Source organism: Ictalurus furcatus, chromosome 27 (assembly GCF_023375685.1).
Source record: "Ictalurus furcatus strain D&B chromosome 27, Billie_1.0, whole genome shotgun sequence".
In the NCBI taxonomy this organism is placed as follows: Eukaryota; Metazoa; Chordata; class Actinopteri; order Siluriformes; family Ictaluridae; genus Ictalurus; species Ictalurus furcatus.
This window is the reverse complement of record NC_071281.1, coordinates 12,346,224-12,418,312: the sequence shown is the minus strand read 5'-3', so window position 1 is coordinate 12,418,312 and position 72,089 is coordinate 12,346,224. Positions and strand designations below refer to the sequence as shown.

Here is a 72,089-nt window from a genome sequence, read left to right as displayed (position 1 = left end):
ATCTATCTATCCATCTGTCTGTCTATCTATCCATCTGTCTATCTATCCACCTATCTATCTATCCAACACTGATTTTACACATTAATTCAAAATTGCGTTTTTAATTTAGATTAATCTAATACATGCTTATGTGATATTATTTGAATAAATATTCAATACTCACATTATTATAACGTAACACTAATGTGCCTCTGATTTGCAGCTATTCAGAGCGGATGCTTACCTGCAGTCACACCTGTTTTCTACTTTGTCATCTTCTCCTGTGGAGTAAAAATCAGTTGAATATTGGTGGTCATGTGACCATAACTCACTAGCTTGAAAGAGGTCGCTGAAGTCCTTGAAGTAAAAGCTTTATCCTGAACAGCGTCACCCTGGATCTGGAGTCTTATCGCAGAAATGCTGGGCGAGAGGTGGGATACCTCCATTAACAACAAGGAATATTAAACATTTTTCCAGAAAAGAAATGGCTACTTGCTTATTTCTTACTGGTTCACACTTTCATGCTTAACAAATTCATGGAAATAAGCCCTTGCTGTAAAAATTGTTCAGGAATGGTTTGAGGAACATGTCATGGTGCTGACTCGGCCTCCAAATTCCCCAGATCTCAATCCGATCAGGCATCTGTGGGATGTTACTGGACAAACAAGACCGATCCATGGAGGCACCACCTCACAACAAATAGGACTTAAAAGATCTGCTGCTAATGTTTAGGTACCAGATACCACAGCACACATTCAGGGGTCTTGTGGAGTCTATGTCTCAACGGGTCCGAGCTGTTTTGGTGGCACAAGGAGGATCTACACAATATTAGTCAGGTGGTTTGAATGTTATGGCTGATAGTTGTATATAGTAGTAGTTACTGAACAGTAAGAAAGAGATCAGAGCTAAACTAACTGTTTTTTTCCTCTACGCTCTGAATTTTGTGCCATTGAAGTAAACTGTTTTTTTTAATTTACAGTTGAAATTTACTTGTATTTCCTGACCAACTTGCATCATTTATCAGTGACTCACAATAAACCATCTTCTTTCCTCCTCTGTTCCCTCATTCCCACTCCACACCACCACCCCTTCATGACCCCCCCACGCCACCCCACTGCCTCTTCTCATTACTATCCTGCGCCCTTCCCTGCTGCCCAGCTGGAGTGCTTCTGGCACTTGTCCCATAGGCGAAAACAAAGATGTAAATGCGGACCGCCGCAGATGGAACAGTTGTACGAACAAGAGCTTTTCAAAGTGCACTTACGGGGCCTGGTGATTCCCTCAGGCTCTGGGTTCAAACGACTCCCGCACCCTCCTGTTCCCGTCGGAGAGCTCTGGCACTGCCATGAAGATTAGCACGCTAAAGCACTTCCTCCTTCAGGTTGTCTGACCTGCTGCTGGTCAGATGAAACGCTTCTGAACTGGCCAATGTGAATCTGAGCTAAGCCAAGCATAAGTACTCAGTGCCTTCTGTGTGTGTGTGTGTGTGTGTGTGTGTGTGTATGTGATTGCACGTGTACTTCCTGTGTGGTGTTTTAGTAGATTTTCATGGCTGAATATAAGTTTATGGAGGAAATGGGTCACCGATAAATGATGCACTCTGCAGTTATAAAAGCAGGGAGGAAGCGCAGGCCTTCAAAAAAAATAATCACTACTACAAAAAATAAATAAACAAAAACAAATAAAATATAAAACAAATAAAAACTGCTACCGAGAGAGAAATTGGAGTTTTAAAGTCTTTATTTTTAGTACTAACATGAAGAGAATGAAGTTGCTTTGAATGCTTGAGCCGGCAGCTTGAACAGATTACACTCATGATGTCAGGCTAAACACACAAATTAGCAGGCAGTACTTCATAACTGGAGCTCACTAGAATCCTTATGGTACCTCTGAACATGTAACTACATTCATCATACCAAATTCAAGGAGGCTGTTGCATTCCAACCCAACATCTTCCCCTAACAAATGACAAGAGCGGGTATTCGTTTAACAAAATGGCTGACCGAGAGGTAACTTCAGCCTTTTACATGCTGCTAATGCACAATAGCATAACTATGCTAGCCTAGGACTAGCCAGCTAGATTACCACTAGTAAAGTAACTCTCAAGTAGAGGTGAGTGGGATTTTCTCACCTATTTTAAACACAGCAGCCAAATTTACCAAAACATCCCATAATAACCAAACCGGTATTGTTCATTACCTATGAACCTGAGCTGCCTAGCTCAGCATAGCTACATATTCCTGAGGTGAAGTTGGTATAATTCCATTTAATGGATAGTATGAATTCATCATATTTACATTCATAGCATTTGGTGGATGCCCTTAACCGGCGCGACTTACATTTATACAGCTGAGCAGTTGAGGGTTACCGCTGCCCTCAATGTCAAACACTAAGTACTTTTTAGAGTCCTAAATATCAGTTATATGATTAGCTCTAGTCAGATGATTTTTTAGGTTACTCATGCAGATTGCAAACTGCATTAATCTGCAACAGTATTGCATGAATTTTATGTACACACACACACACACGCTCTAGCCACACCACTCAAGCGTCTTCCGGCTGTCTAATCCTCTGACGCAATTACAACTAAACACAAACACACACACACACAAACTTTAACCGACAAAATCAGATTAAAGAGTGCGTAAGCGTGTTCAACTGATTCCTTATTGGGATTACGCAGATTAATGGTGTAGAGACAAAGAGATAAACACACACACACACACACACACCCCACTTAAAAATGAACACACTAGCTGATCTGATGGTATGTCAGAGCAGATAACGTGACATCTTTACCTCGACCAAATGCCACCCCCCTCCCAACCCCTCCCAACCCCTCCACCCCAACCCACTCCCACACACACACACACACACACACGTCAAATCATCCCTAATGGCACTAGAGCACATTTCCAGTATTACTTCCAATCACTGCCTGATCAGACAGGAACAAAAAAAACGGTCAAACCACAAGTGAAAATCAGAGCCTTTCTCTCCTAAGGCCTCTACACACCTTTCTCTTCCCCTGTTCCCCTTGTAGGCGCGTCCCAATTCCCCTTCTCTCTAGTGAGAACATTGGAGGCCAAACGATCACTCTCTCAGTTCTCCAGGCAAGGCCTCCCTGCTGCTTAATCAAGGCCAGGCTAAAGCTGCCTTTTGTTAAGCCCTGAATAGAGACTAAATATTCCCCCTATCCCCCCTCCACACACTCCCTAGGCGTGCATACCGAGCTCAATCTCATTCTCATGCTAATCCACCCTTAATCACAACGACGATGCTGCCGCTCGAACAAGAAAGTGGAAATGGGAGCAATTTTAGTCTTTGTTATTTAATTTTTTCCTCTGGTCCTCTTTTGCGTCACTTCTGCTCTTGTTTGGTTTCGGAGAGAAAGAGGGAGGGGAGAGGACAGAAAGCAGACTGACTGACATGATCTGGTACTCATTCATACATCTTCAGTAACCGCTTTATCCTGGTCAGGGTCAGGAGAACGCGGGCTGTGAGGCGGGGGACACCCTGAATGGGACATGCACACACACATTCACACCTAGGACAATTTAACATATACAATCTGTCTACTAGCATGTTTTGGGACAGCGTGAGGAAACCGGATGACCCGGAGGAAACCCACATGGACACGGGAGGAATGACTCATATCTGCTATAGTATACAGTGCTGTGAAAAAGTATTTGCCCCATCCTAATTTCTTCTGTTTTTGTGTACATCTCATACTAAATGGTTTTAGATCTTCAAATGAATTACAACATAAAACAAAGGCAACCTGAATAAACACACTATACAGTTTTTAGTTACAGCAAAATAAGTTATCCAACAGCTATCACCCATGTGAAAAACGAATTGCCCCTTAAACTTAAAATCTGGTTGTGCCACCTTTAGCAGCAATAACTGCAACCAAACACTTTAGACAACTGGAGATCAGTCTTTCATTTACTTCTCGGACTAAGACCCACTCCTATGTTCTGGATCACGGTCTTGCTGCATAATCCAGCTTCAACTTATGAACTGAAGACCAGACATTAGGATTTGTGGTACAGAGCAGAATTCACGTTTCCCTCAATTATTGTAAGTTGCCCAGGCCCTGAAGCAGCATAGCATCCCCACACCATCACACTACCACCACCATGCTTGTCTGTAGTTATGATGTTCTTTTTGTGGAATTCTGTGTTTGGTTTACGCCAGATGTAACTGGACCTCTGTCTTCCAAACAGTTCCACTTTCTATTCATCAGTCCAAAGGGTTGATGTAAGAGAGGCCTGTAGGTCCTTTGATGTTGTCCTTTGCTCTTTTGTGATTTCCTGGATGAGTCGTTGCTGTGCTCTTGGAGGAATTTTGGAAGGTCGGCCACTTCTGGGAAGGTTCACTACTGTGCCGAGTTTTTCCATTTGGAGATAATCGCTCTAATTATGGTTCTTTGGAGTCCCAAAGACTTTGAAATAACCCTTCCCAGACTCATGTATTTCAATCACCTTCTGCCTCTGGAATTTCTGTCAGCTTTGGCATACTGTGTTACTGGGTAAGACCTTTTAACCAACTTCCTGCTGTTGAAAAAGTTGTATTTAAGTGTTGATTTGATTGAACAGGGTTTGCAGTAATCAGGCCTGGTTGCGTCAAGTCCAGCTGAACTCCATTATGAATGCGGGTTCATAGATTTGGGGAATTAGTAACTATGGGGGCAAATACATTTTCACACAGGTTCAGTTGGTATTGGATAACTTTTTGCTTCAATAAATGACATCATTTAAAAACTGTATTTTGTGTTTACTCCGGTTGGCTTTGTTTTATCTTAGATTTTGTTTAGATTTCTGAAACAATTTAGTACGAGAGATACACAAAAACAGAAGAAATCAGGATGGGGCAAATACTTTTTCACAGCACTGTAAGTGATTATGCGGACAACTTTTGTGGACATTTCACAACACTACAAGTAGCTAAAAACAGATAAATTATGACGTCATTCAACAGGGTGTCCCAGAAGTCTCCATACATAGGGCAAATGAACACTTTTTAGCTTAATATCTTTAAAAAATTTCATATTTCGTTGATATTTTTAGCTTATTTATCCAGATATAATGCATTTGACAGAAGACGACCGTATTGAAATCATTCTCATGGCTGGATCGGGAAAGTGTCGCAAGGATGCAATGGACTTTAACAGGAAACACGGCGAGCACATCACACACGACACTGTTGCCAAACTAACAAATTAAAATGAACAAATTAAAAAGACCTGAAGTGTTGCAGACCAACCGAGAAGTGGACGTCCACGAACTCCACTGATATAAAATATTTTTTGAAATGGGTTCGGTTTATAAATCATATATAGGGATGTTGAAAAAAATATCAATCTAAATCAAAAATATAAATCAATCATATTCTATATAATTGATCCTGAGGCTATAACCACATAAGAATATTACATACATTAAAATGCTTTGTGAAGAGACATGATCAGAGCAAAATAACAGTCTGAGACATATCCATAAAAACGATCGTAAAATTGTGCCTACTGCTATTTTATTTATAACGAAGCAAAGCACCCTAAAAGTGTCAGGACTATTAAATGATGCTAAGAAACAGTTCAGGCTGATCTACATTTAACATGTTCATCTATCATATAGTTCATGGAATCCTAACAGAGCACGCTCCAAAAAATTAGCATGTAACATGATGACAATGGTAACATGACACTGCTATACAACTGGAAATACACAATCCATAAACATTGGCATCTGCCAGGTTCATGATGGCCACAGTAATCTTATGTCCCAGTGAAACACGATGTACTTGCAGCTCCACAGCAATTTAGTGAAGGATTTAATTTGTTGATATGATCTGTTCATTTCCATTCCCACCTTGTTAGGCTCTAATCAGCTATTAACACTTTTGTCCTACATAATGGTGCTTCCTGGGAGAGAGAGAAAAAAAAAAGAAAAAAAAAAACAGAAAGGAATGAGACCCTGGTGAAAATATATTACTGGCATAGCCACCAGTAATGATACCCTACTCATGGATACACACACATACACATTTCTATCACATAAATCAATGTACAGTAGCAGAAAAAGAGCCCTGCAGGATATGAAGTCATCATCACTCACTCATTGATATGTACTGAGATGATGGAACACACCACGCAAACCGCAGCATAAACTAAAAATGGCAGTACGACATGCATTACATTCTTCCTCCTCATTCACGACCCCGTGGTCTGTGTTCTCACTCTTAGGAAATCATTTTCCAAAACTGTTACTCTGTTGCTCAGTGTAGATTGACACAAATGCAGTGTTGGGAAAGATTTTAGTGTGTAAACTGATTTACACAATAGCATTAGATTCGTTGGGGATGTGGCATATCTCTAAACACACTTGAAAGTAATTTAGAGAACTAGCTACAGTGGTGCTTAAAAGTTTGTGAACCCTTTAGAATTTTCTAGATATCTTCTCCAACCAGATGAGAGTCAACAACTCTTTTTCCGAGGTCCTCAGAAATCTCCTTTGTTGCCACGATGCACTTCCACAAGCATGTTGTGAAGATCGATATATCCCTGTTCTTTAAATAAAACGGGGCGCTCACGCACACCTGATTGTCATCCCATTGATTGAAAACACCAGACTCTAATTTCACTTAATAAATAAAATACTCATCCAAGAAGTTCACATACTTTTGCCACTCACAGCTAGGTAATACTGGATCATTCAAGTATAATATTTTTGTCTCATTTAGGACTTGTGCGAAAATCTGATGATGTTTTAGATGTAGAAATGTAGAAAATTCCAAAACTTTCAAGCACCGCTGTAAATGGTGAAGGGTGAAGGTTTAAGTGTACAGTAAGATGCAGAGTCACAAACACACTACAATCCATGTTCGTCACTAACAAGATGCTACTGTAGAGCAAGAGCTGCCCTTGGGGGTGGGATATATACATTCCAGAGAGCATTTAATTGGATGCACAAGATTGCTGCAGTCATCAGTCATCAAATAATTGTAATAGTTATCTCAAAAGTGGCAAATTTTTAAATGAAAATATCTCCAAAATTATTATTTTTTAAAAGTACACTATCGTTCTGGCGTCCAAAACACAAAGAGACAAGCAAAAAAAAAAAAAAACCACCAAACATCTCAAAACAATAAATTTGATTTTAGGGGCACTTGAGTTGCAATTTCCTGTCTAAAATGTAGCTACAGTATGGCTATCCTTCATATAGAGAAATATAGATAACCAACAGAAAAGCTTTCAGCCTATTGACAGGAGACTTGAATATGGACGAGGTTACCAACTATAACGGGAAATTGAAGAAAGCTAAATTGGCCGTACTTTCCGGGTGGGAGGGATGGTGTTGCTCTCTCCACTGTCAATCAGAGCGAGTTTGTGAGCTCATGTATGAGGAAGAGGAGTTAGCACCATCCTCATTTCTGTTCAGCTGCCCTGAAATACATACAAGTAGACTGACTCTTCAGGGTTATGAAATCTAGACAGCAGAAAATACACAAAATGATGCATTATCAGTGGTATAATATCACTTGATAACTACATTTCTAATCGTTTCTTCTTCACAGACTGGAAAACATCCAACTTTTCCTAGAAAGTCAGAACACACGTGTAATAATATTACATTGCAATATTCATTAATGGCCCAATGGCTCAAGTTAGCATAATCCTTAACAACAGAGGTAGCCTTGCTAAGGTGTTTCTTGAGAAAGAGGTGTCATACCTTAAAGAAGGGAGGACAGAATTTCAAAAGCAAATAAACACAATTACTAGCAATTAACAGAGCAAATCAAAGTGGTGTTGCTTGGCTGCTGGAGGAGATTATTAATCCCTCCACCCACAGACACAGAGCCTCGTCATTACCACAAACAGGGAAAGAGGTGCGAGACGTTTATACGGCACATAACACCACGACCATACACTCACATGCAAAACACTATTCACCCTCTTGAAGATATTAACACAAGACAAATCCTAATCTGCAAATCATTTCAAACTGAAACAGTCCAAATCTAAATCAAATCCAGGCCTTTAATCACAGGCCAACAATCTCTCCATCAGACACACACTCATCCTCTCTACACACCAGCAATGAGAGCATTACACTGATGGAAGAAGACAGACGATATGCCCAGTGAATGTGGGCCAATTGAGTTTGAGAGCTGTGCCAGCGCCTGAGGGGTGCCACACAGCGTACTCAGCCCTTCTGCCAACCCAGAGTGGGCACACACACCAGTCCTGGCACACCACGCACAGGCTACAAAGCTTTATCAGTTCAGGCCCATTACCTTTAGGGGTTTTCCATTCTCTCTTTTCCTCGCACTCTAACACACACAGACACAGAGTAGTCCCTGATTTGTAATTGCTTGCCATTTCTCATTGAGTGTAACACTAAGGGACTTGCAGTTCTGTGGGTGTATCTTCTTTAGAATCAGCAGTGTTTGCCTGACACACACACACACACACACACACACACACACACGTTATTTTATACTTGTGAGGACATTCTATTGACCTAATTATTACTGCAAAAAATCTAACGCTATTCTTAACCTCAGTAAGCAAAAGGAACACTTTTGGCTGTTGTTTTTGTAAAAGAAAGCTACACTTTTTGTTTTATAAAGAAGTTTTCCAATTGGGAGCAGCTAAATGTACACACAAGGTCAAGACCGTCATATCCCGTCAGATAAGTTCAAATCATGATGATGCCAGAGACATCTGTGGACAGAAGCCAAGGGAGCAAAACTGGCCATGTCCTCTGGATGGGAGGAACTGCAGATTCTCTCTTTCCTGTCAATCAAACCAACACTAACCAATCGCATGCATCTGTGAGCTCTTATAGGTGAAAAGGGCAGATAGCACTTTCCTCAGAGCGTTCTGCTGCCTTGTGAGTCACCATGAGCAGCAGTTCAAAAAGATGAGGGTAGCTGGTTTCACGTGTCTTGGAGAAAGCAAGTTAGTCTTCATCTTGTCAGCCTACATGTTGGTTGTTGTCGTATGATCGATAGGGAAGAGCTGGCTGGTGGGTGGCAAAAAAAACAAACAAACAACAAAAAAGAAAAACAGTAAGATATTCCTATCCACGTGGGGACGTGGACACACACAGACACACACACACACCATCCATCCAATAGAACACTTACCTTTATAGTAATAAATAAGTATGTATATAATCATCCAGCAGTGCCTCAGGGCTCGATGCTAGGACCAAGAGCATTTAACATCAGCAGGACAAGAAACACACTGGTGACCTCTATCATTGTTTCAGCTCTTTTTAAAAATTATTATTTGATGATTTCCTCATGCGTGCCACATTACCCAAGCAGCAGTGTATCACAGGGGATCATTATTCTCATCATAAATGCTTAGAATTACAAACACAGTACCTTGTTAAAATTGAATATAATAATAGGTATTACTCAAGTTTAATAAAATAAAAGTTGTGGTTCTTGGAAGTGTAGTGTACTGTTGTGTAGTGTTCTTGGAAGTGCAGGGTTTTATGATTTGTTTGTTTTGTTGGATTTCAAGGAAACAGTTTGGGGATATCAGGTTCCAGTCACTTGATGGCATAAGTGTAGCAGCTGTCCATATGCTAGAAAAATAGACAGAATGGAGAATAAACAAGTCCATGTTTATTTTTCTGGAGCCTCCACCATCTACAGCTTTCCTCTCTCAAGTGACTGAAAAGGAAGAACAGCTCACCAGTTATTCATCTTTTGGTGCTCAGCAACCATGTGGAAACAACTCCATGCCATGCAATTGCTAGTTCAACATCTTTGTGTTGAAACATGTCTGTATAAATTGGAGTTATGAAGTTACTGAAGTTTGGGAGAAAGACCACCTAGTTTACTATACATTCAGCTTTACTCAAGTGACTGTAGCTTTTATCCAGAGCAACTTATAATTAAGCCACGATACAGCTGAGCAGTTGAGGGGTTAGGGATCATGCTAGGAACCAACACTGGCAGTTTAAGTTCTTAACCTTTTAGCCACCACTACTCACATACATTCCAGTCTTTCATTTTTTCCACTAGTGACAGTTTCTACACTGAATTGTTGGTCCCAGTATTTGGGAATCTCCATGTAGAGAAAAGTACCCTCAATTCTGGGTACTCAACACTCTGGCAACCAATATGACCTATTCCTTTATCTCTTTCTTTCTCTATCTGTATCTACTGTTCCACTCCACTCCCCTGCTTAGGAACAAAAGTGTAGTAGAAACATGGTGAAAGAGCATTTATCCTAGTGGGACTGCAGATAAACCACTCTCTCTCCTTTTTGTCTGTTTGCTCCACAACCCCCCCAATCTCTTCTCTTCAACAGTAAAGGCTTTGTGTGTGTGTCTATATAGAGCAGACAGGAGAGCTATAACTGAGAAATCATGAGGTGTGTGTGTGTGTGTGAGAGAGAGAGAGAGAGAGAGAGAGAGAGAGAGAGAGAGATGTATAGCAGACATGTACATCAAAACTGGGATCCTGTAGGAACCAACAAAAGTAGCAGGGGAGAGTTTTTACTCTCAAGCAGGTGGGAGTGGATGGTCAGATATTATGAAAAAAGGCCACATTTTTGTACCTGAGAGTGTACATAGCACTTGTGCTGCGCAGCATATTTAGTACATTCAGTCAGTCATTCATCTTCAGTAACCGTTTTATCCAGGACAGAGTCACAGTCATTTAAATTACCAATTTGTTTATATTCTGAGAAATATCACTAAATAAATTATCCAAAAAATTATGCAGACAGGGGTAAACAACGGGGAGAAGGAGGGATTGGTGCGAATTCGGTCAGGAATGGGATTCAAGATCAATCCCGTACACACCTCTAATCTCTAATTTATAGCCATCTCTGTTTGTGGACTGAAGCATGTCCTGGCATGCTGCCATTTACTAGCATGTACATATATGACTGTGTGAACCCTAAAAAATTTTTAATTGTTTTTAATTATCAGCATTTTTTTTTAAAATCACTAGATAATGTTGTATGTGTCATTTGTGTATTTGCAAGTCCTGGTACTTTTATGAACACATAATGGTCTGCAGTGGAGATTATGCATCTCATGAGGAATAATGTTACATACACACACTACATGAGCATTTAAATCTGAGCTAGTGTGAGTGTGCAGTAGGGTTAATAAAGTGTGTTGTAAGAGGAACACTAGTTGTATGTGTTTGTTACCAAATGGACTGCTCTGGTTGCTGCGCTTGTAAAGCTGTATGTGAACGCAAGGTGCAGTAGTTCAATAAAGTAAGAAGAAAAATTTAAAATCTTCAACCATCCATTCTGTCTTCATTCACCAGAGAACAGAATGGAAGAAAGTGCATGAAAAACAGCGAGTAGACTTCTGTATGAGTGTCAGCACGAGCTCAGACAATTCTCAATATAAAATTGGAAGAAATAAGTCAAAATTCCCCAAAACCTTTGAAATAAAGGGGGGGGGGGGATCACGAGTCATCCACTCAGCAGTACAACACATTTGTGGTTGTGCATTCCTGCCTTTAATGACTGTCCTCGGAGTCAGTTTCTGTACATAAATATTGTAGGCAACCTCAGTAGACATTTCCTTTTATTCAGCTGGCATTTGTTTTTATTCAAAGTGAATCCAAGCAAAGCACTGAGCATTTCACCCTCTTGTTTTATTGGAATTGCCATTGCTTCAGTGCTTGGTCCCCTAGTGACCCCAATACTCCATGTTGAAAAAAATATAGACAATAATTTCAAAGTTAAACTGTTTATTTAGCCCTCCCTTAAATCGTAATTCAAAGGATGATTTAAAATCTGTAAATGACCATAAAAACATTATCATATCAAATAATTAAGAGCATTTCCATTGTTATGGATGTGACATTTGAACTCATATGGACTTGCAAATTGTGTCACTGCCTGCACAAGCTAATAATTAATGGGACAGTTTGCCTATTGGGTCATGTGACCTTTCAAGAAGTTCTCTTATTCCAGCAGCTTCAATAAAATGTCTGCTCAGAGCAGAAATTCTAGTCTCTATGACTGTGCCAGGAACGGGACAAAAATACAGAGGAGTTAGAACAGTGACAGCCAACCCATCAGGACAAGAAGGCATGTCTACTTACCGGTCACTTCTTTGGAAGAGTGTTTTGGGGGTGTGGCTTGAGTACAGCCAATCATGAGGCTGCGTACCACCTCTGAGAGAACAGCATGTAGTAGATGAGGGGGAAACATCAGAAGCTGCCCATCTGCATTTCTTTCAAATGCTGTTGTAGCTTAATTCGGGGAAAAACAAATTCCAGCCTTTAAAATGCAAATAAGAGAAAATATTGATGCTGGCTAGCTAAAATGTAACTTAATATGTGTCTGTGCTGTAACTCACTAGTTAACTGTATTAACCAGATAACTAACTAGATTTAGTGTTAGAATTCATTATATCAATAAAAAAAATGAACATGCTCAATTCCAAGATGAAGGGCAGTTATACAATAACATGAGTGAAATAATGTATCCTATTGGTTTCAAATGAATAGAAACCTCTCCTGTTTCCATTTTTTTGCATATGCTAGTGGACACACCCAGGCATTGGTACATATTTGAATGTTTCAGCAGAAGAGTCTTCTTTTTCCAGAGTCAGAGGCATTAAACAAATGAGTTCATAGAGTACACAAAGTTCCTCACCTTACATGACTTCTTTTCTCATTTTCTGTACTGCACTCCACTCCACCCACGGGGTAGTATTCGCAAAATGTGCATTTTCAAAATGCAGACAAAAGAAGAAAAAAAATGCATGATGTCATCAATTTACTGTCAATATGGTGACCTACAAATTACCACCCAAAAGCTAACTCTCCGTCACACAGCGGCTACCAACCGAGGAGGATGAAGGCTAGAACCTGCTTCCTCTGAAGCCAGGCACCTCTGCTGCTCATGCTTTCTCAGAGCACAGCTGAAAATATGAGGGACACTATGCACCCTCTGCCAAATGCAAATATGCCCACAATTGGCTAGCATTTTTTTCTGGACAGGGAGGAGAGTGCATTCTCTAGAGTGTACTCAGAACGGTGCAATAAAAAAAAAAGCATGCAGTGAGCAGCAGTGCATCAGATGGAAACGTCTTGTTGATGAGAGAGGTCAACGAGAAATGGCCAGACTGCTTCGAGCTGACAGAAAGGCCACAGTAACTCAGATAACCACTCTGTACAATTGTAGTGAGCAGAAAAGCATTTTAGAAGGCACAACATGTCAAACCTTGAAATGGATGGGATACAGCAGCAGAAGGGCACATCGGGTTCCACTCCTGTCAGCCAAGAACAGAACTCTGAGGCTGCAGTGGGCACAGGCTCACCAAAACTGGACAGCTGAAGACTGGAAAAATTTAGCCTGGTCCGACGAATCCCGATTTCTGCTGAGGAACACAGATGGTGACGTCAGAATTTGGCACCTGCAGCATGAATAAACGGACCCAACCTGCTTTGTGTCAACAGTCCAGGCTGGTGGAGGTGGTGTAATGGTGTGGGGATTGTTTTCTTGGCACACATTGGGCCATTTACTACCAACCATTGCTTAAATGCCACAGCCTATTTGACTGTTGTTGCTGACCGTGTGCATCCCTTCATGGCCACAATTTACCCATTTTCTAATGGCTACTTCCAGCATGATAATGCACCATGTCACAAAGCAAAAGTTGTCTCAAACTGGTCTCATGAACATGATAATGAGATTAATGGTCTTCGTTGGCTTTCCCAGTCACCGGATCTGAATCCAGTAGGACACCTTTGGGATGTGGTAGAACGGTAGCGTGATGCAATCATGTCAACATGGAGCAGAATCTCAAAGGAATATTTCCAAAATCTTGTGGAACCCATGCCATGAACCTTTGAGGCTGTTTTGAGAACAAAGGAAGGCCCTACAAAAAGGTATTAGTATGGTGCTCCTAATAAATTATTTGCCAAGTGTGTCTTTACTTCACTTTTCATTCATCCACATCCCAGGTCTCATGAGATATTGGCGCACCTTTCTGACATTGACTCCTGGACTGAGACCCAATATCTGATACTGACTTTTGACCAAATAAATGATCTACCTTATACTGAAATTTTCAATTACCAATGGCAATCTTGGAATCCATCATGGCAAACAAAGTTAAGAGTCTTGGAGTTTGGTTCAACTTCTCGAAATCAGACCACATCAACCATTAGATCCTGAAGATTTCGTCTTCATAACTTGTCCTGACTACAGGTCAGATTCTTATACAAGCCCTTGTTATTGCCTAGCTTGACAACTATAACTTCCTACTTGCTGGTCTCCCATCTTCTGCCACACCTTCTGTACAGCACATCAGAATTACTGTTGAACGTCCATTTCCTCATGTGACTCCCCTGATGATTTCTTTTGTTTCCTGTTACAGCATGGATCAAATCCAAAGCTATTGCCCATGCATTCCTATTTCCTAGGAATTTTATGTCCTTCGCCAACGTTAAAGCACATTCGTAATGCAGGATCTTGCTGCTTCCATGTCCAGTCTCCTGAGTGGTCGAGTGAGCTTTTCCTTACATTCCAAAGAGGCCTTGTTCTGATTCCTCCTGCAAAAGTCTTGTAGAACAGTTTATTGTTAGGATGTACTTTGTTCTTTTCTTGCATTTCATATTGTACTGATTGTCTTTGTATTACTTTTAATACGTAATTGCATTGATTTTCTTCATTTTGGTTTTTCTAAATTTCATTGCATTTATTGTTGCTCTTTCAGCTGTTTGCACATTTTGCAAATGGCTCTGGATAAAGGAGTCATTGGAAATATGGAAATGTTAATTAAACTGAGGCATTTGTGCAGACTCTCACAGTCTAATAATGTGTGTCAGCTTAACCAAGACTGTCAAGACCGCCACAAACTTTTAGTCTAACAAAAACTGCTTTTTATCCTTTGTGGGAGAAGGACTTTATTTGAGAGGGAATTTATTAAATGTAGTGTATGTCAATAAGTAAGCATGGCCAGACAAGGAAACCTCAACCTTGCAGATTTCCATGTTTTCATCAGGAAACCAAGGTAAGATATCAATTTGATTAATGTTAGATGCTGCCTAATATTAATTTTAATTCAGAAACTTGTCAGGTAAGTGACGGAGACATGGCAATGTGATAAGTGACTATCCAGCATGCGGAAAAACGTTTTATCCTGGTCTGGGTTACAGAGGATCTGGAGCTTATCCTGGGAACACTGGGCACGAGACAGGAATACACCCTGGCTGGGATGCCAGTCCATCCTAGGACACCAGGCACACAAAAGCACATCTGGGGGCAATTTAGCATCGCTAATCCACTTACATGTTTTGAAACCGGAGAACCTGGAGGAAACCCATGGGGAGAGCATGTACTTTCTTTTATTTTGATTTTTGGTATTTTCAGTTGAAATATTTTATAGTTTGTTTAGATTCAATGCATGTTTATGTTATGTAGTTCCTTCTCTCTGATAAATTAGTCTAAGATTATTTATCGCACTCATGCATAATGAATAATTAACTGTGTGCTCATGTGACCTTAATCTCAATTGAATTACACAGCGGAACCAAACAATATATTGTGATGTATGTGTATTATGATATGAATGGTGTTTGACAAAGTTTGACAGAGGCAATAATAGATGGAGCCTTAATCATGAGCATAAGAAGGGGGTCACAGCTGATGACAAACCCCCATCTAACACACACACACACACACCCACCATCTGCTGCCATGTACAAAACTGGGCCCAGGGCAGGAGCATTTACAACAGCGTGAAAGCATTGTGCTTTGTTTACCATCTCGCTGTGTGTGTGTGTGTGTGTGTGTGTGTGTGTGTGTGTGTGTGTGTGTGTAAGCGAGAGAGATCCTCAAGGTCCTGTCAGCAACAAAACACAGACACGGAGCTCTAAAATCTAGAGAGAGAGAGAGAGAGAGAGAGAGAGAGAGCGCATGTTGTCTATCAAGACACTGATGCTGTCAAGAAGAGTGCACCAGAAGGAGTCCCATCTGCTCTCCCTCTCTCTGCTATCATTACTCTCATCACTCTAATTATCCTCATTACTGCAATTTATCTAGTCCTCACACCATCAAGGTTCACACAGCACCGAACAAAGAACAGGCAACGCATCTTAAAAGAATTCGCATAAGAGAAATCGAGCTCACCTCTGAGACTAAATCAGAACACCATCCTATCCTACCTCATCATTCAGAATACCGTCAACACAGGTGCATGTTATTTGTATTCTTTCAACTAGATGATGCAGGTTAACACAATTCACATCTTTATGACTCGCAATAACACTCCACCACTGCCGAAACCACCAGGAAGTCATTAGCGGTAAGGACTTATTGCAGCGCCGCCTGCGTTGATTGAGGAGGTAAGAGAGAACTTCATAATCATGTTAAATTAGAGGTCCTTTAGATTCAATCTCACCCCTTACCAATCTCTTAATTACTTATTTGTCCCAATTATTTGCTTTACTGAACCCATTACGACCCCCTTTCACCTCCGAATTAGCTGGTGGCAGCTGCAATTATGCCAGTGTGAAGCCCTCTTCATCAGACTGACGCCTGAGAGCTGTCTGGGGAAATCCGGGCTCCTCGTGTCCCGGTGTCGAATATTAGCACCAAGAGCCATGTGCACTAGAGCAAGCGAAATGTTGCATATCATTTACGCATTTAGTAAGCTGAATAGTGATTGAATGCTGATGTGTTCAATCGGTAGGCGAATCCTGGTGCGATGGAAGGGTGATACAATTTAGCAAGTCGGGTTTTATGAACACTGAGTATGGATGGACATTTCAGGCAAAATTAATAGAGATGCTATGACACCATTTTTTTGTTTGATCTAACAATACAGAAACAGGGGTGTAGCCATATTTCAGGTGTGTGTGTTTGGGGGGGTGGGGGGGACAGGGGCATAGCCATCATTTCAGATGTTTGGGGGGGGATCAGAATGTCAAGGGAATTATTCTTTTCTGACCTTTGTCTAATTGATGGATTTTCTCTCTTCTTGCTCTTAAATGTCTCAATATGCAATTTATGATTCTTGCAGGTCATACTGTATATTGCACGGTATTACTTAAATATTGCAAATTGTGTTTACTGTACATTGTAATGCATAAACATAGCACACAGTATATGCATAATACATATTTGTATATTCACACACTACTTTATTCTATTCTATTCAACAGTCCACAGTTCAGAAAAGAAATGTCACTCAAACCACACTGCTCCAAAGAGTAATTGAACTAAACTAACAAACATGTCACTGTAAGGAGACTTTTTCACTACAATTATGTTATATAAACAGTAAAAGAAACCACTATGTAACATGCAATGCTGCCTGATCCAGACACATGTACTCCATGCAAATCCCAATTCAACATTAACAATTCACCATCTTATTCTAATGTGAAGGACTCATAACACATCTGTAGTAAAGAATAAAAAGACGTTACAAAAGAGTTTGAAAATAAGGGACTGCGAGTAGGCTAATATTACCATCAAATCTGGCTACTTATTCATCAATGGAAATAGGCAGCGTTTAAAAAAAAAACATGTAGCATATTATTCATCATTGTGCAACACCAATACCACATGCCAAAAAAAAAAAACTTACACTGCTCAATTTAGTAAAAATTTATGTTTTTTTGCCGCTTTGAGCTCATCACGACCTCCGAGTGCTCAGCACGGGTGTGAGCATGGGCGTGACGCGAGTGACCAACTGTCATGGCAACGTCACATCATGTAAAGACTTAGACACGTACACGTATAGAAATCCAAGATACACAAATTGGCCATGGGCAGTGAAAAACTAAGGGGGGCCAATTGTACATTTTATTAAAAGATACGGGGAACAAACTTCCATTTTATTAAAGGGGCGGGCACAAATTTCCGTTTTATTAAAGGGGCGGGGACAAATTTCCGTTTTATTAAAGGGGTGGGGACAAATTTCCGTTTTATTAAAGGGGAGGGGGACAAGTTTCCGTTTTATTAAAGGTGCTGGGGACAAATTTACGTTTTATTAAAGGTGTTGGGGACACCCCTGCAGAAACCTTCAGAATCAACAGATAGATACATATCCATTTTTTAAAAAAAAAAACTCAAAAACATCAAATCCATCCATATTCAGCTTACCCTACACAGGGTGGCGGGGGACTCTGTGTTGCATTTAAAAGTCCTCACTGTGAAATGTGAAAGGGGGGGGATCTAATTTAACTAGCAAAACATATGCTGGACACACATTACTGCAGAACCACAGCCGCTCTAATAGCCTCATCTTTCTCGTGTAGACTGTTTGGTTATAACAACAAAACTACATTTTATTGTGTGCAGGTGATGATGATGTCAGAGGATGACATGTGTGCACATGCCTTTAAGGCTGTTTCATTATGCAAACACACACACACACACACACACACCTTCTCAAGATAGTACGTCATGGTCTGTTTGATCTCCTAGCACTAAAGTGTCGTTCCATATGTGATATAACTGCATATGTAATGTAATTTATGTGCAAATAAAATATTTTCTCTGCCCTCGAGACATCAGCAGAATGTTATATTTTATACATCACACAGGATTTGACACCTCAAATGTTTAATATGTAAATATTGGTAGAACCACAGTATTCGAGATACTCAAGGCTGCATATCCTCCTTCATTTCCATCCTTCCTCACTCCTTCTTCCTTTTTATAGCTCTTGCATGTGCATCATGATGTTCACAGAAGCTAAAACTCTGAACTGTCCATTCACACGTAGGATTCCTAAGCAACCTCGTCTCTCAGTGCACGAGTAGAAAGAGAGAGGGACAAGAGGCACCCGTTTCATCCCTCTCACTAAGCCGACGCTAATTTGGGGCCTGAGTGGAGAGGGCACTTGTGTCCAGGCTTGATGAAAGCTCTTTTAGTGAAAGAAAAAAAAGAAAAAAAAAGCCACTGGATTTTTATCAAAATGCTGCCTGCCCTCATAAGTGAGGCTCGTCTGTATACGTTTGTGTGTGTGTGTGTTCGGCCACTCAGCACCAAAGTCCTTTAATCTCCACCTTCTAGCACTCTTTTGTTAAGAGTGGAACTAGAGGAAAAAGCCCAGTCATTGCACGCTGTCTGAAAACACTACTTCAGAGAGTGAAAGGAATGAGAGTGAAATGATAGAAGGAGGGAGAGAGGGAGAGAATGGGTGAGAGAGAGATTGAGTAGAGGAGGAGAAATGAAGGTACATCAACATGAGAATGACTAAGATTTAATAAGAGAGAGAGAGAGAGAGAGAGAGATGGGGTGAAGAAGAGAAATGAAGCTACTTCAACAGAAGAATGAGTACAGTGAGAAAGAAACAGACAGATGGATGGATGGATGAATTTTTTTTTAAACCCTTTATATTTAATTCATTTAATTAGTTAACAAAAGAAAAGATCGGGGGGGGGGGGGAACTCATACGAAAGACTCTTCTTTGGGACATCACCCCACTGAATCCAAATAAAGAGCTTCGAATGGAACACATACTTAATCAATTTGTTCGAACGATGAACTTTTACAGCAAAACTACATACGAGTAACAATGACCCACAAAGAAATATAAACAGAAACATAAGCAGAGAAAAATTACAAACTTATAAACGATTAGTAAATTACATTAAAATTTTTTTGGAGTTTTTGTTGTTGTTTTTCAACATCAACAACTATTTGTTACTTACATCCTTATAAAGACGACTACTTACATTAACCGTAGGTTTGCGGTGTGAATGATAAATGATCAACAAAAGAAAAAAAGAATGATTAATGAGTCTCATATTTGTACCAGAGCACGCACTACACTCTTGGTAAACAACTCTTATTCACTTGCATTGCTAAAATTTCAGCCTTTAAATAATGCAAGCTAGCAGAACAAAAATGTATTCAGCTTCCACTTGGCGTTAAGACTGCTATTGTGTTAAATTCAAAGTCTAAATCATAGCAAGTTCTTAATGTATGTGGACAACTGAAACCATATTAGCTCTTTTCCTTTTTAACCTTTAAAACTTTTAGGGTGTGTTGCACCAATAAGGATTAAATTAAGCACAGTTTAGAGCTAATCAAGGATTTGTTTTAAATGGAGTTGTGTTGCACCATTTTTAGGATTTTAAACACAGATTAACAAATCGGGGATTAGAATTCCAACCTGCGATTAAAACCTCCATTTACGATTCATTTTCTCCATCACGATGAATTCGTCATCGACAGCATTGCGACAGTGCATGTGGAGTTCATAAACGTGGAAATATATGAATTCTCCAGTGTAACTAAACAGCAACAAATGTAAGGGATCGTGAACTTCAAATTTTGGATTAAAAAAAAAAAAAATTAAACTCCCGTTATTAACCGCTCATTCGCATAACCGATACATGTTGAGGAAAAAATTGAAAAATTAAAATAAAAAAATTAAATATCTGAGTTTAACGTGATGGCGCATTATGAAGATTATAGTTAATCCAGGATTAACGTGATGGTTTAAATGCAAACCTGTTTATTTTTAAACAAGGTTTAATGTTTGGTGCAACAGAATTATTAGATAAACCTTGGTTTAATCTAGATTTAAGCTTAATCCTTATCAGTGCAACCCACCCATAAACTTTACAGTTAACATCTAGTCAGTTTTTTTTTTTAAACTACCTTTTGGTATCAGTCATGAAACACATTTGCATGTGCATGCAGTGCTGATTTGCTTAGGTAGATCAGTATTCGCTTAAATATACTTTTAAATATAGATATTTTACTGCTAGATGCACTTGCAGATTTGAAGCACTGGATTGTACAGTTTGAACTTGAACTATTAGATTCTGAAACCATTAGTTTCTGCTTCACCTTCCTCAAAAACTACGTAGTTTACCGAAACCTCGAAACCTTTCCCTTGAGCCGACCCACGTACCCTTCAGTTTGATGAACTTCACATTACATTTTGTTGCCATTAATTAAGATTTATGTGAACATTTTCAAATGAATGTAATTAACAGAATTATAGAATTTCTCAAATACTTGCTGCAGCGCTGATCGCTGATCTCCAATCTGGAGAATGAACGTGTACGTGTGGAAAGTGAGTCCGTCTTCAGTACCAGAATTGAGAAAAAGAGCTTGTGGGATTTGTGGGTATCTGTATGTGACAGAATTCACAGATTCAGATTCATGCTCTTGGAATAAAATGAAAGTCTGTTTCAGGGGTCAGTCACGTTACCGGTGCAACAAGACCACAACCAGACACTACCATGAGACAAATAGGGGGAAGTGGTCTAATCTAAAGTCAAATCTATGATTACTCACACAGGTAAGACTGGTCATGATTATAATTTAAATGGCATGTCAATTTTTAAGAATAAAAAGGTTTTAGGTTTGGATTTAGACTTTCCGGCTTTTTAGAGGAGTCCTTCCATTAGGATCTTTTAGACATTTGTACAGTGTGCACTCGAGAATGATGTGCAGTGCTTCAGGGTTAGAGAATTGCTCATCTATAAATGAAAGGTCAGGTTTATTGAGGCCGTATTAGAAGTCCATTGGCCTTGCGGTGAACTCTGGAGTTTTTCTATTGGTCTGAAGCACACTTATTTCTCTGCACATACTGAGAGAGAAGCAGAAAGTGTCCTACTGAAAGTGCATTAGCTCTCAGCGGGACTATTCTTTATGAGAAAGACAAAGAGAGAGAGAGAGAGAGAGAGAGAGAGAGAGTCAGCAATGCAGGCACCCCAGCCTGAGTGCAAATGAGTTCAAGGACTACCTGTGACTTACTGAAGTAGAGATGAGATGGAGGGAAGGAAGCGACACAGAGGGAGACTTGTAAAGAAGTGAGAAAGCTAGGGAAAGGAAAATAGCAGGGTGGAGGGATGCAGAGACAAATAGAAAGAAAGCAGATGGATAAACAGTGTGATGCAAAAGAGCATTAGGCCCATGAGCTGATAGTGTGAGATGACACTACAACACACATATTAAACACGCACACGCACACACACAAATGGCCGCCACTGCAAGCAAGAAAATTGCTACCTCTCAACTACATGCTGCCAATGAAGCTCGAACCATACAATGACAAACTCGCACTCACTGACACTAGGTCCAGGCCCAAGATAGAAAACAGTTAGTGTGCATTCATTTATTCATTCTTTTTCTACTTTTCCTCATGGGGGGGGGGGCTTGTCACTGTTGCAAAATGCTGAGAAAGTCAGTATATATCCACAGCCACAGACTCCAGCTCCTTCTTGGGATCATCAAATGCTCCCAAGCCAACTGTTAGATCTATGACAAATTCAGCTAGACACAGATGAACCGCTTTGCTGGCTCTCAGTCGACGCACTTTCAAATGTGTGGTTTTTTTTGTTTTTTTTTTTAAAACGGAGCCGAACGGACCCCAGGGAAAAGACACGCTAGCACATGACTGGCCTAGTGGCCTACTGTATCCCACTGTTCCTACCTCGTAGGCTGATTCTGCCTGTGCTACACAGAATTCAGTAATAAAAGCACAGAGTTCTAATCAGGGCCTCTGAAAGGCCAGCGAGACCCTCATTTCCACTGCTGCTCTTGCTAGTGTTGCGACAACCTGGGAACCCCCTTCCTAAGCAGACGTGTTGCCTTAGCTGAACTGGAATTATCTGTGCTTGTGAGTTTGGCCCCAGAGGCATTCCAAAGCCAACTGTGACATAATCAGTACAGCAGGTCCCAGGTCTGCCCCAGGGTCTCCACCCAGGTAAACATGCCTGCTACAGTTCTCCTGCAAAAGTAGTAGCTCTACCCTGAGGCTCAGGGGATTGCCAAGCTCCTCATCCCATCATGGAGAGGAAGTCAAGCCATCCTGCAGCCCAGACCTATCTATTGCCATCCACAGATTTGAGCTCCTCCCAATCCACCTGTGAGATATAATAGTCAGCTGGTCTTGGGTCTGCCCCAGAGTCTCTGTTCAGTGGCCTGATATAGCTCTAGCAGGAGCTGACCAGGAGCTCCTTGTAAGGTGCCTGAACCACCTCTGGTGGTTACTCTACCAGTGACACTACTCCTAGGCTCTCTCAAATTGTTCAGTGTATCACCCTAACAGGCAGAGTCCAGAAATCCTTTGGAGGAACCTAATTTTCACTGCTTGTACTTTTAACCTTGTTCATTCATTCATTTTCCTGGTAAATTTGTGATGACAACAAGTCAAAATGTTCAGCCTAGAATTCTTTATCCTCAGCCAGAGATTCCAGGTCCTCCTGGGTGATCCCCGGACCTTCACAATCCAACTTTGAGGTACAATCTCTCCAGCAAGTCCTGGGTCTGCTTTGGGGTCTCTGTCCAGTGAGATGCTCAAGTCGAACCTGAATAGGGGCTCATTGTAAGGTGCACAAACCACCCAAACTGGCTCCTCTTGACTCAGTGCTCCTCACCTTGACACAAAGGAGTAAATCCAGCTATCAGGCAGAGAAACCTCATTTCTGCTGCCTGTAATGAAATGGCAACTTTAATCTTTCAATCACTAACACATACGTGTACTGAGCAATGTGTCTGTGAGCTTCTGCCAGGAGGAAGAAGTCAGATAGTTCAGTGGTTATAGCACAGAGCTGAGCCAGCAGAATCTCTCGAATTCTCTTACACACACACACACATATCAACTTCCCCTATCTGTCTTTTAACAGCCATGTTGGAATATACACTTATGACCTCAATGAATTTCATGTATCTGTCTTTCTGTCTCTCTCGAACTGCAGTCATCACTTCAAACTGTGTCACTTTGGAATAAAGATGACACACAAAGCTGCTCGATCATCTAACTCAAGATAAATGAGCTACACACAAGGATGTCTACTGATCAAAAGATTTAATCTTCAACCTCATACAGATCATTCCAAATCTGAATATGAATAATGCCACTTACGTACATTTGTGTGGTGACCTAGAAAATCCCTAAAATCTGGTCTCGACCAGTTTTTCTGCAAATAATATATACGCTTACATCGCCACTTTTAGAAATCAAAAATAAGTGACCAAAATTCTGTAATAATTTTACATTAATTATATTATAATATTATACAATATTAATATTATAAGTATATTGTAATACAGAGAAGAGCACTTATAAACTCTGTACAGACAGTGGCAGACAAAGTTATATTTAAATGACATAATAAAAAGACATTTAGGGCTGCAGCTAATGATTATTTTGACAACTGATTAATCTGTCCATTATTTTTCCGATTAATCGATTAGTTAGATTAAAGGGCCAGTTTTTATTTTCTGCATTTTTTCAGAAAAACACATTCTGCCCGATGTTGTCCCTCAAACATTGTGCAAATTGAAGGCTATGAAGGGTTTTTTTTTTTTTTAATATTAACATTATATTTTGAAAACAAAAAGGGTTAGGGTTAGCCCCCCCCCCCCCCCCCCCCCCAAAAAAAATCTGATAGTCCACAAGCTTTAAAGCGGAAGTTAAATCACTATATTGAAAATGCTAAAAAAAAATTTTTAAAAATTCTTCAGTAACACACATTCACTCATCTGAACACAGTAACATAAAGAATACTTTATTCTGTAAATGTATGACATCAAACATATTTGATGAAAATTAATATTTTAGTCAGAGTTATTGCGCTTCCTTTCTATCGCGCGCTGTTTGATTGACGCGCATGCGTGGACTTGCGCTCGTTCAGTGAATTTAATGGAGACTCGCTCGCTGTCAGCACGAGTCTTTATGTAAAATGGAAATACAGGCGTGAATTTCTAACATTTACAGATAAGGATATAAATGTAAAAATGTCATTTCTGCGCTGAAGGAGACATGTTGTTTGAAGCGCTTAATATAAAACATTCATGTTTTGGACGACCTGGATCGTGCACTTTTCCCGCAGCAGCTCACTCTGTGACCTCCGATGTTTTATTCATAGAAATGCATTTTTCACCATCGTCTTGGGAGGGGGGGGGGGGGCTAATCCCTAATCCATAATTAAAATAATCGACGACGAATGATCAATTATTATCGATTAATTGTTGCAGCCCTAAATAAATGAACAACAATTAACTTAGCCAATTGAACATAATTGACTAAATTAATCATAGATTATTTCCTCATGATGTTTGCGTGAACAAAGTTCAGTCAAGTGAAGAGATGACCATGAGGCTTGTGTTTAAATGCCAAGAGTGACTTTTACCTCAGGTGATGAGACAGAGCCTGATTTGGATTACGCTGATCATCAAAGCAAGAAATCGTTTCCCATCGTAAACCAGATTTTTTGTTCTGGTTGAAACATATGCAAAAGAGAGACATTTCAGTTCAGGAAAGTCTATAGCTTTCATATTTATGTCTAGTAGAAAATGTCCAAATTTGACCATGTGAAGGGTTTTCTCAAGCTGCCACGCATATGCAAACTTGTGGCTATAGTTACATGCCATTATAAACCCATTCACATGCACAGTGAGTAGAATTTAACCTCTAAAGGGATTACATTGTGAATTACAAAAACGTACACGTGATTTGCTTACCTCATGACAATGCCTCCCATCTACGCACCTGGACAGAACACCCTGCCTCTCAGGATCTATGGTGCAGTGTTACCAGATTAGCAACGGTGCTGATAGATCTGGTGACTTTTTCAACCTCTTTAGTGACTAGAGAGGTTTTTTCAGTGCTGTTCCTGTAACGTTCTGGGAACTTTAAAAATACAACATTCTCTCATGGTTATATGACGACTCACAAAGAACGTTCACCAAAGGCTGCTTTTAGGCACTATATTATGTAACTACAAACTAACATTCAGAAAACAATCCTGTAGCTTTATCTTACAAGATGTTTGCAAAGTTCGCCAAAGGTTTTAGGCGTTTAGGTTTGCATTTTTTGTATACAAAGTTGTAATGTATAAAAGATGGATTCTCAGAAACCAAAAAACAAACGTTCCCAGAATGTTTGCATTTAGCTCAGTGCACAAACACTTCTGTGTTCTTGCTTCCATGTTTACATCCAAGCTGCGAATTTAAATTATTAGAAAAATCGGAATATCGCATAAAACAATTGCGAATAAAGCACTGTTTCCATCCCGTGTGCTCAAGAGAACAAAATCGTCACTTCTGAGAAAACTGGAGCAAAGTATCAATATAAATTGAAGTTGGTGCAACTGGAGAAGCCGCCGTGGCTGTTTTTTTCAATATAATAAATGACTTGCGCTTCAGAGGTCGCAGATGAAACGTTATCACAAACCTCACGTTATCTTGCGATCGGAGGCGGGTGCCTGATGTTTGGGAACAGAATCATGTGAGACAGTTCTGGGAGGTAATCATTTCGATGACATATTTACAGAATGACAAAAACAACATTTGAGATGATGTGCACTGAGACTGGTCCGCTGGTTAGTCCAGTTATGCCGACTCATCGCCCCAGTTTCGACAGAAAAACAGATAGCCAATTGTCCCAATCACATGATTTGTTGAGGCATGACTTCTTTGGTGCGCATCAAGGAATTTATTCGGTAAATGTGTTACCATCGAAGTTTACGCACATGTTTTCTTATCGAATAAACAAATGACCCATTTCGATTGAGCGCATACGTTTTTTTATGTGCATTTTGTAAATGTTATTCGCATCTGGTACTTCCATCCAGCGTTTATCCCAACAGTCGCATAAAAATACATGGATGGAAACACCGCTAGCGTCTGCAAGAGCTCATCAGATATGTAAAAATACTTGCAAAGTTCCTTCTGGCAAGCTGGAGAAAAGCTTCAAACTGTATGCTTTGTCATGCATATACGAGTATAAAGGTTAGAAAATACTTATATACATAACTCCTATAAATATAGGAATAACAGTGAAACCTGAAGGACAAGTTGTCGTCTCATTGTACTGATGAATGTAAGCAACGCTGTCGGAAACACGCGAGCTGCACTAGTTCAAAACAGAAATTCATCATAGCACTGAATGGAAGCAGCCGTTTTCCAATGAGAAGAGCAACACTGGCGTCACGCTGTTCAACAAATCACAACATCGAAGAGAAAGCCATACAGCACTGACACGCCAATGCACAGGAAGACAGCGAGTTTTAAATAAACTATAAACTTCTTGTCGAGATGCCCCGATAATAAATTTCTCAGCCGATACCGATAACCAATTATTCAGAATGATATCGCCGATAACCGATAGTTCTGCCTTCTATGCCTTCTTAGAAATTAATCATTTATTTAAAAGAATTCACAAGGAAATGTAAATAAAAACTTTATTCTCTCCATTTCAACAAGTTGTTTCCCAGTAACTGGTCTCATAAACAGAAAACACAGATTTCTCAACTTATTGACTATTATTAATTCATATTAACATAGACTGAATTATAAAAAATAAAAATACTGTTAGGCTTCACACTCACTCACCACAGACAAAAGCATTTCTACGCTTCATCATTGAACATCAAACTGCTAATATATAATATACTTTTTTTTATATATTAACATTAACAGCATATGAAATACACTACTCAGGAAATATATTTTTCTGTGCAATATATACTACTTTTTTGTCAACTCATAAATCATTTAAATCTTTTAACGGTGTACTGGCCCTTTAATTCAGCACGACTAGCGCGGGGGGGGGGGGGGGGGGTATTATTAGCCGAAACTTCCGCTTCACTGATCCTTACTTCCGGTGTAAAATGTTTTAGCGGTGCAGAGATTACAAACTGCAGTTTTGTCGTCATTCCACACAAGAGACATCATGTTTACACACAGCACGAATTCGACGTGTTTCCCCGCCCTCTTTTGATTGACAGGATATAATCGGCCCTGATCACCGGATAGCGAAAAAATAGCCTTCATACATCGGTGCATCTCTAATTTCTTGTTTATACACCAACTCTTACTGTTGTTGAAATTGTTGATGTTGCTGTTATTTTAAAAAGCCAAATAAATTAATAAATAAACTATAAACTTCTAATTCTTGGCAACCATATTTTATTTAAAAGCCCAATCCATATGTTATCCCGTTAAGCTAATTTGCTAACCAGTTTAGCAGCACTTCCGGTCACATTGTACTGGAGAAGTTGTGCCAAAATTTGCTATAAACACACTGCATTACTGTACTGACCTGCGATTTAACCCTAAACAAAACAAGATATAATATATTCTATCTGTCCGGGAACATGTAGCTAATTCGGCTAATTTCACCTCCATTCTCAGTCAGCACGTTTCTCCAGCTTGGGGGGGGGTGTGGGGGGGGCAGCTCAAAGTAATATACTTGTTGTGGTGTTTTTTTTTGGGGGGGGGGGGGGGGGTCATCTATCCACTTTTCCTGCAGCGGCATGTCCTACTTTTTCTGTAGTGTCTTCTGCACTACAAGCTTATTAAGCCAGGTGCAGTAAAGGAGGGGGCGTGTCTGTAGCGTGTTAAGGGGCGTGGCTTAAACATACGCAAGGTGTCCTTGCTGTTTTTTCCCCTTCCCCCTATTCTTACACACTTAGTTTGATCACATTGTTTCACGTTCCACAGATAGTTTCATATTTTATTAGCAAGACAAAACAACTGAATGTTTAAGGTCACCAGTCAAATCTGTTATGTTTATAGTTACATTTAACACCCATGTAACAACCTTTGTCATTACAGCTGGGGCAGATGTGGCTCAGGTGCTAGAGCGGGTTGCCGGTTCGATTCCCGGCCCGCATGATTCCACATGCCGAAGTGTCCTTGGGCAGGACACTGAACCCCAAGTTGCTCCCGATGGCAAGTTAGCGCCCTGCATGGCAGCTCTGCTACCACTGGTGTGTGAATGGGTGAATGAGACACAGTGTAAAGCGCTTTGGATAAAAGCGCTATATAAGTGCGCCATTTACCATTTACAGCTATAAACACTTGCCTCTCACCAGCCTCTCTTTATTTTCCTACTTGTAGTTCCATCCATCCATCAATTTTCTGTGCTGCTTATCCTTACTGGGTCACGGGGAACCTGAGGCCTATCCCAGGAGGCATGGGGCACAAGGCGGGGGACATCCTGGACAGGGTGCCAATCCAGCGCAGGGCACAATCATACACACCCATTCATACTATGACACTTTGGACATGCGAATCAGCCTACCATGCATGTCTTTGGACTGGTGGAGGAAAGCAGAGTACCTGGAGGAAACCCCCGCAGTACTTGTTACATGACAGACAAAGCCAAAGTCCTGAAGACTGTCCCATGTCAGAAAACGTAAAGTTTCAGCTTTGAAAGCACCGACACTGGAGACTCCTTCCATAAATATTGAATAAGCATCTCCTTACAAAAAGTGTCACCATAACAACCACACATTTTTATTTGTTAAATAGCATGTTTACTAATAATAATAATGAGTCTAGCATTAGGCTTAGATTATGTTTTGCATCTGCCATACAAATCCCTATGAATTACCTGTTGCTATAGAAACAATAACATATCACAAGCAGCACATTATTAAAAACCTGTTAAATCAATCAACACCTTCTGCACAATCAGAGTCAAGAATTCAGTGGTATAAAAGGGAATAAGGAAAATGTTATCATATTCCATACATAATAATGGTTAAATAATCCTATATACACACGGCAACATTTTTTTTTTTTAATCAGTTAACATCACGTAAATGTAACAAAGAGTAAAGATTTATAAGAAGAAAACAAGTTTGTTTTTTCCCCCTCTTTGTTTACCATTAGTTCATGCAGTAAAGTGAAATATAATTGACTAGGGTCTTAAACGTTTTTCACCAGTTGGGTCTAAATAGGGGGCTGTCAGAATTAAAACTCCTGTACTGGGAAACAAAAATGAATGAAATGGTTTAAAGAAAGAAATCAAACAAAATGATAATGTGGCTAATGAGAAGTAACAACTCACAGCTTTCCAGCATAACACACTCACTGTTCGGTAGAAAATTAGGCTTTGACTGTTTTATTTACCGATGCGACCCATTTAACTGCTCAAATCATTTATTTTCCACATGATTTATCTTTACAGTGCTTATTTTCAACTACAAGTCTGATTAGACTCCAATCTCCTCTCATTTCAGCTGCTCAGGCAGTTTAAACCGTCTAACAGTTATTTGGTTAATGCGATTAGATTTTGTGTCCTCAAAACCCCTATAGCAAATAAACATTTCTGTAGTAAAATTGAAAGATTAAAAAGGTTCCTGTTATGACATTCATTCATTCATTCATTTTTAATGCACGCAGGAGAAAAATAAGAGCGTAATAGTTTTAAAAAAAGAAAAAGAAAAAAAAAAAGAATCCAAGTTATTCATCCACCAAATGTTGTTCATAACGAGCGCGGAGTTGATTTTTATTTTTTAAAGTTTATTGAATTGTTAACAGTGTTGACACAGATTGCTACACAGTTTGGTGTGAAGTAAGGAGCACTGCGCAAAAAAGCAACAAAAACAAACGAACAAAACAAACAAAAAAGACAAGAGGACTTGGACCCAACGCTGCTTCTATACAGTAGTGCAAATACACAGCAATCTGAATGGCTTGGATCACATTTCAAAAAGTTCCTCTCTCGCTTAAACACACTCCCACACAAAGCAGCATGCTTCAGCCCATCATCACGGTCAAGAGCAGGTTGTGAAAACACTCGTGATCCTGCGCTCTTCACACAGAAACCCGCTCGATCAGAGAGCAGCCACAGTGTTTCTGCATCGTGTGTAAAATAAAATAAATGAGCCAATTTTCAACTGTTTGTGTAAGTGAGTGAAAGTAACAGCAAAGTACACGTCCCTCAAACGGAATGACCGTCCCCAGCCCCATCCCCAGCACCGCCCACCCGTTTGCAATGAGACATCAAACGAGGCCAAAGGAACAGACAATCAGTACAGTTAGTTAACTGTCCAAGTTTAATATTGGTTTTAATTTACAAACATCTCCCCACGTTCCTTTGGGTGCTCTCCAGGACTTGGCAGAATCTAACGCTATTTGGCATTGTCCGTGAAACGACCAACCGCAATGTCCAAAATGCATCATCCACCGCCGCTGCAGCATATCTTTAATGTCCAAACCAGCCAAGCTTTTAAAAAGGTCCTTGCTGTTCAACACCATGTCCAGCCTGAAGTGGGCCGTTAATTGGCAACCCAGAGAGTCAGCTTACAAAAATTTAAACAAAAAGACAAATCCACCTTTTTTTTAAAAAAAAAAAAAAAAAAAAAAAAAAAAAAAAAGTAGGTCCTAATCTACAGTTGATCAAGCATCGAGGACATGAGGACAAAGAAAACCCATCACAAGTATACCAGGACAAGGAAATATATATATGTACATATAATCATAGATATTTATAAAATGTTTTTATTACTCCATATATACACTTTTCACAAGTCGTCCAGGGAGAGGGAGGCTAAAAATGAAGCACTGCTTCATGTTGCATCACAGATCAGCTGCTTTTCGTTAAAACAAAGCAGAAAATAAAAAAGGACTAATGACTGAAAGAATAGGCACACGCACCCGGAGAATCTCGTGACCAGATCGAATGGAAAAGGCAAGACAATATGTACTTCTTTAGTGCCGTCCGTGAGCAGTCCTCAGATTTGTTGAGCGGTCTCTCCAAAAAGGTCCTGTAGCAGACGAGTCCAGTATCACAAAAATAAAAAATAAAAGGATCAAAAAAAAAAATCACAATAATTAATTAATTCCCAGTTGAAATATAACCCCAGCATGGTTTCGTATCTTTGAGGTCTTTGGAGGAGGGTAAGGGATCACTCAGGTTCCACTGTTAACGAGCCCGAAAAAAGCTCTGGTCACGGGTCCTTGGATTTCGTGGATCACTCCTAAATCTAGTAAATGACTTCATACACTGTGGCCTTCTTGTCACCAGATCCTGTCACGATGTATTTATCATCAGCAGAGATGTCACAGCTCAGGACAGATGAGGACTCCTTAGACTGTTAAAAGAAACGGAAATTAAAAAAAAAAAAGAAAAAAAAAAAAAAAAAAAAAAAAAAAGTTAGAAAAATTTAATCATGATCAACTAATCAGCCCATGCTGCTTTCGTCAGATCTTATTTCAGGGCAAGCAAGGAATAAAACACGTTAGGGCATGCTGTTCTAGGAAAATAACCCACGACTGGGTGTCGCGATTGATTATTTTCCAATATCACCATGTCCCGATGTCTTTTATTCCTCTCACACTACAGCAATTCGCCAACAATTACAATTTCTATTCATTAAAGATCATGTACTTTTTATCCATTTATAGTTGCATCTAATGTTGTTTAACGTCTGCACGACCAGTTAGTCCCCATTATCATTTATATCATAACGTCGTGAAAGTCTCTTTTTTCCTGTTTGAAGTTAGTAAGACAGCCCGTGTCTGAAAACTTTATTTAAAATAAATAAATAAAAATTTATTTTAAAAAATTACAGCTTGACCTCTAGCGGTTATAAAGTGCTGACACTGGAGACACTACACACATTTTGAATCTGGGTGCAACCATACGCTATACAAGTCCTTGCGAATTCACTGTTACTATAGAAACAATAGCGTATTAACGAGAGCATTAATATAAACCTGGTATTTGTTTTCAAGACCGTCATGGCTGCTGTTAAGCGACACGTTCTGCCCAATGAAATCTGAGAAATCAACAGCGCTGTTGTATAAATAACAACAACAACAACAACAACAACAACGCTGTAAACAACAAGAACGAATCTCTTTTGTTTCTCAAATATAGAAGCTTCTGTTCTTGTCCTTACTGAAAACTGAATGTGTCAAACTCTCACAATGGTTCTTCAACCTCCCGCTTCTCGCATCATCATCACCACCACCTACACTCTTCCCAGTCAGAGAGTTAAAAGCTTTGAAATTACCATACCAGCCTGCATGGCTTCTGCTAAAGAACACATCAATCTCGGTCCCGTCGGGGCCACACTGCGATGCGAATGAGAACGAGTCGGTTATTGAGTCACGTACCTGGAAAATGCTCGCGCCGTACGGCGTCCTCCAGGCATTCAGCAGATTGTCCTTCCCTGTGCTCACAAACCATTTACCTTTAGAGCGGAAACATCAAGAGTTAGTGCGGAGAGGGGGGGAGAAAAAAAAAAAAAAAAAGCCAAACGCATACACTCTTGCTGCACTGAAAGGAAACACTCAGATGGCCAAGGACAGAAGCAAGGTGATTGAGGCATTACCATTCAAAGCACCAGCTTCTGTTTTGTGTGGGAATAGCCTAGCAGAGCAGCTTCGTGCATGAAAAAAAAGACAATCAACGCAAAACCAAAAAAAAAAAAAAAAGCTGCGCAAGGGTACAATCAGATGCCTTACCGCAATAGGCGAACTTGAGGGATAGCACACAGCTCTCATGCAGGTGTAGCTGGTATTTGTCTGGTTTGGTGTGGTGGAGAACCTCCACGTTGCTGCTCTCCATCCCTACAGCCAACCACTCACCAGTGGGACAGTAGCCCAGAGAGAAGATCTGTGAACGAAATGGCACGAGTGGTTATTCTCACACACGCCACAGCCTGGACGGCAGGGCATACGATCACTCTCAGGGTACACCTTTCTGGCCACAAGCTTCAGAATCATCTTGAACTGATTGCAGTGACTAAATGAGAATCTTGTTTAAGATCGGAAATGTCTATGGTTGGTCAATCAAATTACTACTTAATGAAAGAATGCTCTCTAGATTCAATGGCTCTCTAGTGAATGCTAAAGATCTGGTTTTGCAAGTTACATGTTGTAGAAACTACAGCGCATGGTTTACACCCATCAGCCATGATTATCAAAGAACTGACTTTTTTTCTGTCATGTCATGGTTACATGTGGAACTAGGCGTTTGTGCGTCTTACTTGTGAGGTGAAGTCGTGCTGCTGGAGCTGTCGTCCCTCTCTCAGGTCCCAGGAGCGGACGGTGTTGTCCAGGCCACCCGTCCACAGCTTGGTGCCGTCGTGAGAGATGTCTATACAGCTCGCGCCATCTGTGTGACCCTGGAACTGCCTGCAGAACCAACAGCAAAACAAAGTTATTTCTCACTTGCACATGTATATACATCTCCAGTACTCTGTTTACAAAATGCTGACACACACACAGCAGAGCTGGTAAAATTCAGTATAGTACACAAGGTTTCCAGTGAAACAGAACTATAGAGACATACAGAAATCACATTATCAGGACTATCTTGCTGATTGTTCTAGTCCCCCCCCCCCAGTTTTCCTACACAGCAGATCTGGTCCTGAATTCACAAAAACACACACTACTGTACTCACCTGACAAGGGTCTGGTTGTGTAGGTCCCACACGGCGATATTTCCGTCACTGCAGCAGGAGAAGCAGACCTTGGCGTCAGGGCTGATGGCCAGAGCGTAGCAGGCCGGGGCTGATGAGGTCAGTTCAGCCTTGATGCGCGGTGTCTGAGAGGCCAAGTCCCAAATGGTCAGAGTGCTGGCCTCGCCACCCACGATCAGTGTGCGGCCGTCTGGGAGCAGCTTACACGAACGAATGTAATTATCTCTGTTCTAAAGACGGCGCGAGAGTGAGTGCGAGAGTGAGAGAGAGAGAGAGAGAGAGAGAGAGAGAACAATGCAAGTCAAAAAGTGCCAGTTTATAAAGGAGCAATTGTTCGAGTACTCTGAGGAAATTTCTTTCTTGAATATTCCGAGAACACCATGTAATCTAATGTAATTTTCTCCGCCCAGTCTTTTGTAACGCGTCTCCTTCACGACTCCCTGTAATAATCGCCGCTTTGGAGGACGCGAAAACAAAATGCCACGGTTTCGAGCGAGCAAGCAGCCTTTCTTTCCCCAGCCTTTCCGTTTCAGTGTGATGATTATGAAGGTTATTGGAGAAGGAGAAAAGGCTGATAAGAGCTTGCAGCTGAGTGCATGCAAGTGGGGGGCGGCTGAGGGCGGGTTCGGTATCTTTTAAAAAGGTTTCCAGTTGGCATTTCAGAGAGGATGCAGCACATTTTCAGATTAACAACAGAAGCCTGGATCACTCGCAGGGCCAGATCGATAACCGGGAGCTTTCAGACAAATTAAATCACTTTATGATAGCCACTGAACAGCTCATCACATCCACGCTGTCCTTTCATTCCACATTCCACCCCCAAACCCCGTTCTCTCTGCTGTGGAGAAACACTTTTACATGCCAGAAAACTTGATCCGCTGAAAAATAAGTCAATTAAATTCATGAGCCATATTGCAATATTCATTTTAGGGAAGATTTTCCCCAGGATCAATTTTACAACATTTAACAGTTAAAAGATTAGTTTATGTACGCATATAAAACAGACGGCTGTCGATAAAGCGGTTTGTTCCTACATTAAAGTCTCAGCAAAGAGTATAAACTATTGAAAAAATGCTTAGGATCCCAAACCCGAGGGTGACAAACACCCAGCAACGCTGATGATGATGATGATGAATAAAGAATAGAATTAATTAAAAAATAAATAAATAAATAAATAAAATCTGCTAATCAGCCCAATTCTGGCTAATATTCTCCTGGGCATGTTTGATTGACAGTCCTCTGTTTAGAACTCCCAGCCTGCTATGCCAATAAACACCATGGCACAGATGAGAAGTACTAGGATTGTTTAGCACTACAGGCAAAAACCAATGGTTAGGGTTTACAAATGAGGAGTTATAAAAGCGTTACAGTTGACTATGTTAGCTAGGCCAGCTTTCACCCACAGATTTGCATAATTTTGATAAAATCTGTGTAGGTGGGACAAGCAACATCAGCCTTTTAACTAGTGCGTAGTCTTGTGACTAATGTCAAATGCATGATTCCTATACTGCACATCATCATCATCATCATCATCATCATCTCATGTAGCAACATGTAGCTTAACCCAAAGCCCAGAGTCTTTACCAGGCAGTCCAGTTGGGACACAGGGCTCTTGCTGCCAGGCTGGCTGATGTCCCAGATCTTGACACATCCCTTGCCACCCGTGTAAACGTGGCGTGTGGGGTTGCTAATGGTAACGGCACAGACCACCTCGCCATGGCTCAGCGTGTTAATCTGGCGTGCGTGGCGTGGGATCCCTGGGCCGATCAGCGCATCTGGAGGAAAAGGGACGGGCTGCATCTGACCATCTGCACTGACGTGGAATGAGTACGCTCTGTTTGGAGCAAAAAAACCAAGTCAGATGAAAAGAAATAAAATGATCAGGAAAGTCTGCGTTCAATCTTACAGGAATAGGTTTAATAAATAAAATAAAATACAAAACAAAACCAGCACTCTTTTTCTGTGTAACCCCAAACGTAGTAGCCAAGTGTCCAATACTTGCTTCTTTAATTTTGCTCTGCAGCTGTGAGGCTAATGTAGCGAACAAATTAAGTGGTACGTTTTAAGACAATGTCTGATAGTAATCTATAAGAATAAGCACTATAGTGTTTAATGCAGGCTTTTATATTCAGGTTGTTTTTTTAAACTATTTTTACTATTATTCTGCACTACATAAAGCGGTCACGTTTATACTAGTGATGCTTTACACCCCACTAGGCGCCACCTCTGAACATTTCAAGGTGAATTGCAGAGGTTGTGCTAGACGTTGTGCTAATTTAGCAACCTGCAAACACCCATTTACATATAGGGGAACAAAACATCAACAGACTAGGCACTCACGGTTTTCCTCCAGAGATCGACGACAGGCTGGCTGGGAGACCTGGAGCCCGCATGTGAGGATGTGGATCAAATCCAGGCTGTGAAAACAAAAACATGCGCACAACTGAATTCCACAGCACAGCATACCACAGCTTATATCTCCGCTCTAACCCGCTTTCTCTTCACTACAGAAAGGCTTGTGAAAACATGCAGCCACCATGTCTCTGCCTTAAGCCGGTCACACCCAGTTCAAAAGATCAAGTCGAGCAGCACACATGCAAAAGGTGATATTTAAAGGAAGATTAGGTGACCGGGAAACACAGGGGGTGATGGGAGGGAAGAGGAGAGGGGAGGGGTCGCACCATGGGCGGCCGGCCGTAAGCTGCCGCCGTGGCCGCTGCGCTCATCTGAGGGGAGATGAGGCCGTAGACACCTGTACTGGAGAGAGAGCCGTTCATCTCTGGGTGATGACCCATCATTGCAAATGGAGCAGCGTAGGACAGAGGAGTCCGCAGTGCAGGACCTGCACACATGTTTTAATACCGTCATTTGATTTGCCAGTGTATAATAAGGCAAATTTGCATAACAAAGTTTTAGTGAAGCATAGAGCAGCACATCACAGGCACTGTATTGGCAATGTGTGTGAGACTCCCTATCCATCCACATATCTAACAATACATAGATTTTCTTACCCAAGACTTCCATGCCAAGGGGTTTGGGCCCTGGGATGGGCCGGAGTCCTGGGGTACTGCTGGTTCCTGGGGTGGGTGCATCATTGCGTGGGGTGGGAGTGTTGGACTTCAGGCCTGGCGTCGAAGATTTATCATTCTAAACAAATCAGGAACCGAGAATTACAAAGCAGCCAAGCTAAAAACCGCAAAAGCACAAATCCAGAGACGATCAGAGAGCTCTCTCTTGCTAATCCAATCAAATCCTGACATCTTATTTTAATCTGGATTAAATCGAAGCTCCTGCACCATCCAAACAGGAAGAGAAGGAGGAAAAGCTGCTTTATCTTTGCACTCTCTTTTAATCTCTTTTTCTCCACTGGTTTATAGGCAGAGAAACAGGGGGACTTATCTCCATGATGTCACTGCAATAATAGATAGGTAGAGGAGGGCGAGGAGGGGGGAATCAATGCTCAGATCTTACGTGAGGGTGATCCTTGGCTTTGGAAGATGGCGTGCTCCCAGATGAAGCCACAGAGGCTGGACTGTTTGGGGCATCTTTCTTCAGCACGCGGGCCTTGTCCAGGCCGTTCTCTGGTGGAGAGTGAGAGGGGCTGCCCCTCGGAGTGGGTGGGTCCTGCAGAGAGAAAGAACAAATTCAGAGCTTAACAATTTAAAATTTGGATATTTCAAGAAAGAAAACTCAGCAGCTTTTATTAGATCAGTGCAAGTAATTTACATAAGCTACCTCATTGGACACATCAACCACCAGGTCATCGCTTTTGTCACCATCACTGTCCTATTGCAGAAAACAGGTTTGTTTGTTTTTTTCCAACAAAGAATGTAGGAAGTATACAAGCAAGCAAAAACAAATATTTGAGTAAAAGGTATAGTGAATAGGGATGGGCGATATAGACTTAAAAACGGTATCGCGATATTTCATGGTATTTTTCTTTCGCGGTAAAGAAATAAACGATGATGTGTAAATAGTAACATTCAACACTATCTATCTAGCTCTTTGGCCACAAGTCACATCAGCATACAGCAGTTGGTGTTTTTGCTTGAGGTGGAGGAACAAATCTGTGGGTTTTTGACACGTTACAAACCGCAGACGTTTGATTCACATCTGATCTTCTGTATCCAAGCCACTTTCATATTACGGAGGAAGCTCCTGTTTTGGGGATTAATTATTCTTCTCGTCTAGGGTCGGAACTCCACCTTCCACGATGCTTGTTCTCGCTCTACGTGCGAGATGCCCACGTTGCGGAGCGTAAACACATCAACTATATCGTCAATATATCGTCACGGGATGACAAGTTCTGATCTGCAGTACTGGTATATCATGGAATGTAAGATATGGCACAGCCCTAATAGTGAGGGATTTAGGTGGAAGTCCTAAAAGCTGGATGCTGGTGGTCCACATCCTCTTTTTTTTTTTTTAAATGGGTTTTTGTTTTAGAGCCTGAGGAACCACAAAGTCCAAAGTCCAGCACACTTACATATCTTAAGTTGTCCTTCTCTTCCATTTTGCGTTTCTTTGAATCCAAGCTGTAGTCAGATGAGGCTCTGTGTTTCTCGCTGGCCCGCAGGCTGTCCGACGGCGACACAGAGTTATTCTGCAGAGACAAGGGCACAGAAATTGGTCAAAATGTTTGGTGGTAACATGATAATTACTTACATAAGCATGCAATTACAGTAATCACAGTGTAGTTTCCTTTATTGGTCAAAAGAAGCTACACTTTTTTTGGTTTGAAAAAACATATGTACTAAAACTGGGCAACATGGAGATATGATAATATTGTGATATTCATTATTTTCTTATAACAACACTTTAGTTTTGTCCTTATAACAACACTATCATTTTAGTCCTTTTATAGCACAGCATTTTGACAACTATTGCCACTTTTAATTTATTAAGGAACACATGTTTTTTTAACCATTTAGATAGCTACTGCTGTTGCATATAAAGCAACCACCTGAATTAGAGCTGGAACGACTGTCAGAGCTGCGGTTATAGAAAATTAATCAACACATTCTGACCAATGAGATTCGAAAGTGCTACGGTATAAAATCTATTCTTGCACCATGTTTCATTATGATATTTTCGCCATATTGCCCACCCCTATGGTGCATAAATTATAGTTACAACATGTAATGACAATGCAATACTAAGCAATGCAATACTAATAATAAAAATAAGCAACACTATGTCCATCGGAGGCTGTTGAACATCCGATAAAGACCTCATACAGAACCTCTATGTAGCAGGACAAACCTGGATGGATGGACAGAGCTCTAAATAACCACAACACCAGTATCAGAGGCAACGTACGGCCACTGGGACGCGCGTGTAAGTCCAGCTCTTGCTGAAAGTAAACACTGCTGGAGCAGAGGGTTGAGCTCCATGCCGTGTTACATCAGCGCTGGACTGGCAGCTGGAGAGACGCTCAGGGGCGTCCAGACTCGCTGAAGCAAAGCAGGCAGGACAGCTGAACAAACTCGGGGCTGAAGACAGGAGTGGGTCGAGGGGCACTACGCTTCAAATGCTTTGCGCCAACCCTACAGGCACGCAGCCTCGCCCAGTCACAACACGCCAAGTGTACAGCAGAGCAGGAGGGAAGTGATCCTGACAGCACGGATACGGCGGCATGATGGGAGGAATAGATGGAGGGAAGGGAGGAAGGGAGGAGGGGCAACGGAGCGAAACGTAAACAAGCTGACCAGAATCAACAGCCTCCCTCCCTGAGAGTTAACCAGCCAGAGGACAGCTTGTTTTCCTCTCCTCCTGTGTCCCCAAGCCAAACACAAGCCAACAGTTAACCTCTCTCTACATTTAGCAGGGCTGAACAGACACACAGCAGGAGAGCGAGTGAGTGAGTGAGTGAGTGAGAGTGTGTGTGTTCATCCTTCCCAGGCTGCTTGGCCTTCTGCCAAGACCACTCACTCGCTTTATTGCTCTTGGTGGGTTTCCACCACAAAAAAAAAAAAAAAAAAGACAGGAAAGGAGGGAGGAAGACAAAGTGGGTGTACAGGGAGGAGGAAACTGAATGAGGTACTTAGAGACTGGCTGTGTGTGTGTTCGAGAGTCTATGTGCAAAAGAGAGAGAGAGAGAGAGAGAGAGAGCGTGCGAGCGAGACGGCACAACAGAAAGGCTTAGTAAAGAATCAAAACTATAAGATGGGTAGGAAGAGAAAAGTGGGGGAAAAAAAAAAAAAAACAAGCAAAAGAGAACTGGCAGCCATATTGACTGGGCACCGAGTGCCACTGGCTATGGGCATGCCTGAGCAGGATGGCATCCTCCCCAAACCAGAGCGAGGCGCTGCCAGGGCACACAAGCCAAGCCCAGGCTCTCACTAGGCCCTATTCATCCAGAAAGAGTGAGTGAGTGAGAGAGAGAGAGAAAATGAGAGAGAGAGAGAGGGAGAGAGAGAGAGAGAGAGAGAGAGAGAGAGAGAGATGAAACAGAGGATGTGGTCAGGCTATGGGAAGTGTCCTCCAGACAGAAAGAATTCTCTTCCAGCCTGGAGATGAAACAAAGAGATGCCAAGCGATGGTGCCAGGCGAATCCTGTAGCGCAGGCGGCCATGCTGCACCGCACCTCAATGTAGCCTTTGTCAGTGCAAGCCTACACTCCTTGTCTCAATCTCATCTTAATCCAAAAATAATAAATAAATCTAGACAGCACTGACAACATGACACGACAGAGAGGAGTGTGTGTGTGTGTCTGTACGTGTGTGTGTGTGTGTGTGTGTGTGGTGCCCCACAGCAGGTTTAATTGGCTGCCCTTTTAAGGCCGGCTTAACATCACTCAATAAGCGAAGCTCGGACGGCCTATCAGATGACCCGTGACAACAGGAAGGCCATGCAGGCGCGGAGCGGAATGGCCACCGCGGCGCTAAGCGCTAATCAGCAACAGGCTCTGATTTCTGCAGACATGACTGCACCCATTCAAGCTGCTTGCCAATTACACACACAGACCATCGCTCATAGCCAGCTTACTGGACAAAGAGAATACAAGTGGGCATTTGATACAGAACAGAACGGAGGGATCGGACAATAAAGAGAAAGATGAAGCTGCCTCAGGGGCTGCAAACCTTCCCCGTCTGATGACACAGAAAATAAATGAAGCCTGAATGAAGGCAGGAACGTCCTGAGAGTCGAGAGACACCGAGGCAGAGACAAACTATAACAAGGGAGGGGAGTGCAAAGGACAAATCCTTTAAGACACAGAGTCAAAGTCTTTTTTAATTGTGATGAAATTACAGAGCTGTTAATCCCTGGCCTGTGCCGTCGCTCATTTTTCACCTGGATTAAAGGCGGCGCAGGATTAAACCTCGACTCCATTTCCTTTTCATTACTTTATTTAAAAGGGCTTAGCGCGCGGTAATGCGGCTCGGCTCTCTAATGCCACGCAAAGAGCCGCCATCAGCAAACAGCGCGGCTCAGAGTCAATGTCAAGCTGATGCCCTCGTCACACTCACCGTGCTCGACTCCCGGTCTGCAACCGCGCCCACGGAGGAAGAGGAGGAGGAACATCAGGAGAAAAGGGAGGATGCGATTGCCGGAGGCAAAAAGAGGACAAAAAAAAAAAAAAGTCAGTACAGATTCAACCTTTACAGAATTTCTACTTTTAATCTTCAATAACCTATGCATGTATGCGTACCTCTGTGCTCCAGATCGTGATGATTCTTCTCGTCTTTGACCGGTAAGTGCGCCTGATTTCCCAGAGCTCCGAGCGTGAGCAGGCCAGATCCAGAGCCTGTGACTGGGGGAAGGCCAGGGGGCTGCAGGCCTGAGGGGTGAGGGGGCAGCTGGACAGGAGGACCATGTGCCGCATGAGAGAGGTGCTGAGCCTGGAGCTGCTGCTGCTGTGGGAAAAGCGCACACATACAAACACGCAAACACACACAGAAAAGTCCAAGTGGGTTGCTGGGAAAAAGGTACAGAGACACTAAATGCTACAGGAGGAAGCACACATGTACACACACACACACACACACACACACACACACACACACACCCTGACACGTGTATTAGTCTTTAGATCAAACCTCCTTTTCCACTCACAAGGTGAAGCTTCAGGGAACCTTTTAAAAAGAACTAGCTGAACAGTTTTGCAATCAGAATATGAGAATGCAATATTCAGGACTTCAACAAGCTTCGATTCTTACACATAGGATGCTTGTCACATTTCTATTATTACTCCTTTTAGTTAGAATTAACCTTAGCGCTGATTAACGCTTGTAACGTAAATTAATAATCGATAAAAATCCCCTGCACTGTTCATGTCTTTTTCATATGGCGGTGAAAATAATAACTCCTGGGTCATGGTAACAAAAGAACACGATCCCCAAGCCCCTAACTCAGTTCTGAGTTAGAGTTTAAGCACCTTGTCAGTGGAAAATGGATTCGCAGGTACATGTCCAGAAGCGCTGTATTCCAGCATACACTGTTAGCAATACATCAGCTGGATGGTCGATAAAGTATGTTAAAGGTGTAAATCATGTCAATCCATACACACAGCAATAAATAAATAAATAAATAAATAAATAAATAAATAAAGTGTGATTTATACAATCAGATCTGAGCACTGATTGAGAAATATTTAAAAAAAAAAAAAAAAAAAAAACCCACATAAAGTCTGTAACTCATCCCAGAAACAACTCAAACCCATAATTAATTGAGGAATTGAATCAGGTGTGCTAGAACAAGAAAATCAAACTGTGCTGGAAACCAGGTGCAAATGGGGGGGTGGGGGGGGGTGTGAAGTGAAGAAAGAGGTCTAAACTCCTCGCCACGCCTATTTAACAACGGGTAATTAGCTGCTACATTGTGTTCTTGTTAATTCAGTCATCAATAATGTGGCCGGAACGAAATAGTCCCTGTTTACGAGTGAGAAGGAGAGAGGTAATGATGGGGAGAGAAAAAGAAGGGAGAAGACAAAGAGAAAGTGTGCGTGTGAGAGAGAGCGAGAGAAAAGGACAACTATCGTGCAGTGGGAGTTGTTAATGAGTTCTGCACTATAAGAATCATAAAACTGCCTCATTACAGATGCATCACCTCCCTCTGGAGAGACACATAGCAAAATAAAGAAATAATCATCAAACAATGCTGTGTAACAGTATTAAGGCTAATAAAGATCTCACACACACACAAACACACACACAGCAGTGGGAAGAACACAAGACATTTCAGTCATTACATGAACGTCAGTTGTGAGTTAAGCTAGTACTTCCTCAAACTCATACCACACACACTTCATAAAACACACAAAGCAACTGTTAGAGCAGCATCTCAAATGGATCAAGCCTCCTGCAGTACATGCACACACTCATCTGCACAAAGCGCTCTTAAACACTGACCATCAGAGCGGGATAGACGGCATGGGCCTGTTGCTGTGGAAGATGAAGACGAAAAGACACTCAGACATTCAGCTACACACTCGTTACCCGTACATATCATACATTTCTGGATGCACCACGATTCTGTCGTGATGCACGAAACATCGCGGCACATTACTGGGATTTTAAACGTTACACACATTTTTCTTGTAAAAGGTCAACTTTTCTGATCAAAACGGTCATAAACAACATACAGCACTGACGAAAAGGCCTAGTGTTAAACCCAGCATTACTCTTTAAAATAAAAGAAATTAAAAATCAAATCAATAAAGTTACACTTTCCTTTATATATGCTAGACTTTTTTTTTTTTTTAATGAGCTGCATCAAGATGCATAAACAATGAATTTTTTTTAAGCTTTATAATCACATCTAGTCACTGAAACAAAACCAAACTGAATCATGAGGTATCTAGAGATTCACACCATTAAATAACCTCAAGATTTGCTTCTATTTTGATTCAGTGCCAAGTTTTAATCGATTCTTTTTTTGCACCTTGATGCATCCCTATAGCCTACATGAGGATCTCTGGCTTCTAAACTTGATCATTTTGTCAGTCAGGAAAACACTGTCAGCTCTGTGTCAGGTGGACAAGGGGAAGAAAAGAAAAGAAAAAAAAAAAAGGATGCATAAGCCAGGGTCCAAAGTGATTACATTTCGGTAATAATGGGGAAATTACAGTTTAATGTCAGTGTACAATAAACATATTATACATGATTGATGGATAATAATAAACTTACATGATGTGACATCATAACAGAGGAACCTTACATACTACTGCATGTACAGTGTACATGTACAGTAGTTAAATATATTTAGTTTTTACCCCAGTGACACACCTTACCCTGAGATAATGCTTCCCACCTTATTGCCCATCGTATGTAAAACAAAGGGCTGTGTTATCAGAGAGTCAAATCGGCTTGTTGGCTTCTATGGAAATCTGAATTTGAAACCCAAATGTGAAGCAACAGCATGCAAAGAGAGTGCGGGGTTCCTCTTTACAACAAAGACCACGGCAATAACACAACCTGGGCCGATTTACATACAGGGGACGTGTTGGATGATAAGTGCAAAGAAGAAACCATTTACATTGGCTATAATAACATAACCACTGTGGCATGAATTTGGCTGTTCAAACAGGTGTGGGTGTGTGTGTGTGTGTGAGAGAGAGAGAGCGAGAGGGAGAGAGAGAATGGGTGTACACCCATGTGTAAATAAGTCTGCAGTGTTTAACAATGTTAATGATATGGTCACTGCATAAAAAAACCCCACAAAGACAGCCATGAATAGAGAAGAATCTGAGAAAGCCAACAGTACTTTGAGATTTAGGGTGCAAATACAATGAGATCAGATCATTTACCTACAACAGTGCTTCTCAAAGTGAAGCAGAGGCAGGGGTCTCAGATTATTATTATTATTATTATTAAACTTTATTACAGTGCTGAATCTGCCACGATTAATAAAGTTACTCCATTATGGTCTTATAGTAAATCAGCCTGTTTAATGGGTCACTTGGATGAAATGGGTTTAATCCAAACTTCAATCATTCAAGGTGCTCGATAAATAATGTCAATTTGCACATAACGTGTTTGTCTTTGGAAACAAAAAGCTCTACAGCAGCAATAAAAAAAAAAAAAAACCCGAAATACTACTGTACACATTTAATACTGAAGAGTTATGAATAGCATTATATTCAGAGCAGAATCATGAACGAAACATAATGAATATAAAATATATGAATATAACACACACACACACACACACACACACACACACACACACACACACACACACACACACACACACACACACACACACACACACACACACACTTCTCTGACTCCCCCCTTTATGTTTAAGCCAAAGAAGTCCAAAGCTTGTAGAATTTGTAGGGGGAAAATGACATTTCTGACATTTTCACCCCTTAAATGGGGAAATCTATTAAAATAAGTGCTTGGGTACTATTTGGATATTGAAAGTTGCTAAGCGGATAGACAGCTTTCTGTTAGATCTCCGACGCAGTGCGAGCGAAACCTTCTGGAATAATCACAGAAAACAAACTGAACGCATATTTCCTCTCTTTCATTCCTTCGCTGTATCTCTATGCCTGCTGCCTCCTGCTTTCCTCTCCACTTCCCTTTCAATTTTTCATTTCCATGCTTCTTTACACCTCCTCCCTCTCCCAGTCTCACTCTCACCTCAGTGTGTGTGTGTGTGTGTGTGTGTGTGTGTGTTCGTGCCAAATGCTGCTGGCTCCCGATTACCAGTGAATCTTTAATGACCCCATCACCCCTCCCTTTCCTCTCCCACTCACTGCCAGGGCACAGATTGATCTTTTGCCATCTCTTTATCCAACAAATAAAAGCTTGTTTTTCCAACCGGTGTGTGTGCGCACACTAGAGAGTGTGTGTGTGTGTGTGTGTGTGTGTGTACCGTGTTTCTGCCTGACTGCCTCCCCCTATTTTTCAGCCATCAGAATAACAAGGAGACACTGAGGACAAGTGTGTGTGAGCAGTTGCATTAAACTGCTCTCACACACACCGAAACACCCCCGTACTACCCCCACCCCACCAAACCCCATTTCTCCAAACTGCTCTGCTGAATGGCCGTCTGCTAAATGGTGCGGTCCTCTGGACAGTTGCATTCAGCTGGACTGGAGGAAGCAATTACCTTGAAAATGGGGGTCAGAGTCTTGGCTCATTTGCTTTAATTGAATTCCGATATCTGGCTCGAGCTGGCCCAAGGCCTGAATCAGAGAGAGGCCTCGTGGGCCGCCTTAACCCCAAGTGGACTAATCACAGAGAGATCAGTCACTCTAACCTCCCACTATTCCCTCACTACTCACCACCATCATCTCAACCCTAAAATAGACTGAAGCTCGAACAAATGAAAGCCGCACACGGCGGCCTGTAATTGTAAAGGTCAATGAATTGGAGGAGCCGGCGTTGTTTTTGCATCCGTCACCTTTGGCCTTTCAATCATCTCATTATGTCAGAAAGGAACGCAGGGTGGTGTTTATACTACCCCTAAAAACTTCTTCCAGGTTGTTTTTTTTTTTTTTTTTAAAGAATAGCAAACAATTTTTTCATTTAGCCAAAATGTAATCCATCAGCCAAGATACAGTCGATGTCCAATGTCGGTTTCTATGAGGCTAACGAAGATAAAAGTAGTTTATCCAACAATACGACTTAAATGAAGTCTCTTCCATAAAATATTGATCATGAATACACGCCCTCTCCCTTATTACTTCAAATGGCATTTTCAAAAAAAAATTATTTTCCATATTTAAGCTCATTTAAGCAATGTCCAGATTTCTGAAATAATTCCACCTCGAACAGTGGAGATATGAGGGATGTCAGCAAGTAATGGATGCCCAAGTCACCCAAAAACATTTTGGTAACAGCAACAATCTTCTAATGGAGTAAAGGAAGCCTAACGACTAATAAAAGTCTGACATTACCGGTTTAAACCAAACACTTGGACACGTGTCTGGGCTGAACGACTACATCTAGAGTGAGAGGAAAACTGTACACTATATTTGTGGCTGTTCCTTGAACTGTCTCAGCACGTTATATTATTAATGTTGATTTCATCAGAGACTTCAAGCCTGAGATCAATTCCTACGAATTCAACTTCCTGTTAAACCCCTGTTATGTGTTCCATCTCTGTAAATACACAAGATCATCTGGAACACCTCCCCAACCATCCGGTTCCCAACCTGTTCCAAGCGCGCGTATACACACACACACACACACGTGTCTCAAATAGAGCCGCAAAGTAAATTATAATCACATGATAACACATTCTGAGAAAAATGGTGATGGCACAAATTAAACATGGCTTCAACACATTACATCACATGTTACAAATAATAAAAACAATAATAAATTAAAATTTAAATAAAAATATCAGACCACTAATGACCAGGGCAAATCTGCACAACACTGAAATCCAAACTCTGACCATGACTGACTAAATATAGACGTTTACGTTCATTTCAATTTATGAGATCAACCCAAATCAATCCTGCTGCGAGCTGTGTCGTTAACAAAACGACCGGAGTAACTAACAATCAGAAATACAGTTTTATCCGGAGCGAGCTAAGTCAAGCTATAAAGGACACAGGATGTTAATAAGCCTGTTAGGGCCTTGACGAAACGTTTTTCTCGGTTCAGTGCGAGGTCAGTGTAGGGAGTGCGGATTTACCCCAAGCCCTGGCCAAATGAAGGAGTAAGAGGGGTATACACACGGTGAGAGGCAGATTGGGAAGTCCACGTACCCCGATGATGGCATTCAGCTCGGTCATTGTCACTTGCTTAGCACGCTCAACAGCCTGCGCTACCTGCTGTTGGTGCTGCGGGAGAGGAAGGCAAAGAGAGGAGAAAAAAAAATGGATTAACATTTCGGCAAGGACGAGCTGAGCATCAGCATTTCTCCTCTACATCGTTCATAAAGAGGGATCTCGGGAATGGTTAAAAAGTCACCCACAATTTAAATAAACAAATAATGTGTTAATGGTCAAAACATGGCAAAGGAATCAGTTTAAGAAACAGTGAGAGTGAGCACAAGTGTTATTACATCACAAAACAAAAGAGCCCATCAGCCTCAGCATTCAAATACATGTTTCATTATTTCACTGCTTCAGCAAGAAAAGACAAAACTCCTAAAGCAGTATTCTCTTTGTCAGATACTCTATAGACTCTTATATATGGCTGATTTTGTGAGTTTATTCAACACATGGACATACCACATTAAGCCATTTATTGTTAAATATAGAATAAATAAGTAAGTAAGTAAGTAAGTAAGTAAGTAAGTAAATAAATAAATAAATAAATAAATAATGCTACGATGGCCTACAATACAGGTTTAGGGTGACTTTAAGGATATAGGACTACTACAGTTAAGGAAGTGAAGCATGCATTTACCTCTTGTGACAGAAAAGGCATGATTTGAGCAAGAATTGCATTGAGGCGCTTTGCAATCTCGGTCTGAAAGAAAAAAAGGAAAAAAACATTACAAAAGAATTGATGAAACAGTTGTTAAAAATCATACATCACTGTTTTACCTCCTAAAAGACAAAACTGTGAACATCTCAGCTGACTGGCAAGAAGTTAACCTCTATTGCATCATCAGCCACAATAACAGTCTCCACTGCAAGATTACATCAACCCAGTCCAAAACATGCACCAGGGCTAATGTGCTTCTCCAAAAGGCATCAAACGTGGCTGGCTGGGCCTCGAGCCCTTCTGCCCATCTGGTTGGAGGAAGAGGGGGATCGCACACACATCTACACGCACACACACACGCAAACACACAGAGCAAGAGAGCGAGATCGAGGGAAATGCACAGGAGCATCTGGCGTCGTCTCCACAGCTCTCCCTCATTACCTAGACAGATTATTTCATTAAGATGCTGAAATATGCTAATGCTGATTTGGGGCTGCGAGATAAATGATGGTAATGCTGAACAATTATCATTTCCCAATTCCCCTATATTCCACATGCACGGTCTGGCGTGAACCTCGTGGACACAAGGATGGAGGATTAAAGGAGGAAAAGGCACGAGAGAAGGGAGAAGATGGAAGGAGGGAGAGAAAAGGTGGCGCTTAGAGGGAGGGTGGGGGATGCGTGCGAGAGAGAGAGAGAGAGAGAGAGAGAGAGAGAGAGAGAGATGAGTGTGTCAGAGGGCGGATGAAAAGCGACGCGGTGAACAAATTGATTATAGGACAGAGCAGATGGCCCAGCAGGTGAGGCAGGAGAGAAACCCTTTTCTTTCTCTACCCGTCACATTCCGCTCATTTCTCGGCCCGTTTGCCCTGTGGGATTGTGGGAGGGTGCTGACCCTGTCCTGCTGCTCGAGGGGTCTCTATGGAGTCAGGAAGAAGGGAGTGGGGTGTGTGTCAGCCTGAGAGGTGCCCACTCAATCACACACAAAGTCTATCAAGCACAGCCTGTCTCACACACACACACACACACACACACACACACACACCTCAAACATAAACACGCAGCTCCATGGCACCTCATGAACACTGAGTGCCCTACACACACCCCCACCCACCCCTCCACATCCCCCTTTTGAGCCTCAGTGCCTCCATTCCTGAGCCGCTCTCCCATGTTGCCCCAGCAACTGAGCTGGCCCTATCCCGCTCCAAGATCATTATGGAAATTGGAGCTCTGTTTGACCAGAGCAGGCAGCGAAATCATATTATGCACACAGTGGCGGGTCATTAAAACGGATTTTCAGCCTGTCCGTCAGATCAACTCAGCCAATTAATGCGGATAAACGGGTCGAGGGAAGGAGGGGGATGAGGGGAGCGACGGCTCTTCAATAAGGGGGTGTACGATCCAATAGGACAAGCTGGTAACACTAACAAGAGCTGATTTTTTTTTTCCCCCCCTATGATCTATAACACTGGATGACTTTCACACTCACTCACACTTTGTATTGTGCAATAGCTAACGCATGGCTACGCATGCAACCCTAAATCTAAGGCACAAGCAGAGACGCATTCACATTAGGGTTTTCTCCTATTACAGATTCGCCTGCTTTAACAAGAGCACTTTTAATGGCACACTTACGAGAACAATCCGGCATTTGACTGATTCACTCACAGATCTCCCCATGGCAACAAATTTAAAATAATTTCCTTGTACTGAGGAATAAATAAATAAATAAATAAATAAATAAATAAATAAACAACTATTCCTCGAATAGCAAGAGACATTTTTATACAAAATTCGCTTATAACGGAAGCCTAATGGCAGCTAATTAAGACTTCTGTGAAAGCGTATTATTTTGTAGGTTACTTGTAAATTACTCTGTAAAATCTTTCAGACATGGGACTACTCCCCTCCCCCATTTATTCTTTCCACTAAGGATGAATTTGTGGTTCTAGCTGTAGTCTTATTCCACATGGATAACATGTGGGTTTTTTTGGGGGGGGGGGTTTTTTGATCTTGTTTTTTAATATTAAACCGCAGTGGCCAAAACTTGAATAAGACCGCATAAGAACTCTGGCAAGAGGATGAAGACTGTTATTGTTAAACGTAGCAGTTAATGGTTGTTTTGTGTTACATAGTCACATTCAGTATAACACTACGTTCTGAGTAAACAGGGTCCACAGGGACCACTGAAGTCGTTCTCTATGCCAATTGCTCGCCCATGACAGATAGATTGAGATTAGGTTGAAAAATGTTGGACGAGCTCCTCAAATGTAACTACTTTCCATAAAATTTGCATCATATCAAGGCCATTGATGCAAATGAGAAAATAATCAGTCACACAAGCTGAAGGCATCACGCTGTAGTCATACTAAAGGCTGCAGAACAGCTAGAAAAACCGAGACAGTCGGGTCGATTTCCTCCACCGTTTACTTTATTTACTTAATTTCCGTTTACTGCTACTGTACACAGCGAGATATCAGCCGTCTTGTGAGGAAGCGGTAATAACTGTTCCCTCCTTGCGATTTTCATTCTGTGGTGCGTGAACGGGCGGAGGAAGAAAGGGCTTATGGGTAGGTGCCGAGTTCCTCATTCAGTGGCCATTTCCATCGAGGCGTGTTGAAAGCTTTTAGTGCCGCTCCGTCACGCGGTGCGATAAAAAATAGGGCTGTGAAAACAGAGCCCTTGAGCGCTGAGGAGGCTTTTTGCTCGGCTTCACAATTCCAGGTGCTCAGAGCTGTCTAGCACCCCGTGAAGAGCACTCTCCCTCACTCACTCACTCACTCACTCTCTCTCACACACACACACACACACACACGCACGCACACACGGCCGTGTCAGGGCAAACAGGGAGCCATTTGCTTGTTGCTACTGGCGTTAGCCGAGTGGATGGAGACACTGATGAGGATTAAATATGGGCCACAACAACAAGGGACTGAAGCAACACCACTCAAATGAATCAATGCATGCACGCACGCACACACACACACACACACACACACACACACACACACGTTTGATTTAAAAAAAAAAAAGACCCACCATGATTAACTAATTTTTAATAAGTATATTTAACACCTGTAAACAACTGTTATCTCACTCTCACACACACACACGCGCTTGCGCGCACACACACACACACACGCGCGCACACACGCACAGCCCCACCCCCACATCTCTAATCCCCTCTGGCCCGAGGCAGAAAGACCGTATTGAGCAGTGATGATGTGTGAGTGGGGAGGAGATCACTGCTCTTCTTGGGCCATTGTTAATGTGCAGCAAATCCTAAGCTCTAACAGTTTATTGACGTCTGTGTTTCCCTGAGCGCTCATCTCCTGGGAGCGAGGCCAAGGGTCACAACCCAACTGGCCCAACTGGGACAGGCAGAGAAACCAGCCAGATGCTGCTGAAACCGCACACGCACACACCCACATCTCAACAGCATAAATAAAAAAAATAAAAATAAAATAAAAATAAATAAAACACACTATATTAAAGCAGAAAGGCCAGACTCATTTAAAACTCATTACAATTTCAATCCACTGCAACATGCACAGTATACTCGGTTCGAACTCGGTTCCGGCTCATTAACATACCGAAGGAGAACGTCCGTGTATTAAAACACGTCAGCAAAATCGCCGATTCTTTTGACTCGCTCCATAAAACTGATTTATAATGAACCTGTTCAGGACCTAAACACTTATTTAATAAGCATTAACAATATTTCAGAGCGTGCACATATTAATGAACATGTACTACAAGATCTGGTTTATACTGCATGTGTACAAACGAATGCATGTGCGGAAACCGTGGCAATGTCAGAGGTATTGTTTACACACGCGATTGTGTACCATTAGACAGCTAGTCAGAGATGAAACTTCCCGGTCGGCAGGTTCCCATGCCAATTAGTAAAACATTCATGCCAGCGAGGAACCTAGATTAAAGTTACAGTACAGCGAAAACATTTTCACCTTTTTAAAATGCATTACTCAGCTTGATTTTAATATTTTTCTCAAGCTACCCAAAACACACCTAAAAAATCAGCCATCCTCTCACCGAAATATAGAATTTGAAACTTACGCTCCTGAAACACAGCAAAAAATAAAAATAATAAAATTCTAAATGACCATGTGTATATGCACAATTTCCATTTAAGGTCTATATTCGGGTTGTATTCATTCATATTCCGCATACGAGGTTTATATGCGTACAGGCATCGGAATATTCCTGTATACATGGCTGTTGTAAGTCTGCCCGAGTTGCCATTCCTAAATACCTAGCCTACAGCTAAGCATCTGTTAGCACCCACAGTTCCTAGCGGACTGAGCATGCGCATACATCTCCGTTCAGTGGATTTTCTGAATATGGTGTTTACATGCAACAAATTTCCGATTAAAACAGGCATATTCTAGGGGTGGGAATCCGAATAGTACGGTGGCCAAGAAATACAAAACAGAAACACACTTTTGAAAACAAAAACTAGAAACACACAGTGACAAATCCGAAAACACATTAACAAATCAGACAAAACAGAAAAAGGTAGGTATATTTTGCGAATGGATTACTTACCGCTGGCTGGCTGGACAACACATCTGTCAATCAAGATATACAGGAAGTACAGCAAGCTGCGGCGCTGTGCCAGTGAAACTCAATTCGTGTGTGCATGTGTTAATATTTTTTTGTTCATACTGCGGTTAAAATAAACATTTAACAAATATACGACGTGTCCTCTGATCTGTCCCTTCTTCCAGCAGCCGCATAACATCACGTTCTACACGCAACGTTCTACACGTGTTTCTGCTGAAGCCCAGTAGCTGAACAACTGTCCTGGTCCACGCAGTTCTGCTCTCATAGCACTCCTTACGCCATTGAACAGGGAGTCATTTTTTCCTCTAAACAGACCTGCATCCTTTAGGTGTGTTTTTAGGGAGCGCCAGCTAATCTTTATATCATGGTATGTTAACAGCATATCCGAAATCACTTCATATGAACGTCCTTCCTCAAACTAGCGCTGAATAGATTCCACTCGCTCATTTCTTGCTAATATAAACTTTTATTCCAAAATTTAAAAAGTTTCCCTATGGACAAAAATGGTTTAAAGTAAACACAGGAGTCCACTAACGCACAAAAAACAAAGATGCTTACTTCCTGTATATTTTGATCCACAGAGGTTTCGTCCAATCAGCGGTAAGTAATCCATTCTCAAAATATACCTAATTTTCCATTTTGTCCGACTTGTTTGTGTGTTTTCGGATTTGTCGCTGTGTTTATAATTTGTTTTCATGTTTGCGTTTTGTTTCGCACTTCTGAGCCACTATAGAGCAGACTTAATCTGAATCGGGAAATCAGACTGCGGCATTTACATGACTCCACAATAATCATAATACTGCCATTGAATTGAATACTGATGTGCATGTAAACATAGTCCACGAGTTCCTAATTAATAATATAAATATTAAAAAAAAATAAAAAAAAAAATAAAAAAAAAAAATAAAAAAAATAAAAAAAAACACACAACCCCCCCCCCCACACACACACACACACATACACATACACATACACATATTTCATAGGGTATACACAACACCCAACAACAGTTTACCTGAGACTCAGCCACAGAGATAGAATGGATCCAATAGGTGGATAAAGGAAATTATTAATACGATTCACTGGGCCAACAGGGTTTAGAAAAAGTATGTTGCGACAAACTTAAAGTGGCTGGCCAAGATCCGTACAGTAGTACTGTAATTGTCATTGTGATTGCCTAAATATCTAACAAAGCGTTAAATACACCGCTGACAGACTGGTAATTATGTATTTATTTACTCAAGGCCTAAAACTGTGTCATTTAAGCCAAGATGAATCCTTAACAGCTGCAGTCACTGTGTAGAGAGAACCATCTTACATTCTAAATATCCTCCAACATATTGCAGCTGTACTTTAACACCAGTTGAGTACACTGTTGAAGCTCCACTAGTCCGAGAGTACATTTATACCACATCTCTGCACCACACCGTTTCCAAATCAGAGCTGGAAAGAAGTGCACTTTCAATTAGGTAATAAACAAAAGCAAAACAACAGTGAATGCGGTCCCCTTGTTCTCCCTCTGGAGTGCTCACTTCAGGGTGTATACCCATTTCCTCCAACGCAACACTCTGTGCCACCCGCAAGAACCAGCCACTTCCTCCAGTCCGCAAGCCGGCCGGCTGAGGAGCGTCTGCTTTACGTCCATAGCTCGTAGTTGGTCTGTGCATTGCATACATAAACCTATGGTGCAACCAACACGTGTGTACACACACACACACACACACACACACACACACACATTAACACACACACCCAAAAACAAAGGCCTGAAAGAAGACTGCCACATTCTGAGACCGTTTGCTTTGGCTCTCAGACAAGTCGAGCATCATCACCTTGGCAAACAACTCCTGGAAACTTCAATAAATTATTTATTTGAACAAGCTCTCTCTTTCTCTCTCCCCTTCACTTCTTCTCTTTACCTCTCTCTACACTGATAGAGAGTCGCTTAATGAAGCAGATGTTCTTTCTGAGCTCCTTAAATGATAAGCAAAAACTTCTGCTCAAACTAGAAAACAGATTTTTTTAAAAAAAAAAAGACAGACACAACAGCTCTGGATCAATCACATTCATTAGACAAGTTATTAGAGGGTGCCATGGTACCCAGAGCTCCAGCACCCATGTGCTAAGATATCCAGCTAGCTACTGATAAAAATAAATAAATAAATAAATAAATAAATAAATAAATAAATAAGACTGGCTGTTGTGCTGTATTATGAAAAGGTTTGGCTGCTGTTAAATAGGCTGCTGAACTAGCTGTTAGCTAGCAAGAACCAGCCATTTAATATGGAAGGAAAACAAAGGGGGACAGGCATATTCATAGATCCTGGCATTTTTAATAAGGGTAAAGGTCATTACCAAGCGCCATTTTAGCAGTTTCCTGAACATTAAAAACAAACAATTTGTCATTCTACACTGCTTTCCATGATTTAGATTACAAGTTAGGGGTATTTTAAGGATGGTTAGTGGGAACGAAAACAGGAAAACAGACGAAGAGAGCGAGGAGGCTTTGTGGCAAGAAGCAGCAGGGTGCCGCTGTAACGAGGCAGCTCAATGAGGCACGATAATTAAAGTTTCTTACTGACACTCAGACCAATACAATCCTCCTTAATGATGCCCTGCTACTCGCTCGGCCATTTTACCTAGCCCGAGGCTATAACGAATAACCAGACCAGACTGAAAAGCCCATCCACATGCTCGCAAATCAAACTTAACAGAACATGCAGATCCATTTGCTGCTTGAATTTTAGTTTCATGAACACACTAGAAGAGCTGCACAGCCACACCTCATCCACACCTGTGCACATAATGTGTTGGTCTACTCACTCTGGACGATACTGATATAATGGGAGCTCGCAAACAGGCCAGTCGATTAAGCTGTTTACTTTCAGCCCCCCCACCCCGGTTTGGACAGAGGAGCTTAGCGTACCTGTTCATGCCATCTACCACACACACACACACACACACGGCATGACTGATGACTAGTCGTTGCTGTTCTAAATCTTTACCTGAGAAAATTAACCTTGTGCAGTCTTGGATTGAGAGTGATAAAGCCCCTAACAACTGAGCCTCTACGCCTCATTATTCAGCAGCGCGGGTGAGAGAAAGAGAATCGTCCCATAGGATTTCCTCATATATTTAATCCAGGTGAACTGTAATGCAGATCCTGATATCCAACACTTAGGCACTCAGTCTGAATAATCCCTCTAGTTTACTCGAAACCGCAGTCTTCTTTCTGCAGCTCTTTCTCCTTTTCATGCCAGAACACAGATCCTTCACCATCACATAAAAGCATGTGCGACACACAATACGCCTCTCAGTGAGTCAGGCTAAATACAGAAGCCTGCGATACTTCATATATAAAGTGAGAGAGATGCACACATTTTGATTCATCTCATTCAGTCTTTCTGGTCTGTGTTATTTTCTTCATCATAAAGCTGAAGAATAATCGCTGTTGATGTCCCCCCCCTATAGAGCATTATGAATTTGGTGAGGCAGCAAACACAGACTAAATCATGGTACTGAAATATCATAATGCATTTCTGATGGATTACTTCAACATTTAAAATATTTTGTAAACAATTAGTACCATAGCATTCTTCAGACCACTCACTCAGTTAGCAGAATAGCCTTTGTTACTTACTAACTCACAAATTAAGCACCATATCGTTTCTTTTTTCCCCCCGCACCTCAGGTGCCTGAATTAGCACCATAGCATTTTTCCTTTTACCTCAAGTCTCTCAGTTAGCTCCATAGCCTTTTTACCTCAAGTCTCTCAGTTAGCTCCATAGCCTTTTTACCTCAAGTCTCTCAGATAGCGCCATAGCCTTTTTTACCTCAAGTCTCTCAGATAAAAGAATGGTACTCTCAACTTGCATAGTTAGCACTTCAGCCTACACTAAATGTTAAACAATCCCAAAATCTGAATAAAAAAAAATAAAAATAAAAATCTCAAAATAGGGAAACAGATTTCATGGGAGCTTAGCTTCATAGTGTGCAAAACAGTAAAATAAGTTTAGGACCACACATTCATTCGTGACCTGCTTCCTTTTTTTAAACACACACATGGCGCATTTTAAACGCTGTTGAAAAATAAGTCACGCTTAACCCTAAGCCGTGGAAGTCTCTCCAAAGTAACACTTCACTTTTATCACCCAACACGCCTTCTTACACAAAGTGTTTATCTATTACCGGTAATTCTTCACATGCGCCACATAATTAACCTACCTCCTAAACCTCAACTTCAGTCAGCACACAAACACTGCGGCGCTCAACTGCAGTTACACAACAAGCATTAATTATGTTTGATGAATGAAATTGAAAAGAGAGCTTGTGGTTGGGATGGGTCACATACCTGTTTGTGCATTTCAATGTTGAGTCCATAGGACATCTCATAATACTGTAAGACAAGAAATGGATAAGATTAAGCAAACACGTACCCCACACACACACACACACACACACACACACACCTTATCTAAATCTAATAATTGAGACAGAAATGCAAAGAGGATCTGGAAAATAAAAGACACAAATACTTTAGCAATGCATCATGCAACACCCAAGGTTGTTGCTTTATCACACTTATGTATTGACAGCCTTAAGGAATAATGGGGGGGGAAGGGAAAAAAAAAAAAAAAAAAAAAAAAAAAAAAAACCATGCTTCCTTTTATTGCCAACAGATGAATCATTGTGGCGTGTACACACACATTATTTGGAATAATTAAACGGATGATCACAACATGAGAGTTATTGCCCAACGTTTTCAAAACGATAATACAGGCTAGACAGTAAAATGGAAGCAGTACTTTCTTTTAAACAAAGATATACTGCATTGCTAATACATCAGTCATCCACTACTAGTCAACCAGGAAGTAGAAAAATATGAAGAGACTCCAACTGCTAATTGTTCATGAAAGCCATCAAGAACATCCTAAACACTCCTGAACTTGTTTGCATTTCAAACAGTGTCATTTGTGTACCTTTAGTGTGTTTGCACTGAGGAACACCGTGATGTGTAGTGCACAATTCATTTGCAGATGATGCACTAAAACCAACAAAAACCCGAGGTGTCGAATTTGAATTTTAACTCCATTAATATCCTACAAATGTCAGGCACCACAGACATTTATAGTACACAATACAGTGCGCCGTTGCAAACACAGCCGCAGGTCAGAACACGCAGTACTGTTTACTGTTCGGATACAGATGCTCAGTTTTGCTATGAGTCAGAGTTCACACACAAACTAAGGGTTTCTCAAGGAGTCACACTTTGTCCACACCTCCTCTCAAGGTGACCGCACTGCAATCTGATCTCGCCCCACGTGAGCCTTTCAATCTCATCTGTTCTAAAGTGCAGCTACTATAACCAATCAGCGGATGCTTTCCATCAGCCTGCTGCTATCTGAACCCGGATGAAATGTTCCGGAAGATTCAGAGATACACATCAGGTTAGATCTACCTCATGCTACGCTTCTGAAATCTTTTTTTTTTTTTGGCTTTGTTTTCCTCCCATCACATTTCCATTAACTCATTGGGTAGATGTTATTAATCAAAGTGACACACAAATGAGGCCAGAACAGATGTTCAGCATAAACCTGAGCAGCTGATCATTATTGGTTTTGCTCAAGGACTAAAGAATTTGACCTTGTGACCATCAGGTTACTTACACACGACCTCTGAGCTGCCACATGTAAAACGTATTAGTCATTAACTGTACGTGTGCTTTCTAAAAAGGAACGCAAAATGAACTGCATTTTAATTGTGATGTTTAATCGATATTTGCCGCCCTCTATTAATCACACGGTCGACCGCAACACTCTGAACTTTAGCTAAAGTTGGCTAATTAGTGTGTTTTTATTGACTTGCATCGCAAGCTCCCAATTCAAAACACTTTAACTGTATTTGGTTTCACACTCTGGTGACAATAACTTCTGTATATATTAATCCTGAGTCTAAATGTGATTAAATTATCATTTAAAAAAAATTAACTACTCTTACTGTGAAGGCTTCCCCCCCCTACATTTGAAAGAATGCAAAGTGTTCAATAATAAAGTGCTCTTTTCTGTTCCTGAACACCTGGGATTAATAATGGTGCGTTCATAATTATTTTTTGAATTCATAATATTGTGACTTTATAATTATCATCACAGCAGCCCTATTCGTTGCCAAGCCTTTGAGAGATTGCGCTTGTATACACTGCATGCTAGATTAGTACGAGAGTGTATGCAACACCTGTCTAACATGCAGTTAGATCTGTTCAAAAACAAACTCACTCATTAACATCAACCTTACACTGATTCACTCTCACAGGCTTATGACTAGATCCCTCCTCCCTTCCATTCGCACTTCTGCACAACAAAGACTATTATAGCCAATGACGTGTCGTAGAACACGCAACCCTCCGAGTTAGCAATATCTAATCTGTGGGAGAGAAGGATGACCATCACCCCCAACTGCTAACATCAGCTGATTCTCTGAACGTCAGGAAAAAGCCCCCCCTACAGTCTGCTTCGGCTTGTTTATCTAGCACTGCCCTTTATCACATTCACCCTGCATTCCTACGAAAAATAATATTTAACAAAAGTACGGGTATGTCAAGTCAATCCTTGCATGGCCAAATAAGATAAGAGAGGCTGGTTAACACTGTCCAACACAGTGCCTGCTCTTACATCACCGACTGCAGGAACTGCTTTTCCTCTCGCCGCTCCCGAGTTTCCAGAAACACGAGAACCCAAACAAGGGTGAACGGTGAGCCATTAATAAATCGATCGATCAGGATGAAACAGCACTACAGGGTGGGTTTGTGTTTGCTGGCACTCGATCGCATGTGTTAAGTGGAAAAATTAAAATAAATTTTTAAAAAAGACACGGTAATTGTCTGTCTGTTTAAAAATCCTTGCACTTTTTTTTTTTTAAATCCAAATCTCCAGCTGAAGCAGTCTCGGAATAAAAAGGTACATTTCGTCGTCGCTGGGGCGGTACCGTCAAGTGTACATGTTTTGGAACTTGTATACTCGGGAAAGCGGCTGCAGTGTACCTTTAATGAGGTTTTACAGTCCAGTAATGTACCTTCAATTATTTTCCCCCCAAAAAAGTAAGATATTCATACAAAAAAATATAAAAACATTTTTGATGGTACCGCCCTAACAACAACAACAACAACAAAAAAAAAAAAAAGTACAGTTTGTTACATTCTTTTCCGAAAGCACGTCTGTCCCTTTCTTAATACAGTTTTAAATACCGTTTGCACGTGTTAAACATTTGAGATGCCACCAGCATTTCACCTGATCCAGTGAAGCCACAAGTACACAACCTAACTTCTACTGTAAACAACTGGAAATGAAACTTTGCTAGACAACACACTGGTCTGTATGGCGCACCGTGTATGATGGGAAATTACAGACAGGCAGAAACAAACTCACAATCTGACCTGCTGTGTTTGCAATTCAGAAAAGGAAGAATTACGTGAATTACACCCCATCCCAAACACTGACCTATTCCATTTTCACAATACACACACACACACACACACACACACACACCTCTAATCACAGCAATCACCCCAAACACTATCAGTCTGGTAAAAAGGGCTGGTAAAGCATGCATATCTGAAGTGTTGTGATGTTGTGGAGTACACGCTGATAAAAGAAGCACATCTGGCTCTCACCATGACATAGTGACGCTGCATCTCCGTCTTCTCGTTGGCCAGTTTGTCGTACTCCACCTTCAGGCTAAAGCAAAGCGGAGAAAAAGAACAAGCACTTTGACGCAGGAGACGTGTAGAGTGTAGCGTGCATCTCTGATTATCGTTAACCCATACGCAGTGCATTTATTATCTCTATAAATGTGCGACGATTTATGACGATCGGCGTTTACCTGTGATACTGGGCTTGCAGGAACTGAAATTCGTCTTTGATCCGGTCACACGATTCCGCCACCGTGAACTTGAACCCGGGTTGCCCAGGCTGATGAGGCGCCTGCGAACAGCAAAGATCATTTTCGCTCACACAATCTGTCACAAAGTCAAGCGACACTTCCAGGCTGCACCCTGCCACCATTACCAAAACAATCACACCAATCTTTGCTATTAGGCTCCTGTGCACAGGCTGCGTTTCAGAGACACACACACACACACACACACACACACACACACACACACACACAGAGTAATGTGACTCATGGAAATAACCGCCGCTGGTGTCAATAACACATTTCATGCTTCCTGATTCTCAGGGAAATTATATTTCATCTGCGGGCTGAGCCGTGGTCTGTCAGAGCCGCCCATGCGTTCCCTGGGAGCTCGGCCCGCTGGTCGTTTTCGTGCTGGCGGGAATAGCTGCCATCACTCAACAGCGTTCTCTGTCACACAGACGGGTCACTGCGTCTAAACAGCCTCGGAGAAAAACTGTAACCTGATTTCCACCCCCCTCCCTCTCCCTCTCTTTCTCTCTCTCTCCCTCCCTCCTTCACACCCTCCCTCCTTCCCTGCCTGGTCTCTTGTCTCAGATCCTCACCAGCTCATCACAGAGACACCGTAACCTCTCATTGTGTGATCTCAAACTGCACCGGGGTGCTAGAGTTGTTTTGTTTTCTTTCCTTTTTAGCACATAATCAGGCAATTGGGGTGCACTCGGGCGCAAACAAGAAGGCCCCGTTTGTTTATTCTGGCTGTGAAGAACAGATATAAAGAAGCACTTTGTGCTCAAGGGAGCCTTACACGACCAAGTGCACATCACTGAATGGTGGAAAGGGTGATCAGAAGGAAAAGAGGAGTCATTTTAGAGCCATTACTTACCGGATGCCGGCCCTGTGGATACATCTTGCGTGTATCCCTGTGGGATCTGGGGGGATATGGAGCCTTGGGCAGATCGGAGCAGGTGGACAAGATCCCCCTCGGTACCAGAGGTGTCCTTCCACCCAGTCCTGCTCTCTGGTCGACTTGAAGAGAACAGACAGTCGAAGAGAAAAGAGAACACAGTGTTGGCAGGATTGCAGCAGTGTTAATGTATGGTTTAATTAGTCTGAACTGGTGAATGATGGGAAGGAAGCTCCGAGCTTCGGATCTCTAACAAGATCTCTTACGATCTCTTCTGCTGGGGGAATTGTTGTTGTTTTTTTTTTTGTTTGTTTGTTTTTTGGTGTTGGTTACTCGGTTTGTTTTCACTCTCACAGCCTTCAGAAAATGTAGCAACACATTACTGTTCATACTGCACCCCAATGTCACACGAATCAAATCACTGATTTACAAGCGATCTCTAATGAAAGCTGTTTATCTCCAGATGCAGGCTGTAAAACAGGAGCGATAATAAAAGGGGGAATGGAGTCTATAAGTGTAACGACGCTGGAACTGACAGCTCTGAACTCGCTACAAAGAAAAGAAAAAAAGAAAGAAAGAAAGAAAACAGCAATCCTCCTATTATATCCGTTATACCTTTTGTCTCCAGTAAATCCAAGATCCCGGCAGTGAGGAACACGTCCACACTGTGCACACTCCGCGACCTGACTCTGTGTTAGAGGAAACGACTCTCTCTCTCTCTCTCTCTCTCTTTCTCTCTCTCACTCTCTCAAGGCTGCAACGCCTTTCCCGACGCGCGCGCCGCTCCAACCGTCGAAGAAGGTTCGTTCAAACTGTCGAGTTTCTTCTCGCGCTCTGACAAACAACAACAAAAAAATTTCATCCCGATCCCAACCGTCGCTCAAAAACAGCCGAAGTCCAAATCCGACATTCGGGGTATATTTAAACAGGTTTTCGACGAAACAAATAGGAAAACAAAACCAAAAAAAAGAAAGTTAGTTCACACCGGAACGCGCCGCTGGTCCTGCTCTATAGCTCTCGCCCCGGTTCCACTCCGCACCACTCTCCGTACCACACACACACAGACTGCCCACTGACACAACGATTCAACTGCCGCGAGAAAGACGCGCCACAGCCAATCAGATCTCAGCAAGGAGTTTATCTACACGCACCAATCAGAGCGCGGAGTCCCCACGTGGGCCGCGCCGCCGCCTTGTGCACTGATTGGACTGTAAACATCTGACCTCATGTTCGCCATCTTGGATCTAAACGTGCTTCTTCTTCTTTCTTTCTTCCCCCCCTTTTTTTTTATATATATATATATATATATATATATATATATATTTCCTCCCCTCCCCCTGCTCTCCTTCAGACAAACAGCTTACATGAGATACGATTGTTCGAAATCTTAACCACAGAAGTTGAAATCTCGGAAATGCGTATATTGTGCGTGAACAAATTCATTCGGATGGAGACATTAACGGCTCAAAAGACCGATCGCTGCAACACAAAAGTGATCAGCCAAATCATACGCAGAGCAGGGTGTTTAAAAAGCACTCAGGCAAAGGTGAAGCAAATGGGCTTCCAGGCAGACGACTCTCTGGAATATAGTGTGTATTTATATACAGAGACAGATAAATACATATAGATATCGTGTACTTTAAATGTTGAATTATTTTAAATATGAGCTTGGTGTAAACATAATAAATAGTTCTTCGACGGTTTACGCCAGAGAGCCTAAATTAACCGGAGGGGGGAAAGAAAAAAAAATCAACCCCGATTACTTGATTCATGCTGTCAGCTCAACAACAACCGAAGCCCAACATGTCTGCGCCCGAGCAAATCAACCTATCACGAGTTGCTCGCGCTACTCCTCCCCACGTGGGCTCATCTCCGACGTCACTTGTGCGGCCGACCAATAATATCACGATTCATTTCCACGCCCGCACCGGATTGGTGCAAAGCCGTAAAGCCTGTCAAGCCAACCACCGTGTTGTCAATCAAGCCCACGAGGGGCAGAGCGCTGACAAATGCCTGCGCCTCTCAGCCTCCCGCCTGCGAATAGCGCTCGGAATGGCTGCTTAATTAGCTTCGAATGGCTTTTCCTTCCAGCTCAAACAATCTGTCACTACCATGTGGTAAAAAAAAAAAAAAAAAAAGAGCTTTGCGTAAAACAAAAGAGGGAAAAGCTAGCAGGGGCTAAATATGAGTGTGATTTTTTTTCTTTTTTTTTTTAAACCACGTCTGCATTTGTATTACCGCTAAACAAAGCGTTTATTCCACTCAAACACTGCCCCGTTTCAGCCAACTGTCTTAACTGATCTGAGTAAAAAGCCAGGGTCGTTTAAAATGCATAAAGCACGTGTCATTTTACACCATGAAATAAACGTTCTGCAATTAAATCGTTTAATATCATCTTAATTCCCAAGAATAAAAACAGCACAGGAACATCTCTACATGTTTAACCTCATTAAAATACCAGGATTTATTCATGAATCTTCACTAAGCTCTTGTTTATCCTGTTCAGGGTCAAAGTGGATCCCTAGGTTTTTTTTTTCCCACGAGGAACACTGTGGGATCCGGAGACATAGCCTTGAACGGGACACCAGTCCATCACAGGGCATAGTTCAGACACATATTCACACTTAGGAGAACTTTAGAGTAGTAAATTCGACCTACTTATTTTTTTTAGGGAGGAGATGGAAGGAAACCAGAGAACCCAGAGGAAAACATGCAGTCAGCAGAGCTCAGGATCAAACCTGGGACTCTGGAGCTCTTTGTACCACCGTGTCGCCCATGAAAACACATAAATATGAAATTAAGAGACACTCGATGACCCCCATCCATTCTAAATAGCCTAATATGATTAGCATTAGATATTAACGTAGAATATCGAGCTAGATAGCAAGCTAGTTAAGTGCTAGTAAGCTAGCCTGTAGAGAAGAGTGAGATTTCAATGTGGTGAGTCCTGATTTGCATTTTCATTTCATCGATTTATAAAACAGTAGCAAAACGTATTATTATTATTATAGAATCATTTTTTTTTTATGAATTAAAATGCGACTTGCGTTGGGACACCAAATCTGGACACCAAATTACATGATCAGTATCATCTGTACTCAAATATTTTGCAGCATTATATTCTATGGGATATTAAATGGTTAGATTGTAGCTTTTAAACAACTTTCTGATTTTTCAGACACATTGGTGAGAAACACTGGGTAACACTGACCACGTGCAGACCATTTGACCTACAACAGCATATCAGAGGGATGTGTGTGATATTTAAACACCGTAATCTACAGCTAGACTGTTATTAATTCAACATCCACTTGACAAGCAATTGAAAACTAGTGTGGGTGAAATCTTGGAAATGAATAGCTTATAACTTAACCGAGAAAGTGAGTGATACATCAGACGGAAATGTGGACTTGGCTTTTGTTTAATCTTTGAATGCTCTCAGACATGCTGTTCAATTGGACACCTTTTAAATGTTTATGTAGCCAAAGCTTGTAGGGTCGGTTGTCTATGCAAGCTGAGTTCACAAGTTGATTAATCATAAACTAAGAGAGAGAGAGAGAGAGAGAGAGAGAGAGAGAGAGATGGAAAGGCTAGGATTAAGGGTGGTAAAGGGTGGAGGTTTTAGCCCAGGCTGACTGTAGGCCTCAAGGCCTTTTTTCCATGCTTCAGTTTTGTGTTTTTTAATACCTGCTCGATGTTGTTACCATCAGAACTAGCGGTACTCAGGTGGTACCCTTATGGTGTTGTGTTTTTATCCTTTAATGTATTTTTCACATGGAATGTGGGCATATTGTACCTTTAAGGTACATAATAGGACAAGATAAACTACAAGCACCTTTCTAGGTAAGAGATACATACTGAAGGTACCAAGGGTATGTGCTTAAGGGTACCACCCCAACAACAAGGAGTGCTATTTTAGTACCCTTTTTTTTTCTGAGAGTGTAGCACCAAGTATTGCTGATTGGTTTTGCCTACCACGTCGTACCATGTGTGACGTGATACACAAACACAGAGCAAGCATCTTTAAAAGAACATTTCAGATGACTTTTCATGATTGAAAGTGTAGAAAATGGAAAATTCCGGCGTAGAGTTATCTGGATAAGCTCACTGCATGCTGTAAATGATGAAGCAGATGCTTTTACAACTTAGTCACTACTAATGATTGTGTAATACAAATAATAAACAATACAAACATCACTTCCACTGATTTTGTTCCTTGTGTTGCCTCATGACTGTCAGGAAAAAAAAAAGATACTGTACAAGTGTGTTTCTTGTACAAACAATTTAAAACGTCCCCTCAACGGTAATGACATGATAATGTTAAAAGTAATAGTCTAAATGTGTATGTTAAATGAGTATTAAAGGTAGACTAGGGTCATTTTTACCCGTGAAAAATACATACAAAAGACATGAAAGATGCACCATTAAGGGTAACGTACCAATGACAAGCATCCATTCCTGTTTCAGTTAAAGGAAACTGATGATGACATTAGATGTTTTCATCTAAATGTAAATGGTTATGAACGTATATCATATGGCCAAAAATTTGTGGACACCTGAGTGTTGAACATCTCATTCCAAAAACATGGGCATTAATATTGAGTTGTTCACACTTTACTGCTATAACAGCCTCCACTCTTCTGGGAAGGCTTTCCACTAGATTTTGGAGCGTAACTGTAGTGATTTGTGCTCATTCAGCCATAATAGCATGAGTGAGGTCAGGCAGTGATATCCGGCAAGAAGGCCTGGTGCAAAGTTGGCGTTCCAGTTAATCCCAAAGGTGTTCAGTGGGGTTGAGGTCAGGGCTCTGTGCAGGTCACTCGACTTCTTCCACTCCAATTTTGGGAAGCCATGTCTCCATGGAGCTCGGTTTGTGTACAGGGGCATTGTCATGCTGGAACAGGTTCCAGTGAAGGGAACAGTCACAGCGTACAAAGACATTCTATATAATTATGTGCTTCTAGCTTTGTGGCAACAGTTTGGGGAGGAACCACATATGGGTGTAATGGTTGCATGTCCACAAACTTTTGGTCATTATTGTAAAAAGTTGGGTCTAAGGACCCTCAGGGGTCTCCGAAGCATAACCAATATATATATATATATATATATATATATATATATATATATATATATATATATATATATATATAAATGTATTTACAGAGGTGTCATGACACTTTAAAAATAAATAAATTCTTATACAGATTGCAATGGTTAGCCTAGTCTTTTCAAGCTTGAAAATTCCTGACAATTCACATGATTCAATCTGTAAGAAATGTCCATAAAGGTTAGACTTATTTCATTCACATATGAGAAGCCTATATCATGGCCATGCACTTAGGAAGCCTTTTACAGAAAGTTTGTTGGAGGTCTTCTTTTCAGAAGAGGCCAGTAGAGACATCTGTCCCTACACAGCAATATGCAATGAATGGACATTCATTTGATTACAGCCCACAGTGACTACTGCCCTTTGTGTGTGTGTGTGTGTGTGTGTGTGTGTGTGTGTGTGTGAGTGTGTGTGAGTGAGAGAGAGAGAGAGCGAGAGAGAAAGAGAAGCTGGCTTCCTAATCTCTTGTGGACAGCCCTTTATTCTTCTCAATAGAAAGTGCTATTAGTGAAAACTAATGGAAACCAGGATACTCCTCTCTGTATGTATGTGTGTGTGTGTGTGTGTGTGTGTGTGTGTGTGTGTGTGTGCGCATATGTAATGGCGACCCCAGTACTGTTTATTTACACAGTAATCCCAGATGCTGTGAAATTTCCACCATGTGGTCTTAAGCATGCGCTCACACACATATAAATATATATATGAGGTATTTCCTTTGACTTGTGTATTTTTCCTAGATGAATTCTTCTTCCCCCAACCCAAACCATAACCTCAATAAACAAAAGGAAATCTTTTTTTATTTGTTCAAATTAAAGTTCCATTTATTTTTTATTTTTATTTTTTTTATCATCATGGGGACACATGATCCCCACAAATAGATCTATTTAATTCTTCAGTGAAAAACTGTGTCTTGATAAACCTTAAAACAAACCAGGCTTTGAAAACAAACCTGATTCTCAGCATGACTGCCGTTTTCCCGTTCTGCTCTTCTAATTACCATTTACACAAACTATGGTGTAAAGCCACAAACACAAGATCCATCACTTACAACAGCAGCCTGCATGTCGATAGCTAGTTCTTTCTCGAGTACAAAAATGACACTTTCTCAAGGGATGAAGGCGATTTATCTGTGACGAGTGAGCATCAGAAAGTGGTGATGCATACTGTGCATATCCAAGCATAATTTGACAGAATCTCTGTGAATGATTCACACCTCTGTAGCCTGTTCTACCAAAAAGCTCTCAGTGTGCTTGCATGGTAATGTGGTTCTAACTGATAGCTGGTAGGATTATCCTCAGCATGGGGGGGACACTTTTCTCTCTCTCTCTCTCTCTCTCTCTCTCTCTCTCTCTCGCTCATCTTCGCCTGATTTCCCCGGTAGTGGAGCAGAAAAAGGAGGCCTGACTCTGTGTGGCATGTCTGCATTGTGCAGCACCGGTGTCTCGGGATTATTGACATGCTTTCATTTGTGGGCTCCAGCCCTGAAAAGAGACACATTCCTGTCCACAATAGCTCCAGTATGCCGCTCGGGGGCCCTGAATGGACCGCGGCGTATCAGGGCAACTCGTCAAGCAGCAATCAATGCAAACAGGATGAAAGGCCTTATCAAAAGAGGCAAACGCAGACATGAGCACTGTCACCATGAGGGGGGAAAAAAAGAAAGAAAAACAAAGGACAGAGAGAAAGAAAGATGGAGGGCTTTGGCTGTAGGCCCTGTTGTCTTCTGTGAATGCTAAGTGAGAAAGGAAGGGAGGGAAGTGAGCCAATGAGCACTCTGAAATTCTAATTCTCCAACATCAATAGCCACGGCTATAGCTACATCTTGAGAACAGAAGCGGCGACAATGTCAGTGCTAACTCGCTCACTCCCGAACGATTTAGCATACATCAGCATACATCACTCGGATGATATATCCATATAAAAGGGCTCCATGGTGGTGGATATGTGTCTGTTATTTCCACACCACATTTGAGGAGCTGCCAGTGATGATGGGAAGAGAAAGGCCCGTCTCTTCAGGGAGTCGCCTCCCAATCCTGTCTGCTCGGATGGATTTGCTCTAATCCCTCAATAAAGGCCCAAAACTCTTCTCAGGAACCTGTGGAGCATAAGCCTGTTGAGAACAGCGTGGCCCATCACAGGCATACATTACTGTATTCTGTGTGATTGTGTATCGGAGTGTGTGTAGCTTTTGGAAACAGCTGTCTATCAAAGCCCATCTCCAGAAGTGAAGCGCAGTAGGGAGAGGACGCTGTGGATGTCTCAGGAAAATTTAGCGACAATGAACTAACATCGTTCCTATTGTTGAGTTCAAAATCAATAGCTGGGTCAAACACATGTTTACTAAGTCAAAGACTAGTTCTTTAATAAATGCACAAGAAGAGCTAAGCACTCCCTCTCTTTTATGAAAAAAAGTTAAATGTTTTCCATTAATTTGATGTTTGATTTTTTATTTTTTTTTACTTTGGTGTAACCAAAATTAACAGCACCACCAGCGTGTGGAAGGAAAAACACACGTAGGACATAGAGACTGGGACTGATTTCTTTCTAGCTCTGACTATAGATTCATGCAGTTCGTTAACATGTCTCAAGTGATTCTGCTTGATAAAGCATCTCCTGAATTTAGCATTCACTGAGGCCAATATATTTAGTTTATGTGTATGTGAAATAGAATAGCAGGTGTAATAAACATGAACAAAGTTCATAACTTTTTTCATCATTCATCATTCTTTTTTTTCTAAATACCTTTGTATAAATTGAAAACGCAGAAACTCACTTACAGTTTTATGTCTAAAGGCCTGTTCACACCAGGACCTGTTGTCCTAGGGTTAGGGTTAGTGTTAGGATTAGACAAATTTTTGTCTGGGGTAATCCCAAGTATTTTACAGATATAGTGGATAGAGATTATGGAGTATTTTTTTGAGTCCTCAAAATATTATTACTGTATAAAATATAACCAGCCAGAAATAATTTTCTAACTCAAAAGACTATTTGTTCATACATATATAAGCTTAGGCTATATAAGTCAGTATGGGAATTAAATATGGTATATTTGTATCTATATGGTATATACTCAGTATATCTAACTATATGGTTTAGTGGTTAGCACACTTGCCTTGCACCTCTGAGGTTGGGGGTTCGACTCCCACCTCCGCCCTGTGTCCGCCCCTGTGCTTCGGAGGTTTCCTCCCCCAGTCCAAAGACATCTGTTGTAGGCTGACTGGCATTTCCAAATTGTCCGTAGTGTGTGTGCTTGTGCCCTGAGATGGGCTGGCACCCCATCCAGGGTGAACCCCTGTCCTGTGCCCCGAGTTCCCTAGGATAGGCTCCAGGCTCCCATAGTGACCCTGTGTAGGATAAGCGGTACAGAAAATGGATGGCTGGACAGATGGACAGATGGATCTTACTATATTGTAATTATATACATATAAATAGAATATGTTGTAATATATAAGCAGTACATGCTTATGACAATATGAGGATGAGGTGACGCATCATGTAGCAGGTTTCCCAGAATAATTTAGCAATACTAAAAAAGGGAAGCGATGTTGTGGGAAACTGAATGTGTAATGCTATGTATGAGAAGTGCAGGATACTGGCTGAAAATGATTACCAAAAAAATCTCATTATTAAATCTCTCTCATTTAAAGCACTATCATACATCTGGTGTTTGAGATGCATTTGACCAAGCTCTGTTCATCATGTGTGAGTGATTGAGAGAGAGAGAGAGAGAGACAGAGAGCACAAGAGTCCAGAGCTCTTTAGAAAGGTAGTGTTATTTTTGGTGATTGAGACACAAGTGGAAAGGCTTTAAAAGCAGGTCAACAAAGTGGTCCGGTGCTTCATGCTGAGTGTGAAAGCGTGGGGCTGGACGAGTGGAGCACCTCTTCAGCACTCATGATGCCAAGCGGCATTATCACCTGGCAGAGAGGAGGGAGCTCACACACTCTCTCTCAGTCCACACCTCCACACCTACACACACACTCATGCGTGCTTATACTTCTGTATACTTTACAGCGGCCCTTACAATAGCACTCGTCTCCGCCTGTAAAATCGCTCTTTAAAAAGCTTTTCACAACTGCTTTCTCTACGAATGGCTTCAACCGCCGAAACTCGGAGCATGTGCTTCAGAGGTGCTAATTTTTTTTGCGTCTCTTTGTCTTTTTCCTTTTGATTGGTCACACTCTTCCATTGTCTTCTCAGCTCACCTGATTTCATCCTGCTCCTCCCTATTGTCAAAACTTCAAAGTGCTGGCCAAATTGTCCCCTGAGGACAATTCTGAAATGTTAGCCCAACACAAAAGGGTGTTCTGGTTAATGTGTGACTGCTGTCCTTTCAGTCAACACACACACACACACACACACACACACACACACACACACACACCTACCTAATGAATGTCATTGTGGACACTTCAGTCTTTTTACTACGTGTGAATGACAAATGACCCTGTCCCTCTGACTCTCCCAAAGTTGTCAAGGTAATCATTTATCCAATAAGAAAGCCCTGCTAAGACTGAGGTATCACTTCCTCACGTGTCACTAGAGACACACAGCAAACAGGAGCCCCTTAGGCCTGTCCTAGGAGTCTCATTAACACACACTCACCCTAGGGCTGAGCAGTTAGAGCACTCGATCTCACATCCCTCACGGCACCACCGGCTGCTCAAAATGGAAATGATGACATACAATGTAATAAATAAGCAGATATACCAGTTCTGACTGCTATGAAATGGTTGATTATTGTCTCCAGCCTAAAGTATTTCACAGAAGCCAAAGGAGAAAACAACTTCAATCCCTCCACTTTGTGGTGGTAACATGCCATGCTGCGACAAAACGAGAGCTGGGGTTTGGCTATGGTTTTTTAGCGCTAGGGAAAAAAGGTCAACGCTCTTTTGTTGTTCAGGTCAGAACAGATCTACAGCCTCTCTGGTCCTCAGCACCGTTTCCAAGGGAACAATGTTTCCATGTCCCCAAAAGCCGGCGGGTAAAATCAGCGCATCTCTCTGGGGACTTCAGGCTTTCTGTTTGGGGGAAAAATGGAAGCTCTTATTGTCGCAGAGTGAAATAAGAGAAATGCAGGACATTCGAAGAAGAAGCAACATTGGCAACAAAGGTCTGAGAT

At 41.5% G+C, this 72,089-nt stretch overlaps 1 protein-coding gene across 17 annotated transcripts; it reads right to left on the bottom strand.

The window, feature by feature from the left end:
• Positions 1 to 31,045: 31,045 nt before the first annotated feature.
• Positions 31,046 to 63,132, bottom strand: tle3b (TLE family member 3, transcriptional corepressor b). 17 transcript variants are annotated; one of them, XM_053616757.1, is made up of 22 exons: positions 62,476 to 63,132; positions 61,840 to 61,982; positions 60,921 to 61,021; positions 60,712 to 60,775; positions 57,397 to 57,441; positions 48,441 to 48,503; positions 47,765 to 47,869; positions 43,479 to 43,511; positions 41,780 to 41,984; positions 41,598 to 41,614; positions 38,615 to 38,731; positions 37,864 to 37,914; positions 37,600 to 37,752; positions 37,140 to 37,275; positions 36,810 to 36,970; positions 36,469 to 36,545; positions 35,713 to 35,962; positions 34,111 to 34,358; positions 33,694 to 33,841; positions 33,170 to 33,320; positions 32,819 to 32,895; positions 31,046 to 31,791 (listed from the first exon to the last, which is right to left on the bottom strand). In XM_053616757.1, exons 2-22 carry the CDS (start codon positions 61,861 to 61,863, stop codon positions 31,684 to 31,686), a joined length of 2,334 nt encoding a protein of 777 aa, XP_053472732.1. In that variant the 5' UTR covers positions 61,864 to 61,982; positions 62,476 to 63,132; the 3' UTR covers positions 31,046 to 31,683. The 17 variants fall into 17 exon arrangements, with proteins under 17 accessions (XP_053472732.1, XP_053472733.1, XP_053472735.1 ...); XM_053616752.1 differs by lacking the exon at positions 31,046 to 31,791 and having other exon boundaries at positions 31,825 to 32,895; positions 62,476 to 62,694; positions 62,846 to 63,132; XM_053616758.1 differs by lacking the exon at positions 43,479 to 43,511.
• Between the last annotated feature and the right edge of the window lie 8,957 nt (positions 63,133 to 72,089).

Excerpts from the sequence above, each read along its gene's own strand:
- tle3b (XM_053616743.1), bottom strand. The coding sequence starts at position 61,261 with ATGAAATGTGTTATTGACACCAGCGGCGGTTATTTCCATGAGTCACAT. Across the intron at positions 36,546-36,809 it reads CTTACGGCCGGCCGCCCATG|CCTGGATTTGATCCACATCC; the intron begins GTGCGACCCCTC and ends TTGTTTTCACAG. Across the intron at positions 33,842-34,110 it reads CACAACCAGACCCTTGTCAG|GCAGTTCCAGGGTCACACAG; the intron begins GTGAGTACAGTA and ends TTGGTTCTGCAG.